Source organism: Lampetra fluviatilis, chromosome 16 (assembly GCF_964198595.1).
Source record: "Lampetra fluviatilis chromosome 16, kcLamFluv1.1, whole genome shotgun sequence".
In the NCBI taxonomy this organism is placed as follows: domain Eukaryota; kingdom Metazoa; phylum Chordata; class Hyperoartia; order Petromyzontiformes; family Petromyzontidae; genus Lampetra; species Lampetra fluviatilis.
In genome coordinates, this window is record NC_136290.1 from 10,874,623 (window position 1) to 10,935,491 (window position 60,869).

Genomic DNA, 60,869 nt, shown 5'->3' on the forward strand with positions numbered 1-60,869 from the left:
TGTTTTTTCCTACATTTTTCTGTTGCGCGTAGTCACTTTAAGACGTTTCTTGTTTATGTTTTTGTTTGTTGCGGTTGCACCCGATTCAAGAGCCGAATGGCTCACAGGGCTATACCTAATAAATGAACTGAACATGGCTGCAGCTCTGCGGTAGTCGTACTCTCGAGCGTGCTCCCCTCTTTTGGCCGACGATCCGCCACCAGTTTCGTCTCGTGATCTTCTTGCTTTTCTTTCGTATGGCTGTTGATGTCGACGCAAAGCAGCAACTACAATTCGGGTGGTCAAGCCAGATAACCGCGTCAGCATTAGCGGAGTCGATCGCTGTGATGTCTCCTTGTTATATTCGGATTGTGCATTGCGTCGTTACACGTTGTACGGTCTGTTCTGAATGACCACAATCGCACACTGGACAGTTTTTAATTTTACATTTTGTGCATCGGGCATCCGCATCTGCCATGGTTTGTGCAGTGGATGCGATTTAGCGTGGACCGTGAGCTTCGTGGAAGACCAAACCCAGCGAATCTTTTGCGTTGCGTCTTTCACGAGGTGTCGTTTTATTTTTTGCGAGTTCTTTTGAACTCGGCTCACCAGGCTTCATCGGGGGTTTAATTCTCATTGTTTGAGATTAAGCGCATGGGTCCAAAAGTGCTTGCGAGACCTCAAGCAAAGAATAGTGCTGTTGATGTGTCCTGCCAAGTCAATATATATCATTTGCATATTCTTGGTTCTTTCGGTAAAGTCACGTAGTAGGGAAATAATGAAATAATATGAATATACAACAATAGAAATTCTCACGACGTTTCGACTGCAACACAAGCGATCATCATCAGCAATCATGATCAGGTGTGAAATCCACAGCAAGAAAATGTTTCTTGCTGTGGATTTCACACCTGATGACGATCGCTTGTGTTGCAGTCGAAACGCCGTGAGAATTTTTATTGTTTTATATTTGTATTATTTCATTATTTCCCTTCTACGTGACTTTACCGAAAGAACCAAGAATATGAATCCCTGCAGTCACGAAAGCTTTAAATCAAAATCTCTCATTTGCATTCATTTTATATTTGTATTATTTCATTATTTCCCTTCTACGTGACTTTACCGAAAGAACCAAGAATATGAATCCCTGCAGTCACGAAAGCTTTAAATCAAAATCTCTCATTTGCATTCATGTTTTTGACACACGTGTTCCCATTTCTGTCTTGCCAGTTTAGTTCGCAGCCAGTAACTAACTATCCCTGCCTCTTTAGTGTACTTCTCAGTTGTTGTTACACTGCCTTTATCACTGTCCATGTCTCGGTCCACATACCACAGCAGGCAATATCACCTATTGACGCCGTTCCTCTGCGGGTGCGTTGGTATGCTGCTTTTCATTCCTACATTCAATCCGTAGATTTGTACCGTTACTGAATGTACTTAAATACTCTCAAGTGTAAAAAAAAACATACTTTAGATGCGGCACATACTTAGACGAATGCGATTCATTTATTAATTAAATACTAAGACATTAAAAAAAACAATATAAACACAAGGCACCAACGAAGAGCGCCATCGAGACTCACCTAAGAAGACGGGAAACGTGACGACGGAGGAAGACACCGGACTGCGTACGCACGACACCGACGACATCACCGACAGAATCGTACGCGAACGCGGAAAACGCGCGTCGACGCGGCTCTTCCGAGTTACTCTGGAAACCGCGCAAATATTCCTCCGAAAGAAAGTTGAACTTAACTTCTAGCAAACTACCGTCGCAAGAACTTTCAGATAAATATTTCGGACAATTGTTGGTGGGTGTGGGGGGGGAATTAACGTCAACGTCTCCATTTTCAAACTTGTGAAACTAACCGCTAATTCTATTTTTGGTGTCCTCTGGTCTAACACCGTTTGAGACTAGGCTCCAAAGAAAGCTGTCTCTGGTGCGGACCAATCAGTTTCAAGGACAATGCATATATTATCAGAGTATGTTTTTTGTTTGCATTCTGACCACAAGTATCGTGGTTAATGCAGACATGATTCCTTGTAAAAGGTTTCAGTTTGGTGTTTTAACATCTTAACACCTGTTTTGTCGCCAGAAAAAGGGGAAAACCCTATTCTGATGTTTGTGTTGTTTATAAATGACTTTCAAACGGATACCTCGGCGGAGAGCGTCTTTTAGTAACGGCTCTACGAATAATAACGAGAGGTGTCTGTGTGTTGTGCGCAAAACACCCACAACCAAGCGAGCAATGAGCAACCTCCCCCCCCCCCAATATTAAACATTTAGAGCTGAGTTTGCAGCGAAAAAATGCCATTGCGTCGGTGACAAAAAAATAAAGGAAGCCAAACAATTTTTTGCTAAATTTGTTGCAGAAGTTTTCAGATTCAATTAGGTTGCTGGGCATACTGGGTGCCGTTTTAACATGCCGAGCAGCTCAGTGAAATACAGAAAACATGTTTCATTACAGGACCTTCGGTTTTTGAAAAGGCTCCGCACATAAGCTTTAATTATGCAAGTGGTGTGGGATCCTTCTTCTGGAAAGACGCTGAATACGCGTTTGTTCATTTGGTGAGTCAACGACATGCTCCGGCTCGGGCAATTTTGAACTCCATCCTCTGTGCCGGGCATCCGCACCTCGGATAAGCACGGTTGGCTACGTACGGTGCGAAAGAAGTTCAACGTACGTACGTCCTGTGCCAGGTGATCATTGACGATAACAAGACGTTAGCGCGAGTTCTTAAGTCTCGTATTTGTCCGTGCAGGAGCGTACATCCCTTGGTGTACCGCGGTGAGCATCGTTCATTTGTCTGATTGCGAGTGGCCCTCACACTGCCCACTCAGACAAACTGCCCGCTCAGACAAACTGCCCGCTCAGACAAACTGCCCGCTCAGACAAACTGCCCGCTCAGACAAACTGCCCGCTCAGACAAACTGCCCGCTCAGACAAACTGCCCGCTCAGACAAACTGCCCGCTCAGACAAACTGCCCACTCAGACAAACTGTCCGCTCAGACAAACTGCCCTCTCAGACAAACTGCCCGCTCGCGTCACCCGAAGGCTGCGCGAGGATTTGCCGTCCTTGTCCACAACAACAAAACCGCAACAGCCGCCACCAATTGGCGGGGACGCCACCACGGCGCTTGTGCCAGGCCAGGTGCACTCCGAGGCCGCGTGAAGTGTCGAAGGCTCGCTCGCAGGTCATGGGACAGACCACGTGGAACAGCCCTTGTTGTCAATCCGCTGCTGGATGACGGCCTCCCCACGTCGTGCAGGTCATACAAGTGTTATATGCCCATACTTCACCGCACTGATCGTTGCTTATTTCTGCTTGCGATGAGAACCAACGACACAGCCATCCCAGGCTATGCCAGGTGCATTGTTGCCAACTTAATAAAGGGAGGGGATATTCAATACGCCGGAGCATTTATGGGGATGTAACACCTCAGTCGTTTTAAATGGGCTGGCAGTCAAGCACGAATAGCCTTCTGCATTACCAGCACAGCTGTCGACTGCATTTGAACCATATTCACCACAACAAACCAATCTATATTCGTTTAGAGTTAAGCAACAAATATTCATCACGTTTAACCTACGCACCGTGCACGGTTACGTACGCCCTCCCCTCGCTGCCCGCCGAGCGAGACAACTGCGTTCCGCGTTTGCGTGCACACTTAACGTGACTCCGGCTCATCGCGCTCGGGCAGCTACTTTATTTGTAAGGCAAGGCGTGTACGTGTTTTCTTTTATTGATGTCGTTACATTTTACACAACAGGCGTAATGCCGGTTTGAAGGCATCAACGTAACCGGGCGGGCGGGCGGGCGGGCGGGGTGGGAACCGGTAGATCTATCACACTCGTCACAGGAGCTCCGTTTCACGCACTGGGTTGGGTCGGAAGTCCGAGGCGCCCCGGCAGTCGTCCTCCCCGCCGCAGTTCGTGTCAGAGTCTCGGCCGACCTTCGAACGCGGCTCAACATTTCCGAGGTCTCCTTCCGCCTGGAAATCGTCGAGGGCCTTGTCGCCCGCTTCGGCTCGCCTTCGGTACGAGCCGTCGCCGCCGCCACCGCCGCTGTTCTCGCCGTGACTTTTGGGCACGCGGGTCAGCAGCATGGTGTTGAAGCACGGGAAGCCGACGCTCTCCACCTTCTGGTACATCTTGACGTCCCCCGGCAGCAGCTCGCCCTCCTTGAATCGGCCGAAGATGACGACGAAGATGCCGAACATGGTGAAGGCCAGCAGGCTGGGCAGGAAGGCGAGGCATTTGGTGGAGAGGCCGGTGTCCACGAACTTGCTGAACATGAACAGGTCACCCTGGGTATACGTGCGGTTGGTGTCCGGGTTGACGTGCGCGGTGCGCCACTCCCAGGTGAAGGTGCTCGCGTTGAAGGCTTTGAAGTGGCTTACGTTGGTCACCGTGTAGATGTTGAGGCTCGGGGAGAGGTACTGGCCGTATTCGTAGGGTTTGTAGAAGATCTGATTCTTCCACATGTTCAGGTCCAAGATGAGCACCAGTATGATGATTCCGTAGTTGAACCATTTGCCTGATATCACGAGAAAAGTCGCGTGAGATTGTTTTTTTTTGACTTGCGGTTTACATTTAGAATAACTCAGTTGAAATACACTGCATAAAAAACTCGTGTGTGAAGCATTATGGGTAAACGTTTATAAAATCAGAACTCTGTTCTGCGTCTTTGCTTTCCAGACCAATATTATCCATTCTAGATTTTTTTACTTTTAATAATTTAAATTTTTTACCTACGTGACTTCACCGAAAAAACCTAAGAATATGAATATTATCCAGTAGCATTTGTTTAAGCAAGCCAAATTTATACATGTTGGTCCTGCGGAGACCCATCAGCAGGGTCAGGCTTATTAAATAAATGGTACTGGGTTCCAGATGTTATTGGTAAGCACACTCCATCTCATCTTTGGGACCCTGTTCAATGCAAAAAATATATATTGTGTGCATTATGCATTACTGTGGGGCATTATGGATAAACACACTTCTTGATCATATCATCATGATAAAAAAAGCATTTTGTTAAAATTATAAAAATCATTTCTGGGAACAATTACAATAAAATCTGTCACTCCGCTGCCCATGAGCACACAGTTACCTGTGATGTGGATGTGGTAAACCTCTTTGAAGATGCATCTTGGCAGCTGTAGCTGAATGTGGGATGTGTGGAGGCCAGGCAGCTTCACGTCCATCGCTCCAATGAAATGAGGAAACTCCCAATCCTAACGGGGGGGGGGGGGGGGATGGGGGCATATATAGTGAACATCAACTGCGTAAGGATGTACTTATTTTTTTATGTTTAATTTCACACATTGCAATTACTCGTATATTTACAAGCAACCAGCCAAATCGCCCAGAATGCTCCTGGTCTCGTCAGATCTGGGAGGATACGCGGGGTTGAGCATGGATACTGTCTGGATGGGCTACTGCTGTGCATAATAAGTAGTGCTGGCTGCTGCGGAGTTGTATGGTGGGCAACGGAGCCAGTGCAGCAATCTCCATTCTGATATTGAACATCGATGCCCCCAAAGACTATGATACAGTAAAACCTTGGATTGCGAGCATAATTCGTTCCGGAAACGTGTTTGTAATCCAAAGCACTCGTATATCAAAGCACTCGTATATCAGTTGGGATCACGTGACGCTCGGCAGACAAAGCGTATACTGTACGTACCACTCGTATTGCAAGACCACGCTCGTTTATGAAATTAATATTTATTTAAAAAATTTGCTCGTCTTGCAAAACACTCGCAATCCAAGGTTTTACTGTACTTGCCTTCCCTATCCTGCACTGACTGGTGTGGTAAAGTATGGTTAAATACCCCCCCACCGACGACCCGCACAGCAACGGAAGGCGCCTCATCCAGCAGTGGGCTGTACATATACAAATTAACAACTAACAATGTGCCGGGCAGGTGGTGATGCACGCCTGTAATCGAGCACTGTGCAGGCATTGATTGTTGGATCAGAATAATGCTTTGCAACTCCCTTCCCGTGGGCATCATGGTGCCATACCCTGGCTTGCCAGGAGGACGCGGTACAGCAAGTGAGGACTCCACGTGTTCCGTATGTATGGGACAGAGCGTTTCCCCCCTCACACAACTCGTGGGTTTTTGTCCATGTGCTTCAGATTCCTCCCACATGTAAACGTTCACGGGTTGTTCGACAACAATTTCATGATAGAGGGTGGCAGATCTTGGGGTTTTGTTGGTGCCGGCTCATTGCACGGCTGCCTTCCCACGTATCTGTGGTTCCTCGCACCTCTGAGCCATTCCCTCTCTCTCTCTATGACAGTGAGCAAATATTGTGTGGTGCGTGAAAAGTCGAAGAAAAAAAAATACAGTGTTAGATGAAGGATTCTTTATGTCACTGCCCTGTGTACATGCAGGGCACGAGCATTGCAGTTCATCTCACAGTGTGTCAAATTACAATCATTCTAACAATGCCAATTATTTATCCACGATAGGCTCAATGATTCCCAAGACTAGTTTTATGGGGTAGTCCCACATTGGAATGTTTGGCCAGATCCATGAATGAGCGCTTGGGGGAAACTTACATATATGAGGGGCAAACATTCAGCATTAATATATCCTGGCTAATTCACATGCCCAGGCCTTCAAAACCTGGTACATCCAGGCAGTATCATATTCAAGTACAAAGCAGGCTCAAACCTGCTTGGCTTCTGAGATGTAATAACATGCGGTGTGTTCTCGGGGATTTGGTTGGAGGCACGCTTAGTTAACTTCATCACTCTATATCCTCCTTGTACATTCCAATTTTAGGATATAATTACCTTAATCGGATTTCTCCAGGATGCATGAAGACATTAAATAAATACATAAAACGAGCAATATTGAAATTTTATTAATTATGATTGAATCGCATTAGTTTATTAGAAATTAATCAAATAAATACGCATGATAGCTCAACAACAACAATATTTTTTTGCATCATAATGGCCCACAGACCGGGTTTATCAAAGTGGTAAACGGTGGCTTCAGACTGCATTTAGTAGTTGTGAAAAATCTGAATTAACCTCAAGGGTTAAATAAAGGTGAAATAAATAAGTAAAAACTTTTTTTTTCAAAGTTATTTATGGCCTTCTGTCAATCCAAGGCTGGGCGAGGGCCTCCCCCACGCTGTGCGGGTCGTGGGGATTATTTGACCATCACCTTCAGCAGCATAGGGGTCAAAATAGGTTCATGTAGCTCACGACCGATTTTAGCCATGGCCCAGAATTCAACTCGGGTTGCCAGGTTCAGAGCGCTAACCACTGCCGCACTGCACTACCCCCTTCCCACCCCCTTGCACAAACTTATATAATTGGGGAATATAAAAAAAAATCCATGAGTGGATAACAAGCAAAGTAAATTTGTTCAACTAAGTATTAATATGAATTATAATGGCCTTACACAGATGAACTTTAACAGCAAGTTTAAATAAACAGTGGAAACATTGACATTTTAAATGGTGCTAAAAGTCAAATCGACTCGTCTTACATTTTTTTTATTTTAAATGCAGCTTTCCTTCTGATCTGCAGCCAGCAATCAGATCTCAAACCAAGCATGGGAAATGGCTGATTGGCTCTTGCTCCGTGACATTCTAATATATGAGCGTGAGATGCACTCGGAATATGTCTCCCTCAGCATGAACCGACGCACAAAGGTCTCTGAGATGTCAACGACTATTGAGCACTCGAAGGTGCATAAGTGACTGTAATGGATTTTAAATATCAATCTGGAGCTAGCCACGATGGCAGTCACTGTTAACGCTGATCAAGCAGGCTTAGCATGTGCACTGCATTGCTGTGACGTGTGTCATTTTTTTGCTGCGATGGTGATATCAAATTACATTATGGGGGAGAATTTCGAATTGGGGAAAAGCAACCGTAGCAGTCACAAAAATGTACCTTAACGTCACAAAAAAAAACCTCGACACGTTTGTCAATGTGTTTTGTTCTTCGTGTTATTTTTGTTAGTTTTTTGTTTTATCTGTGCTTGTGCACAACTGCCAATGCAGTATCACCAACTAATTCGTTTGCTTTACAAAGCCCTGTAGATAATCTTTTGGGGGGGGGTTTGGTTCAAGTAAGTGCCATGTTTCGATTTAAAGCTTTCGTGACTGCAGGGATTCATCTTCTTGGTTCTTTCGGTAAAGTCACGTAGAAGGGAAGTAATAAAATAATAAAAACAAAACATAATAAAATAATTATCCTCAGGTGAGGACAGCTGCTTGCGTTGTGGCCGAAACGTCGTGAGAATTATTTTATTATGTTTTGTTTGTATTATTTTATTACTTCCCTTCTACGTGACTTTACCGAAAGAACCAAGAAGATAAGTGCCATGTATTTGAATATTTTATTTTAGATAGTTCACAATGTTGGATAACAAGTACAGGGCCTTCGTTAAACACGTGTCTAACTTGCAACAAACAGGATAGAAATTTGTTGACGCAATTAATATTTTTTGGAGTGAATGCATTTTCGATGCGCGTGAAAGATTTCATCCCACGGCGGTCGGCGATAATGGAGAAGTAGACAATACAAATAGCGCTTTCTTGAGAAAAAAAATGTAATGTTTGGAAATATCTAAGATGCTCGAATAATTTGAATACGAACAGGGCAATAATTTGTTTTTATTAAAACAAGTTGAGTCATTAAACGTGACACTTTTCTTAATGGAACACCAAATAGCATGCAATAAATAGGCAAAATCTAAATGTGCAGCCCTGTAATTGCTACATCATGCAAAATCCAGCAGGCAGAAAGGCCTCAAGCAGACAGAGTGCGGGAGAGGTCCACTCGACGGTATTTTGGGCTTCTTTTTCACACTGGCCAGATCTATGGAGAGCGGTGGCAGTACCCATTAACACACCACACGTGACCTGCCAGTCGACTAACCGTGATGGTACCCGCTTGTACACCGTGCACACAAGAGGCAGGGAAGAACTGCCCCAATTGTTTCAACTGCCACGCACCGGGGGGGGGATCAAACTGGCGACCTCTGGATTGCAAGTCCGTTGCGCTAAAACATTACCGCCACCAAAGAGCCCGCGGCGTTCGTTCAATACATCACAAGAGGTTTAAACGCTGCGGTGTTTAAGTCACGGACGACTGAACCGAATGGCACACGGGGTATCGGTGTGCGCGGCACCTGCATGACGATGAGCAGATCGAAGACGAGGATGAAGGAGGCGAGGAAGGCACGTGACACCTCGTCGCTCGGGAGGAAGCCATGGTTGATGGCGTCCCAGCTGATCCAGTCGGTGCACACAACGAGGACCACGAGCGAGGTCAGGCTCAGCCACACCACCCTGCACCACAGCACACATCAACACACGTCAACACACGTCAACGCAGCACACCACACGATACAGCGCACCACCCTGCACCACAGCACACGTCAATGTCAACGCAGCATACCACACGATACAGCACACCATACTACAACACGGCACACCACACTGCACCACAACGCAGCACATATCAACGCAGCACTGCCACGATACAGCACACCATACTACAACACGGCACATCACACAGCACCACAGCACACATTACACAACGCAGCACACCCACTATATAGCACATCACACAATGCACACACCCACCAACACAGCACCCCACACTATACACCCACCAACACAGCACACCTGACACCACTGAACACACGAAGAAGAGACAGCCCACACACCGCTCTGGAAATAATCACACCCATCAACACCAGACAGACACCGACAGCACAGTAGCCAGCGCTCTACCCATCCATCTTACCGCGGCATCTACCCACGCAGCACATCCGGCATTAACCCCGCGTGTTAATCAAGTGAATGCACGAGCGAATCGACTCTTAACATTGAGAGCACCTGAAACACGTGGAGGGGAGTGCCGTGAGCCTGTTCAATAAACAACTCGTATGGTTCCGACCCACAGCAAGAAGCCCCCCCCAAAAAAATTCCGGGGTTTGAAAAACGATTTCATGGGCTGTGTTTGTGCTCCACAAATATATTAGGTTGTGGTTGAAATGAAGAAAAAAAAAATATGATGAATTTATTTTAGTTTTGTCCGCACTAAAAGCAAAGTTGTGGAGAGCACTCGGCCATGTGAGACTGGCGAGACGTTTGTGTGTGCGCCCTGGGAATGTTAACGCGCTTTGGTCCTATCCAGAGCCGGCCCAGCCACTAAGCGACCCTGGCAATTGCAAAGGGCCCCGTGGCCAGCAGAGGGCCCCCTAGAGTCACTGCTAGCTAGTGGATGAAAACAATCATACATCAAAGGGGCCTCCAACCAAATTTTGCTTAGGGCCCCCAAAGGTCTAGGGCCGGTTCTGCTCCTATCGCTCCGATGTTACTATTTTTTTTTACTTACAAGGTAAGACAACACTGAGCTTCTAAATAGCTCTTTTTCATAAAATGATAGCCCAACCAAGTGTATCATCATGTTGAACATAGGTTGTCATGGGCGATCAGCTGGATGAAAATCCTGGTCCTCAACGGTGCTGGCCTTTGCATTATGGGTCGATATCTAACAAGCAAAATAGTTCAGAAAAATAAAACCCCACAATGGACAACAGGCGTGTACACATCTACGAACACAGCTGCACCTTGATCTCGATTTGAAAAAGCATGCAGTTACAACACCACTCCAAAAAGATCATTGAAAAAAATAAACAAAGCATGGGAGGTAGGTTAGGTTGCAAATATAACAGAGGCAAAGATGCAGCCACTTTCTCCATCCACTACTGGCAGAAGGGACCTCGAATAAAAGAGGGCCTATTCTTCCATGCTGGCCGGAGTTTTTTTGAAGACGTGGGTGTTGCCCACACTTTTCCCCACTATACACGGCCCTGCCTAGCGACTAACTCCGGCTGTCGCTCATTTGTTACTGCTCGTTGGACGGAGACGGTGGCGATTTCAAGACACCTGCACCCCGCCGGAAGACGGATTCGAGCAGGCGTCATCCGCATTGCAAGCCCAGTGGCACGAACCGTTACAACCGCGCGGCGGTGAAAATAACATCCAGCAAAAAACCCGCCCAAAAAAGCCAACAATAAGGCCATAGGCGAGCCCATTGGCTGCGTGGGACAGCTGAGCCTGACACCTCCGCACTGACGGATTGTCGCTTAAGGGCTCGGAGCCGTATGCACTCGGCTGCCCGCGCGGTGTGGTGCGGAGTGGACGTTGTGCCCAGAGCACGAATCCCTGGGAACGCGTTGGTGCGCTCTGTCAGCTCGCATCCCCCCATTGCAAGGTAGGGGGGGACCCGGGGGGGGGGGGGTCCTTTACCTCCACTCTTCTCCCATAGCACGTGTGTTCTGTTCTAAAACTCTGCTGTACGTGTGTATGTTGAACTTCTTTTGCACCGTACGTAGCCAACGGAGGTGCGGGCGAGGGGGATGAACAAACTAAACACGAATAGCGGTTCTGAATGAATGAGTTTGTCGATTTGGATGATTTCAAAGTGCACAGCTCCAACGGATTCCTCATATCGGACGGAAGAGCGTCACAGACGGCCGTAGAAGGGCATCTGAAAGCATCTTGAAAAGGACGGTTACCGCCTCAGATGAGACCTGAAAGGTAGAAACCGGTCCAGAGTTTGCTCGCTTAAACAAATGTTTCTGGATATGTTTGGTCTGGAAGCGAAAAAGGCCGATGACTAAAGAAAGTGTTATTTGTATGTCAACGGAGGTCTGTTTACGCAAGTTATTGTTAGACGACTGCATTTTATTTTCCATCATTTAAACAAATCCTCATTGCTGCGTAAGTTAAGGAATATTTTTAAGTTTCGGTCAAATAGCCTTCTTTTACATCTTGTGTAATACCCGCTATAATCACCCAGGAATGTCTGTTCTTAACGCTCGTGACGTCACTCCACATTGACCAGCCCCCCTCATTAATATTCATGAGCAGGTGACGTCCTCCAAATGGACCCCCCCCCCCCACATTCATAATAATTAGCGGGTGACGTCACTCCACATGGGGGGCCGAGGCGCCTCCTCCCCCCTCCTCGGCGTCAACTAACAACCCTCACTTCAAAGGCAAGAACCCTCACGTCACGCGACACACGATCTGCGTAACGCTGTTGAGACATTAAAGTAAAAAGGACGTCATGATGAACAAGGGATTATAACCTTTAAATGAAATAGGTCTGTGTCAACGCGCCCTTACAAATTGCACACAAATTGATGCAATGAATATCACGTCGCGGTCTGCTTTTCGCTTGCAAGTTTCAGATTTACTGCAATACACCCGTCCTTGGATGGGCAAAAGGCGAGTTATTATTGACTAGGCTAGTTAGCTGACATTGTAGTGGCTGATAAAGCAGTCATGTTATCTACATGTTCCCAATCAGATGTAGACACAGACACAATTTCAACCGAGGTTAAGAACCAAGCTACAGTCTACATTATAGACTGCCAGTACGCTCACCGAGGTTAATAACCAGGCTACATTCTACATTATAGACTGCAATTATACTCACCAAACTTAATAACCAGGCTACAGTCTACATTATAGCCTGCCATTACACTCACCCAGGTTAATAACCAGGCTACAGTCTACATTATAGACTGCCAGTACACTCACCGAGGTTAAGAACCAGGCTACAGCCTACATTATAGACTGCAATTATACTCACCAAACTTAATAACCAGGCTACAGTCTACATTATAGACTGCCAGTACACTCACTCCGATTCAGAACCAGGCTACAGTCTACGTTAGTGTTTTTTTGTATCCACTTTATTTTTTAATTTATTTTTTATATCTACGTGACTTTACCGAAAGAAACAAACAATATGAATCCGAATATTAACTTTTCGGAATGCATTATTGATCTGACAATACCATTTAACCCAACCTCGCCTCCCACGACAATCTATATTTCCTGAAGGCCAAAGGCCAGCCAGATACAATGCCAAGCACTTCCTTTTCTGCTGCGTAGGATCTTCGCGCGCCCGTTTGAAAAGCATGACGAGTTTCAGTCCACGCACTGGGAGCTTCTTCTTCTGGAAGCTGGCGGTACAACCTGAAAACACATTCGAAAAAAAAAACCCTAAAAAATTCACCCATAAAAACAAAGTTTTTCACTCTAAATCTTTTATATGCGTGGCGGCTAGAGTCCTCTCGTCCTCTGGCTTGAGATGACTGCCACCTATGGGTCAGATGATTGTCTGCCAGCATTAAGCAATTGGTAATTAAATATTTTAAAAAAATTCCCTAAACAGTGTAAAATTTTGGAAAAAATTTTTTCACGAAAATTAATTGTCACGCACAACGAGTCTGTGTGGAAAATGTCAGCTCGATCGGATCACGGGAAGTGGGTTACAAAACGACCGAAATATTTGCACGGTCGTAAGCAAGTAAGCAAGCACGCAAGCACGCAAGCAAGCAAGCAAGTGAACTTAATATAAAGGATTTAAAAATGATTTATTATGGGCCGTTATGGATAATGAGACAATCAGAGATATGAATAAAAGTATCTCTATTTTTTATCATTATTGCCCATATTCGTCACAACCGTACATAATGAGAGTTTAGACTACTGTACATTGCTTTTTGATTGAGGTTTAAAAGAGTGCTCTATTGTGCAGATGGAGTGCTTTTGCCAATAATATGAGCACGGTTGGCTACATATGGTGCGAAAAACGTTGAACACACGTACGTACAATTCAGCAGCATGAGTTTATTAGGCCTGACAGCTGGTGAGACACTAAACGTCAAATCGAGTCTTGACTGTGCTTGTTTAAACAAATGCTGCTCGTTAATATTGATCTAGAAGCCAATATCAAAGCTGATGGACTAAAGCCGATGTTATTTTAAGCGGAGAAATAGAGGCGTATTTATAGTAATTGTGGTCTTTTACTCGTGCTGCTGCACAGACTACAGGACTAAAAGTCAGGCCAATTATCCCAAAAAGGATCCCGCAAATTAAAACTCAGTGAGGGTTTTAGGTATATATATTATTTAATTAAATAATTTCTTCATAACCAGTTGAGAGCCTGTTGAGATTAAAAGTATTTATTTCAAAGCAATACCTGAGTCAGAAATTGAACAGAAAAACTTGCGAGAAGTAAACAAAAACTGATGATCTCAGGATATTAAACATTTATACCTGTTAATTCACATTTCAATACAAGAACTCGCAATGCCTGTGTGCTTGTAAGATGATGACACAGAGATGATTCTTCTTGGTTCTTTCGGTAAAGTCACGTAGAAGGGAAATAATAAAATAATAAAAAATTTACATAATAAAATAAAATTCTCACGACGTTTCGGCCACAACACAAGCAGCCGTCCTCGGGTGAATAACAGGGCTGTCAGAAAGACAGTGTCATTCAGACGCTGAACAGGTCTGTCGGAAAGACAGCGTCATAATTAACTTTCATTACCGAAAGAACCAAGAAGAAGAACAGACAGTGAGCTAAATAAAAACTTTCCCTGCACTGCACGGTTGTATTGGCTCAGGCTCAGTCATCTCATTGTTTTCATCCGCCGCCGCCGCTACGCACGTACACGCTCCCATTGCATCGGCCGCGCCGGTGTGTTCCCAACCCTCTCGCACCATCGCTCTCTTCCTTCCGATAAATCTCGCAGCTCAACAGAGAGGGAAACTGACAATGTGAGATGCGCTTCTTGTAGTCTCCCACAATGTGGGCTTCACGTCTTCCCCGTGGTCACCAAACTCTGGGTCGGTGGCAGTAACAACAACAACAATAACACCCGCCATTCGCCACTAAGCGGTGGTGACGTCACCATGACGCCTGTGCCAGGCCAGGTGCACTTTGAGGCCACATGAAGTGTCGAAAGGCTCGCTGACAGGAGTCCAGGTGCCATGGGTTGACTACCTGAGATGACAGGCAGAGATGCACCAGCTGTGCCACCCACTGCCAAATTTCTGCACTTTAGCCTCCCGGAGCTCTGCTCGTTGTTGTGTGCAGTAGCCTACTCCCCGCCATCCTGCACGTTGTGTCGACCACTCAGCACCCGTGTCCCACTAAATATTCCCTTGCTGCCGATGCTGGGAAACCCAAAGAAATTGTTTTTTTAAACGGTATTGCCTCTAGTGGCTGCAAGGGTAGCTTCAACACATTGCATATGCCAATTAAACAATATGGATTCTAACAAATGCAATTCTATGAATATATAGTGACGTTAAGAGTCAACATTAATCAATGAATCAACCATTGCCCCACCCCTAATATACAATATGCAAACTTTCTTAAGGCATGAGCTGGTATGTGCATACGCAATGTGCATATATGCCACGTGCCATTAAGAAAAGTGCAATTGCCCCAAAACGCCACCTATTATGAATTGTTTATATTCAGGTAGTGTTATTGACTAAATAGAGCGACAATGACCCATTAAGCTTATTTGCCTGTTTATTTCTCCTCGTGGTCGCGTTGATTTTGTTCTGGTTCCTCCGGGGTTTTCCCCTCCACATTTAGAATCAACGTGTGTTCAGCGAATTTGTCTGCTTTAAATTTCCAAGTGGTAAGCCGCTTCGTTGAGTGGCAATTTGTGGCCAGGTCGCTTCCGAAAAAAAACATATATATAGCTCAGTGGACCTGACCTGGTAAAATAAAAGAAATAGCTTAGTTTTAAAGCCCGTGCATTTGTAAATGAATCATGCAGCACGCTATTACCCAAACGTCGGGTTAAATAACGGTAGGCGGTGGAAATTCAATTGGAAGGTGGTTAAAAAGGTGCGGCGCTGTGAACCCCGCTGGAAATACAGGGACACCCCTCTTCTCCGGGTTCACGTTCTCCCTGTGCCACATTCTTCCTATCATCCGAACCACGTCGCAGATAAGAAGGGCGAGCCAAAAGCGGTGGAAAATTCACCCTACGGCGCGATCCATTTGTAGATACCCCACTCATTTCTAATGACGCATCTTCTCAAGAACTGATTGGATATTGTGAAAGCGACGGATCCATTCTCTTGCACCGGAGAGCTGCCAATTTTTTCGCTCTCGTTTTAGCAGGGACGTCTGCAAATGGATCGGCCCGCTGTAGTGTAATGGCGAGTACAATGCACCTGCATTCCAGAGGTCACCTGCTGTTTGATCTCCCTCAAACTAGCCTCTGTCCAAACCACACCACAAACAGGCAGAAAAGTTACATCGGTCATATTTCGTGATGAAGGCCGAAACATCAAGACATTCCTTTCATCTCAGTGACAACGTAAGACTACGTGTGTGTGTGTATACATATATACAACAACACAAAGCCTGCTATTATTTTCAATGTTCCTGTTATATTCAATCGGAGTAATCTGAAGCCGTGTATCTTTTTTTACCAAACCCCCCATATAAACATCTGGACACGCACCTGTGTACACCGTATAACGCGTCGTGGCATCGTACGCGCCGTGCGTGTGTGTTAACAACAGCCCATGGGCAAATTGATGACATACAAGTGAACACGTTTGTGCTTGTGCATGAGGGCCAAAGGTGACCCGAGCCAGGGCCAGTTGTTGTCATCAAACAGAGCCCTTGTAAGAATTCACTGCAACGCTGTCCAACGCGATTCTCTTTACACGGCGTTTTTGCTGCAACGCCTTCTATAAATACACCGGCTTCGGGTGAGGGGTCACGCTTTAAAGGCGTCCAACGTTGACCGCATTCAAACCGGCGGAACTCGCTCGGCACTTCCTGGTCACTCCACTGCTGGATGAGGGCCTCCCTCGACCACGATGGTCAGTGGCGGCTTCGTGTAGGTGGGGAGCATCAACGTTGGAGCATGGAAGTACAGTACGTAGCTGTAGCATCACCATATGTTGTTTAATAATAAATAATTTCGCTTCACTGACCTCAACTGCTCAGCAAGTGGCACCACAGCACGATGGCAACCTGCTTGTGCATGCTGGGTCACTCAAGCAAAGCACAATCCAGGCTTAAGCCTGCTTAGCTTCCTAGGTCTGACAAGGTCGGGGCAGATTCCTGGTGATTTGGTCGCGGAAACGACTTTCATCATATGCTATTAATAATAAAAGTGATGACATTATTTACATAGCTCAATTGGCGCATTAAGTAGCGTTTTATATGCAATCGCCAAATTGAATTATGTTTGCACATCAGTTCAGTCGTAAAGAGAGAGAGAAAAAACACACGTTATCATCCGCCTAAATAATAACTCTTCTCGAAAAATAAAACACCCAATTACGTTCTAAAAAAAAAAAAAATTCAAAGCGTACCGCAATTTACATGCACGACCCGGCATTACATTCAAGGAACTATTTGCATGAAGCACAAGGGTCAAACAATACTTCGTGAAAGAGATGTCGACGCCCCCCCCCCACCCCTCATCCATCCGCGCCTTCTGACCGTGCGCGAACGTTTTTTTTATCAAACCCAAAAGTTCTAGATTTGAAGCTTTCGTGACTGCAAGGATTCATATTCTTAGGTTTTTTCGGTAAAGTCACGTAGGCAAATAAAAAAAAATCACGACGTTTTGGAAGCAACACAAGCCTCCGTCTTCAAGTACTTGATACAGCTGTCGTGGCTGTGACGGTTCCACCTGAAGACGGAGGCTTGTGTTGCTTCCGAAACGTCGTGATTTTTTATTTTGTTTAATTTAACTTTTATTAATTTACATTTTTTACCTACCTGGTGACTTTACCGAAAAAACCTGAGAATATAAACCCAAAGGTGCTGCCAGCCGTGCCGTGCCGTGCGGAAAATAGGGAGGCAGGGAGGGAGGGTGGACGGCAGTGACCCCCCGTGAACCGCGCCCCCATTCCGTTCAGGGCTGTTTTCCCCGATCGTTCCGAGGCCCCCATTGGGATCAGTGCCTAGCAGGCGCAAGCGGACCTGACAGGTCATAAAGCTGAAATGGACAACATTATCTCCTAGAAATCACCGGCTCAGGGTGAAACATGGAAACAAAGCTGGAAGCAATTTCAGCTCTGGGAAGATTCAATTTCTCCGCTCATATGAAACACAAATATGCTGTTATCTGCTGCCTTGTTGACGCTACAAGCCATGCACGAATCTGCCCGAAAATCCTCTGGACTAAAGAGTAATTTAGCTTCTAAGAGTTGGCAATAATGAAACTGTCCTAGAAATAAAAGAATGAGATCTGAATCCTTTTCATGTGGGACAAGGTCACATAGAGCCGGACACAGGTTACCTTCAGAGATGGCTTGCCCGTGGGCTACAAGATAGACCCGGCTCCCTGGAGGGCACGTAGCATGGAGAATATGTCAACGTGAAATGCGCTTGAGATGTATCCGTGCAATAAATCCAACAGCATATTCAATTGTGTGTACATATTCCAATATTGGATGTGTCTATTGGATATGCCTTTGAGAAATTCTACGCGTGCGTATCTCAGGGGTAAAGCCATGGGCTCTATCTCGATCGAATCGTTTGTGACTTGCCCGTGCTGAACGGCACCTTTGTGAGCCGTGTGGGATACTGTGCGTGGACTATGCGAATGGGACTTTGTGTCTTATATGCTAAATATAAAATGCTAACTATTCTGTTGCCCATTTGTCAATCCGTTGCTAGATGAAGGCCTCCCCATGCTATGATGGTCATAGGGGATGTTTAGCCATACTTCCCTACACTGGTTAAAGCTGGTTGGGGTGATCAGGGCTGGTTGAGATATCACTCGTCACTAATGTTGGCTGGGAATTGAACTCATGGAAAACCACGTTCGGAGCACATTGCAAAAACCACATTGTTTAACACGGAGGCTTTCGCGACAAATATCATCCATAATACAGGTTTTTTTGGTTTAGATTGTGTAAATAAATAAATGTGTCGTTAAACACGCCACCACCCGACACAGCCATTCACAATCTGAGTACGACGTTTCGCCAGTAATTACAACTAGCTTCATCAGGCTAAAGACGACAGGTGGCGTAATGTAACGCAAAAAAAACTGTACAGTCAAACCTTGGATTGCGAGCATAATTCGTTCCGGAAACGTGTTTGTAATCCAAAAGCACTCGTATATCAGTTGTGATCACGTGACGCTCGGCAGACAAAGCGTATACGCGTACTACTCGTATTGCAAGACCTCGCTCGTTTATCAAATTAATATTTATTCAAAAAAATTGCTATTCTTGCAAAACACTCGCAGACCAAGTTACTCGCAATCCAAGGTTTTACTGTATTATGGAAAAACCACGTTGTCACTTAATCTTTCCTATTACACACACACACAGATAAAAATAACTGGTAAATGAATACATAATAACAGTGGGATGTTTTAGCTTTGACTGGAAATAAATAAACAATGTGCCTTATCCATCTGGCCTTCTTTGTCACCATGTGTAATGATGATACCAAATAATAATTTACAGCATCCCTGTCAATCCACTGATGGGTCCATCACGCGGCACGTGAACTACTGCTCCACCGTCCCCACTACATATACATATACTACGCATAAATTAGGTAGCACTACACTAACTGCCAATTAATCCACGAGCAGCAAGCACATGCAAGCCCTGTATTTATGGCAGCCTCACCAGGCCAATAAACCCCATCTGCAACGCCCCGTCGGATTACAGCGCGGCCACCGTTTATAAGCGAATGTACGGCTCGAAAATGAAAATAGGGGACGTGTCAAAATAACTACAAACATCGCAAAATGTGCATCACTGCACCGCCACGGTGGAATGGTAGTGAGGGGTTTTTTTCGTTTTTTTTTCTCTTCTCCGTGCCACGAACTGTCGAAACTTTCCATTTCAAAATGCTGATTCTTGCTCCCTGCAATATAAACGCGCCGGCTCTCGCGACAAGCAAATTGCACATGAGATGCGAGTTTAATAAGTAATGATAAAAGACATCCCTGCGTATGGCTACTGTACACTCCTTTGTGGGCTACACTCTCTTGACTAAAATATCCCAGTGAACGGCTCCTTTTTTGAAAATCAAAAGCGTCTTTGCAATTTCGGAGAAACCTTCTTGGGTTTTATCTTTTCATATCGATAGACGGCGCATGACGACAACGCTTTTGTGCCAAGTGTACAAATGCACCGCAACTCAATCACCGCCGGCTTATTGCTTCGTGGCAAGAGAATCGCTGTGGGATTCCCGATGCCGGAACCTGTCGGAGAGGAGTTGCAGGATTTCTAAGCCGGCAAGACGACTCGAGGAATTCTAGGCGCGTGTCTCCGTGCGATTGAAATGTAAAGTATCGACGTGTGTGATGTAATGACCAGATCTTCAAACGACTGAGATGCATCGGACGAGCGGCGCGCAGTGCTGCCTGCTATCGATGTTTACGATCCCTGCCACCCTGTGTCTCCATCAGGCACTTGCTATTCAAAATGAAGGGCTTCCACTGATATATGTATCTACAAAGACACACCGTAGAACCTTGATATGATTTAACAGGGTGTCTCTATACACATTTTTCCTTTTCATAAAGAAACATTTTTTGAAATGAAAAAAATATGACCGTTCAAAATAAATTAGAATCGATGGCATTCATTACCATTACAATTGTAATAATTTACTTGATTATAATTACAATATGGGTGCAGTGGGTGGCATCCAGCGATCTGCGTTCAGTTTAAGGACACATCGGTGGCGAGTGATATCGGAAACGGTCCTGGGACTCCCCACCCAACTTCACCAACCAGTTATTGACCAGCGTGGTGAAGTACGGTCAAACGAGCCCCTTGACTGACACAGCATGGGGAGGCCTTCATATAGTGGGGAATTGACAAGGGCTGAAAAAAAAACATAATACAGAGTAGAGTGGCGATAATACCTATCCTTGGTAGTCTTTGTATGAGATTAGATAGCTTATGTGACACCTACTAGGCGTGCCTGAGTATTACCCAGTGACACAATAAACTATGGTTGTCATTCTCCCTACATCCACACTCGTTTCGGTTATCTCTTTGTTATTATGTTATCCACATATGGTCATATCAAGAATTTAAAATGCCCTTTATTTACCCTGTAGAGTTACTGTTTGGTTATTTCGGTAAAGTCACGTAGAAAATCAAATCAAATAATAATAGAATACGACGTTTCGGTTGCAACACAAGCAACCATCATCAGGTAAGAATGAATGATAAAACACAGACACGGAAACAACACAGGCAGAAACCACATGCAGAGAGAGACACACACAAAGACACACCGAGCGTGACACACATCAATGAAACACAGACACGGAAACAACATAGGCAGACAACATGCAGAGAGAGACACTCACAAAGACACACACCAAGACAAACAGGAAGAGGTTAATTTAGTATCGAAACAGTTTTTTTTATGAAGCCCCTGCAATGGGATGTTTGACCGGTTACGTGAATGGGCGATTGGAATGTGGGAATTAACTGTGGTACCTAAAGACAAAGATCCAAACGGATAGATTCAAGAATCAATTGCTGTACTGTCATTTCGTGGCCACTGTGCAGTGCAAACTTACAGGACAGGGTATTCCCAGGAAGTCTCCATATCAAAGCACCAACCAGTCTCCAAACTCTGCTTCGCTTCCGTGATGCGACACGATTCGGCACATTCAGGGTGATGCGTTGGAAGGCAACGTTTGCAGTTTGCAATCATGACCAGATCGCCAAAAATAAGCCGCTCTCAATCTTTATTTCGCGCGGCAAATATCACCCTCAATAAAGTCGGCATCGGTGCTCATTACAACGGAACGGGAACGGCACACACGGGGGCGTAGAGCAACAGCAGTGGCACAAAAAGAAACCCAGTTTAACATGTAGTAGGATTTTGCGACCAATATCATCCATAATACACGTTTCTTTTGGGTTAGATCGCGTAAATATATAAATGTGTCTTTAAACCGGGCCACCACCCGACACAGCCAATTAGTGAGGTTTGTCACGTAAACAGAACGTGCCAATTCCTTACCAGTGCAGCACACCGGTGTGTTGGAGAGCAAAGCCACAACATTTACGATGTGAGTTCGACGTTTCGCCAGTAATTACAACGAGCTTCATCAGGCACCAGGCATATTCGTGGAGAAGTCCACCTGCCATCACATCTACTGCACGGGGCAGGGAGGTCTCCTCATCCGGTCGTGGGATTAAAAAGGGCGCGGTACATTTCGCACACACTTAATGCGGCGTGAATTAGTGATGGAGGGAGATTATAAAGGTGCAGCCCTTGCAATTACCTGCTCATGCCAGTGCTGGCAGAAATGCCTCCACGAGTGAGCTCTCCCTGGACAGCCCCTCACAAAGGGGATCTTAACCGACTCTTCCACACTTTACCCCACCACACATAACCTGCCGATTGACCCATTTATATTCCTGGGCGGACAGGGGCGGGGGACATGAAACACTCGCCCCATTGCTTCGACCCCCTGCCGGCAATTCGCAACCGTCGACCTCTGGGTCGCAAGTCCGGTGCACGAACCGCCGCACCACGGCAGCGTTGCGTTGAATGAATGCATGAATAAATGATGGTCGTCTCACCAGAACACGACGATTCTGTTGTTCCCTCTCCTCCAAAAGCAGCGGAGCGACTTTGCCCAGGCAGGGTACTTAGTGTCCTGAAGCATCATATCGGTGACCTGTGGGGGAAGGCCCAAGGGCAGGTCCAGGAAACCATGTGAGCGGTAAAGCATCAAGGACAAAGATCCCCCATATGGCCTTAACAGACTGTTGAGTCAAGTGCTGTTTAGTGAGCACCTAATTAAGGCTGGAACAGCACACAAAGTGGTGGCCGGTTGGCACCAAGCCTGGCCGCCTTTGTCTCCCTCGTGGACATGTTCAACCATTACACCAGGCACTCACTTGAGGCTGAGTCAACGTAGGGGAGGCCCAGCACCGGTTCAGATAATCGTCACTGGTATTGGACGTGAGCGTGAATCGAACTCTGGCTGCCAGATTCATAGCGCAGTGAGCTAGCCGCGACACACACGCACACGCGGGATGACTTTACAAGCACACATTTGTATTCATTTTCAGGCCGCAGTAGCTCCGGTAAATTCTAGATTTAAAGCTTTCGTGACTGCAAGGATTCATATTCTTAGGTTTTTTCGGTAAAGGCACGTAGGTAAAAAATTTAAATTAAAACCCTGAGCTTGTCACGGCCGAAATAACTTCCACGATAAATAACGAAGGAATAACTAAATGAAACAAATAAATGAAACAAAAATTATGAAGTGCCATCTTTGTGGGTTTTATAGAATGTTTCTGAACTAAACTGTTAGACTCCATGGTGTCAGATCAGAATAAGAATATTATACTGGAGGAATCCGATGAGCTATGAAGCTCTTTTTCACAGATGTCCAGTAGGGGCGGGTAAAAATGTTGCAACACCAAACAGTACAGAAATACGATGGTAGTGAAAACTACAAGGTAAACAAATCAACCTGAACACATACAAATAAAAATAAACCATCCCCATCCTACCAAGCAAAGCCCACTAAAGGTATCAACTTATTTTTCAGACATGACCTGGCCACAAATGATAGCTCAACAAAGTGGCCCATCACTTGGACATTGATGGCACCAACATAATCAAGAAAATAAGTTTGCAGGTAGCCCAGCCAAATTGTCTTAATTGGCCCACATCTTGCTTGGTGAGACTCAGGCAAGTTTAATATCGGGCCAGAGTTTTGCCAACTTCAACAAAAGCTGCTGACGAAACAAATGTGGCCCCTTTTGTTTGAATTGTGATTTGTGAGGCAGAACCCTCTTCACAGTATGTGTACGAATGTTAAAAAAAAGTCTTAAGATCTGTTTTGGCCCATCTGCACGATGATTGCAATGACAACCCTTTCCTGACTCTGATAGGGTATTTTCAAACAACACAACATTGGTTAGGCTACGGTAATACATCACGAACGCATTTAAAATCACGATCGTGCCAATTATTGATCGAGGAAAGCCCCATTAAGTCTCAAGCCACTATTTCAGAATGGTTATGTTTTCAGATGCCTGGCCAATTAAATTATTGAGTATTTAAAACGAAAACTAAATTTTATTTTATTTTACCAGGTAAAGCCCACTGAGCTACTTCGTCCTCTTTTTCAGAAGCAACCTGGCTACAAATGATAGCTCAACCAAGTGGCTTATCACGTGGAAATGTATAGCAGCCAAATACTCGAAACATGTTTCTAAATGTTGAGGGAAAAACCGGAGAACCCAGAGAAAAATCCACGGGACCACATGGAGAACATGCAAATTCCAAATATACAGGCGTCGGGGTCAGGATCGAACCCACGACCTCCTGTTTACTAGGCGAGGTAGTTAACATCTCGCCACCGTGGGAGAAAACTACGGTGCCTGGATAAAACCCACACGTACGAGGAGGTGGCACTCAACACGGCCATCTCAAGGCCACCTCACAGCCTCACGCCTACAACCCCTGGCAAGCCATCATGATCTCCTTTCCAAGTACTAAACTGGGCTCAATTACGCTTAGATTTTAAAACCCGAAAAGATAGGCCGCATTTATGGTGGGTGATTTGGTCACATGGCACTCGAGACAATAATGTTCTCAGAATCTCTGTGACTGGCCTCTCTTAGACACATTCATCGCGAGCTTTGACCTTCTGACACGAAGAACGATCCCAGGGTGAGACATCGCCATCCGTGAAAACTGGCGAATCGGTTGACGAGATGCTTCAGGTGAGAATTCGTAGCGATGGCGCGCTGACGACAAAGCACTCCGACCTTGGCCTCTGATTTTTTTTTTTTTTACCCCAAAAGCAATCCTGGGTGAGTTATTGTAGCCAGAGACCATTCCTGAGAGCCATGTCAGTCCTGGTACAGCGATTAAGCGGCTATCGTAAGGACAGTAAAACAAACTGGGGCGTGGGGGTGGGGGTGAGTAACTTAACAATCACATAACCTTGACTACAACACTCCTCCACTTCACCTGTGGCAAAGACTGAAGCCGAATAAACAGGGAATTGTTGTTGATGTTGTTATTTTTTTTCTTGTGAAGTTGCATGAAGATAGAGTTCTATACGTAACGTGCACTCTGGTACAGAAAAACGGAGGGTACGTTTAAGAACTTGAGAAGACATGATCCATTTTTTTTGGGCTTTCAAAACGGGGTTGACATGCTCCTGCCGATGTTTTTCTCGTCTGTCGGCGTTGTGAATAAGTGAGTTGCACTGCAATTATTTGTGTGCACATATCAACACATTCCTGCGGAGGGAGCTGGTAGGAACGTTGGGTTGCTCGGTCAATGGCCAGGGTCAACAGCGGCGTGGTGTATTCCACAAATATGGCCAACTGTAAGGGCGGGCACAAGCCGGCGTGAGTAGGTTAAACGTTGAGTTTTATAAGGGCACCACGGGGTGACCAGCCCCTCCCCTCCCACCCCCACCCAGCCCCACCCTCCCCTCCCCACGCAGCCCCTCCCCACCTTCCCCACCCAGCCCCTCCCCACCCTCCCCTCTCCACCCAGCCCCACCCAGCCCCACCCCTCCCATTTTTGGATGCAAGACGGACGGACGCACACAATAATCCCCTGTGGGCTGGTGTAGCCAGGAGGTTCCTACCAGTAATATCGATACTTCAACACTAATTCACATGTATGCTCACCCAGGTCCCGCTGGCTATAGGGATTATTGCAACTCAGCGGGATCTCGTGTTGGGATCCGAATAAGGAAAGGAAACCACCTACGGAAATGCTACGACGTAGGTTCACAACCGTGAAGACCTACGCAGTGGCATGCACCGACGATGAGTAGCGTCTGACTTTCCTCTCCATGTGCTCGGAGCATCTTCAGCAACAGAATAGAAAAGAACCGGGGAGCTTCTACGCACATGGCGGCAAGCAGCCCTCAGCAGCGCGCGGAGCGAAACGTCGGACATCGCGCCGAGCGACATTTGGCACGACCTTGAAAGCACGTCGGAGAAGATCCACCTGTGGAGCGGATCAACTTGTCCGTTGGGAAGCAGCACTCACCATCCAAGCCGTCACGGAGTCTCCCATCCACGTTCCCAGGGCGGCTCCTCTCATGAAGTTTTCATTCTTCAGCCCCATGTAATCGCTCACGATGTATTCCCTGGCACGCGGGCAGAGAAAACGGAGCCCGCACGTCACCGTCGAGGCCCGCGGAACGACGCGGCTGTCATTGCAGGCGCGCGACCGCCCGCCCGCCTGCCCTCCCGCCAGCCCGTCCGTCGCTTCTGGCCGGCGCTCGCTTGCGCTACCGGCCGTCCTGTCCGTCACGGACGGCGTCCGTCAACGTGAGCATCGCGGCCAGTCGGGGTGAGAAAAGGTGCATTCGCCGCGGCTGTTTCGATGAGTGAACGAGCGCCCATCAGGCAGAGTGCTCTCGGGAGGAGCGCTGACACCCCTTGGATGGGTGTTAATTGTTCGGAGGCAACAAAAAAATTAAAGGACGTTAAAATTTAGTCGGCAAAAGTGCTGGGAGATGCCCTTATTCAGCGGTGGATTTATGCAACCGAGATGTACGTGTACAATGTATTGCAAAGCCATATCTACAATGTCAGGAATAAATAAATTATCAAATGCTTTTGTGTGTGTGGTATAGTACAATGCTATTTTTTATGAATATGCCTAAAGCACTCCGCTGTTCTCACCTGGGTATGCAGTGTTTATTAAACATTAAACATTTAGGACATTTTTGACAAACCTCAGTGCGAATATTTACCCCAGCTTCCAGCCTCGTTAGGAATAATATTCTCCTTGACATCGCCCACCAATTTTGGCATAAAGCTCCACCATAACCAAGGTTATTGGAAAACAATGATAAGTAGACAACGGTTTAAAAAGCATAAAACTATTGTGATGGAATATGGTCAGGTACAAGTGTCGAGGGAGGCACTAACGACACGGAAGAGATTGAAAAGTAAAATAAAAATGACAGTGGACTGCATTGAAAAAAACTATTTAAGCAAGCGAAGAAAAACAAGAGCGAGCAGTGCAGGGCCCTGAACAGCGGTCAACATTACAATGACCTTGCAGCCAAGCATCAGCTGCTTGGCCATGCCATTGTGAAGGCCAGCTTGAGGATGCAGCCAACCGACTCCAAAGGTGAACCAGAGGTCGCAACCGGGTACCCGATACCCGTACCCTACCCGATACCCGGCTACCCGTACCCGGCCGGGTACGGGTACGGGTACCCGTTTGCGACCCTGGTGCGGCCTGGTACGGGTACGGGTAGACCGTGAGTCACTGGTGAGTAACTGTTTGTCACTCATTGTTTGAAGACATTCTCACAGAGTGTGTGCCCACGACCGTTGCACAACGGTCACGTGATTCATGACTAATGCACACTTTGTTGAGATTAGTAAGCACTGTGCATTTGAATGCTGCAGGTTTGCGTAAATCAATAATGTGGCCTTGTGTAAAGCAAACCGAAAGAACCTAAGAGTAATATTTGTGCAGTATAGCATGTCATGTACGCACGACAACTCTGTAACAATTCAGCCCCGCAGAGATTTGGGGACTTGTTGTGAATCATGGTTGTGATTTAGTTCAATAGTGGGTTATTTATAAAAAAAATAATAATTTATTTCTTGCACAATTTTATATAATTTCCTTTGTAACGTTTCTCGTTTTTTGTTGTTGTGTGTCTCGTCCGTGTGGGTTTGTTCACTCAATATAAAATGTACTATATGACATGCACATATTTGCGCACAGGTAAGGAAAACGATAATTTTTATATTGATAAATCAATAAATGCATTCTTTATAATATGCCTCATGTATATACAACAAGTCAGATGGCTCAGCGGTAGAGCAAGCGGATCGCGTTCAGAAGGGTTTCAAGTAAAATTTACGGTTGGGGATTAATTTAGGAACATCATCATCCCTCTGGGGTTAATAAAAACTAAGCACCACTTTGTGGGCAAGTCAACATTGGTTGTCCTATGAATACATTTGCCCCTTGACGCAGGAATGTGGAAGGTTCACCACCGTCCCAGGCTTGTAAATGAAGACAAATGCTCGTTTTGATCAGAAAATCTACTTAACAATAAGATAAATTCAAGACGTAATTACAAAAATTTGCTATTCCAGGCCTGAGCTCCAGAAAATATTTCCCTACCATACCAGTGGGGGGAGAGGGGGGATGGGTTGGGGGGTGGGGGGAGATAGGGGGGGGGCTTAGTGGGCCCTGGAAAATATTTCACTACAAATTAAGCCATGCGTTGATACGATACGCGGCCGTAAACATTTGCCAGAGCCCGTCGCTCTGAAACTACTTAAGGCTGCGCAATGTGCTGCGTTGCTGAATTACATCGGTGTCCCAAAAACCAGGCAGGCGGGGGATGCCAAAACTCTACACCCACTCAGAGGAGACAGAGCGACTTTAAAGTGTACTGCTCCGCTGGGAACCGGTCCCCGCGCGTCGCAAGTTTAATAGTTGCAACCACACTAGCGCGCAGTCGTGACAGCAATTACACAGCAGTCAGCGCTCTGAACCTCGCCAAGCACACTGAAAACAAAGGAGGAGGTGGCGGCAGAGGCACTGCGGGGCCGGATATGAAAAGCATCGCGAGTTTTAAAAAAAAGGATGACTGGCGAAGAAGTGAGCTAGTGGGGGAAGTGACCCGCTCTGCGTGAGCACGGGATCTTCACCTGTTTGATGGCGGTGTCTAATAGCGCCGTTGGCGAACGCAATTTAAAAAAAAAAAGGATTTCATGGGTTTCATCTGTCGCTCATCTATTTCTTGACAACGTTTGTAATGAAAAACATTTCGGCAGTATGCCGTCAAATATGTATTTTTTTAGGTAGGCAATTGTGGCAGGATCTGATGGAATCATAATTGGAAACCGGGGGGAAAAAAATCGCATCTATTTAACCTGCCACTGTGATAATTAAACTTTCAATTGCATCGCAAAGTAGATGGAACAAAACCATTTACATTCGCCGGCCTATCTTCTCTCACCACCTGTCTGCATGCATTTCAGTTTTTACTCGTTGTGCAAAAGATGTCACTTCACCTTACACGAAAAAATGGGATTCTCAAATAAATGGGAAGCTGCGTGAAATATAATTTGCACGTGGCAGATACGCCTATATATATAGCCATTCATTATCCTTATCCACACCGAAAAAAAAACACGTTCCGGCAGTATGCCATCAAATTTCATACCAACTTGTACTCCCACTCCGCGCTTCGAATTTAAATACACCAATTGTAAAATGTACCATACTTTTCAAACATGGTAACCACAGTAAGTGGACGGTAATTCTTGTCACACTCATTACACACAAAGTGCTTCCACAAAACGAACCATAATACCTTGATCTCGTCAAGGCGCTTAAAACATCATCACACGAACTGCGGTGGTCATCCTCGCAGCAGCAGTAGCAGCGGCGGCTTTTGGCAAACCATCAAACAAAGATGGGCACCGCATCGCGCACTTTCAGATGTGCTTCTACGGCCATTTGGAACGCTCTCCCTTCTGATATCAGAAAACCACTGAAGCTATGCACTTTTAAATCTAGATTGAAAACTAATTCATTTAGAACTGCTTTTGTGTTCAATTTGTTGTTCTTCCCCCGCATCTCCGATTAACACGAATTACTATGTATGGTGCGAAGGAAGTTCAACATACATGCATACATGTGTGACTCATCATATGGAAATAAACCGAGTGCAGCCTGGTAAAAAAAAAAAACGAGAGAAAAGTCATGGTCGTATGCATTATACACTGGAGTGGTATCATGAAAACATGGGAGGACCAATGGCTTCGGTCACAATCGTGCCTTTCAGAACCTTCTGCGGAGTAGGTTTCGGTGCAGCGTTGTGCATTTTCTGCGCTCCAGAATAAGTACTACTCCGAGGCTTTAAAGGTAAAGAAGCCATTGAAGATTGAGTTATCATTCGTCCCATGACCAAGATGAAACCGAGGACACGGACGGCGCCGCACTGCCAACACGCTTGCTCGCATGCGGCCCACGAGGAGAGAGCGTGGGAGGATTTTCCCTAATAAAAGATTCATTCCGTGGGTTCATGCAAATTTGATCAACATTGAAAAGTACTTGCCGTGAAAAACCCTTCAGCGCACGAGCGTGGCGCGTCTCGGAAAGAGGCAAGGTGACCTAGTTTCAGATGCGATTGTCACCGGCGCGAGCACGCGTGCAATTTAATGGAATCATTTAGAAGATTCTTCAAAGATAATGAGCTTTGCTGTTGAACAAAGCGCTGCTTTATGAGATGGACAAAGACAGCTACTTCAAAAGTCCTCTGATCTTCCGTAAGCAGCTTTACACCGGGAGCTCTCAGATGTGCACGATTTCAAAAGGAAATATCTGCTGCGAGCGAAAGTCAAATACAATAGCCTGAGCTCTTGAAAAAGAATATTGATTATTCGTATTATGAAGATGCCGCACGATAGGGTAGGACAAAACGAAAACAGTCCCCCAAAAATATCTCGTGAGCACGCAAAATCGCAGAGTTCATAACGGGACCTCTGTCGGCCAAAACAAATACCTCCCAAGCCCGAGCTAAACCGCTGTGTTGGCAGTTCAGGTGTTTATTCATTGCATTTCATCCAGTCACTCAACCACATGAAATATTCTGCCACGTGACAAATCTTCCCGGCCTCGTCCGATCACGGAAGCGTGCACAGTGCTTGGCATGGGCGACCCTCCACGTACAAATACGTGTCCACGCGGCTGTGGGGGCCATGTGGTGAGCAGTAGAGGGCATCTTCTTGGTTCTTTCGGTAAAGTCACGTAGAAGGGAAATAATAAAATAATAAAAATAAAACATAATAAAATAATTCTCACGACGTTTCGGCCACAACGCAAGCAGCCGTCCTCAGGTGAAGAACAGGTCTGTCGGAAAGACAGACCTGTCTTTCCGTCAGACGCTGTCTTTCCGACAGACCTGTTCTTCACCTCAAGACGGCTGCTTGCGTTGTGGCAGAAACGTCGTGAGAATTATTTTATTATGTTGTATTTTTATTATTTTATTATTTCCCTTCTACGTGACTTTACCGAAAGAACCAAGAAGATGAATCTCTGCAGTCACGAAAGCTTTAAATCAGTAGAGGGCAGTGAATCAAAATCCATTGTTGCTCCGTGCGCCTCTATGCTTCCGAGTCTTTGTTCACCGACTTCGCTGAGCGGCACAGCCCAGCGCGGTGAAGCGTGCTCGGATTACCGCCATGGCCTCGCAAAGGCGCGTGTGGGGGAGGCCGTCATCCAGCAGTGGATTGGCTAAAACACCGTACGTAGACACATCGTGCGTGCATGTTCACGCATACGTATACACACGTTCGCGGACAAGGGTTCCCTGAGACAGCGTGTCGCGTGTCATCCAAGCGTGATGTGGAGTCGTGCTGCATGCGTTCGTGGCACCCATAAAAAAAAACGTGAATGCAATTTTGTCTGTGCGCGGGCACTTGTCTGTGTCTCGGCGCAGTGAACCGTCTTTGTGCGGTAATTAATTCATCCCCAGCAGGAGCCCCGGTGGAGGGAGGGCAGCGATGAGAACATTTGGGCCAGGTGCCAGAGCAACGATGGTGGGCGCGTGTACATGCATTTATTTGTTATTCTCACACCAATTATTTTGATGACGACACTTTTGTGCCGTCACGGAGAGCGAGGTATTATTGCTTTACGAGTTATGAAAATTGCACGTAATTATCCGATAATCATACGTTTAGGCCAATGGAGTAAACACTAAAAGTGCTAAAAACTCGACTCGAACAAATAAACAAGACAAACGGCAATATGAGACAGTGAAAACGAATCGATAATTCTAGATTTGAAGCTTTCGTGACTGCAAGGATTCATACTCTTTGTTTTTTTCGGTAAAGTCACGTAGGTAAAAAATAAAATAAATGAAAACAACTAAATTAAATCACGACGTTTCGGGCGCAACAAAAGCGTCTTTCTTCAGGTGGGGACAACGTAGCAAAAGCACAACTGCTTCACACTTAAGCGTGTGTGGGACACACTGTGGGACACGCTTCAGCGGTTGTGCTTTCGCTGCGTTGTCCCCACCTGAAGAAGGACGCGTGTGTTGCGCCCGAAACGTCGTGATTTAATTGAGTTGTTTTCATTTATTTTATTTTTTACCTACGTGACTTTACCAAAAAAAACGACGAATCGATACTTCAATTGATTCGCAACCCCGAATCGCGGCAATTCATGGAATTAGCCGCGAGCGGCGGGTGGGTTGTTTGAATCATCACCTCCGGACAGAGTGGACGAGGTCTCCTGAACAGGGGATCCCATATCCTTCGGCATATTCGGCGGTGTTTATTTTTTGTTTGTGCAGGAGGTAGCAACCCTTATACTCACGTCATGTTGGGAGAGAACGTCAGCAGGAGGTTGTAGATGTGTGAGAAAAAGAAGAGGAGCATGATGGAGGTGAAGAACATGACCATCCAGGAGCCCCGGTCTTTATGGAACATCTTCAGCCTCAGCATGTTGCCTGGGCGGGCAAGTAGACAAGAGCGATGGTCATTTACAGTCGCACGCACCCTCACGTTGCCAGCCACCCCCGACGGCGCCATGAAGAATGAAATCAGAATCAGAATCCGATGAGCCATGCAGCTGGTTTTCATAGATGTCCAGTAGGGGCAGGTAAGAACGTTACAGCAACAAACAGTGCAAAAAAAAACCATGATGGTAGTGTGAAGTACAAGATATGCAAACAAATCACCCAAACGAATACAAACAAAACTCAACCATCCCCATCCTACTCTTTGGTACTTTCGGTAAAGTCACGTAGAAAGAGAACATAATAAATTAAATAATAGCATATGACGTTTCGATTGCAACACAAGCAATCATCATCAGGTACAAATGAAAGAGAAAACAAACATAGTAAACTTAGAAATATAATGCCCCCCTCTCTCTCTATTTAAGGCCTCGACACAGAGGCGTTGTTTCTCTGTGTGCCTATGTGTGTGTCTCTCTCTGTGTGTCTCTGTGTGTGTCTCTCTCTGCTTATGTGTCTGTCTATGTGTCTCCGTGTCTATGTTTTGTCTCTCTCTCAAATGTAGCAATCTTTGGAAGAATGTTATCAAGCAGGTAGGGTGTTTACTGTTATGTTAGCCGACTCTTTGTGTTGTATTGCTTTATATTTCTAAGTCTACTAGGTTTGTTTTCTCTTTCATTTGTACCTGATGATGATTGCTTGTGTTGCAATCGAAACGTCGTATGGTATTATTTCATTTATTATTTTCTCTTTATACGTGACTTTACCGAAAGAACCAAAGAGTAATTCCTGCAGTCACGAAAGCTCCAAATTAAGTTGCATCCCCATCCTACCAGGCAAAGCCCACTGAGGTGCTAACTTAATTTTTCAGAAGCGACCTGGCCACGAATGATGGCTCAACAACAAAGTGGCCCATCATTTGGACATTTATAGCACCAAAATAATCAAAAATATCTCAATGCACGTTTCCAAATGTGGAGGGGAGAAAAGCGGAAGACCCGGAGAAAGAAAAAAAATCAACGCGACCACTAAACAAAACCGAGCAAAAGATTTGGATGCCGGTTTAGCTCGGGGGCAGGGGGGGGTGATGGTGGGGGTGGGCACCGGATTAATCAAAAAAACATTGGTGTGCATCAATTACCAGCTTCAATTTAAAACCCTAATTAACGTAATGAAATATTGCTCTGTAAAAGAAAAAACGTCACTTGAAATTTCTATTAACACCCACCGCTCCATCTCTGTACCTCATCTCTTGTTTTCTCGTGACACTAACATCTCTTGTCTTTGTTTACATTCCTCCTCTCGTGTCCCTACATCTGTACCTCGTCGATATTTCTTCTGTCAACCGACTAGGATTTCATGAATCGAAAGAATGGGTTGGGTGGGTGGGTTGGGGGGCGCAGGAGGTGCCCTGCCCAGAAATATATTCTGCTGAGAGCCCCCCGGGGGGGGGGGGGGTGGGGGCTGGGCTGGGGGGCAGCAACACCACCGATGAAACTCAGCCACGGCGGTTTCTCCAGACGGTGAGCCCGCGACGCGGTGAGTTGCCGACATCAGGAGAAGGCGGCACTTGGCAGGCTTCTGCCTGAGGGTGGCCCAAAAGCCAGCATGCATTGGGCTATTTCATTTATTTTAACAAACCGACTTCCATTGCACGATTGCATGCAATTAATGCACGCATGAATTATAGGCTTCAGCAGCCGAAATTAACATGGGCTTTTTGTTTAAGATCACATCTTTGGACAATCATCAATCATGTTGCTATCTCGATTCTTTGATTCGGGGTTCTTGGTCGAGTTTTGTCAGCGACAGACTTGAAGTGATCATATGGGAAGAATAAAAATGGATATTCATAATAAAAGATAAAATATTAACTTATAGAATAAACAATACAAATTTGTTACAATATATGAAATAACACTACGTATCCTGATTTTTAGGTCATCCTGTATATTTTTAGTAACTGCATCGCTGATAAATGCTCCAGAATGCACAGTAAAACATTATCTGCGCCTGAAGCACAGGTGGAGACAAAGCTCAATTCGATATGTTAATTTACATTAAAGGTTGCACACACCATCTGCTTTCCATTACATAAACGCGTTGCTTTAAAATTGCACACATTTAATGCCGAATGCTCCGTCGATTATTGTTGAGCAGCATGGCTGCTGTCAAGATAACATACAAAAGCACGCTTCAAACGAAGGTACCCTAACGTGTGCAGGTACAGCATTTTTGTGTAAATCCACTGCTGGATGAGCCTCCCCCCCACACACACACACTGTTATGGGGGTTATTTGACCATGCTTCCCCAATGCTGTTCAGTGCTGGTTGCTAAAGGCAGAGGGAGCAAAGATGTTGGAGCATAGTACAGTACTCCACTTGATTTTGCTGCACTGCCCTTTCTTGACCCGAGTAGCCCGAGAGGAACCTGCGACAGCTTTTTTTATCATGCGTCGTGGTCGCTCATCGGAGCCACGGAGGAGGCTCAACTGTCGCAAAGTCACGTAGGTAAAAAATAAAATAAATGAAAACAACTCAATTAAAGCACAACCGCTTAAGTGTGAAGCGGTTGTGCTTTCGCTATGTTGTCCCCACCTGAAGAAGGACGCTTGCGTTGCGCCCGAAACGTCGTGATTTAATTTAGTTGTTTTCATTTATTTTATTTTTTACCTACGTGACTTTACCGAAAAAACCTAAGAGTATGCCGCAACAGTTTCCACGGCCCCACGAAATTGGGTGAATCCGGGGCAACTTGATCTTAAGGTCCAAGATGTTGACGGCCATCACACGGCAACCCCCATTTCAAATGAAGCCCTTTAAAAAAATAAGGCAGCTGAACGCGAGGGCGTGGAAAAAAAGGAAAACGACCAAAGAAATAACACGCACATCGGAAATTAGCTTTTTTCAGTTCTGAGATATCGAACCGGGTATTCCGTTCACACTCCTGGAAATGCTCGGCGCTAACGAACAATTTTTTTGCCATCGCGCGTTCTGACACGGCAGATGTGCTTGTCAAACGGCGCTTAAATGAGAACCGCGGGGAAGGGAATGCGCGTAATTGCTTTATACATTATTGTTAGGGAAATGTCAGTCGCCGCTGCAGACAAATTGGCTGATCATTGCCGCCACCTTCCGGGGGAAGTAGACGCAACCATTTTTTTCGTCTTATCTTATATTTATACAGCGCTTTTATCCAAGGCGTGTTACAAGGGTTATAAGTGGTAGGTACAATGAGCGTAGCTAAAGGTGATATGGTGCATAGGGATGGGGGTATGGGGAGGGAGGTTTAGTGGGTATGGAAATTACGGGGGTGCCTAGGGATGTAGGGAAGGATGAGCCAGGGAGAAGAGGTGGGTCTTGAGGGAGGAGCGGAAACTCGACAGGGAGAGTGCTTCTGCCTTAATGTGGAGGGGAAGTTTGCTCCAGTGCAAGGGGGCATGTAGGGAAAAAGGAGCGGAAACGGTGGATTGTGCACAAGGAGAGGGGGGAATGGTGAGGAGTAGGAGGAGAGATTGAGAGTGGAGCGGGGCGGGCGGGAGGGGACGTAAAACAAGACAAGGTAAGCGAGGCACGGTGGTGCAATTAGTTCTCCAATACGTGCCGAAAGGGTCCAGCAACCACCGCAAGCAAATGCCTGACCTGCACAAGAGGAATGTGATGCCTCAATGAGGGGGTTATAATATATACAGAAGACTATACTTTGAATTTGTCACGCTATCTATGGGACATTTAATGCCAGTATATAAATGATGAAAAGGGTGGAATAGGCTTTACCCTTTCTGGCAAAGGCAGTAACTGCTCAACCTGAGCTATTAATGATTTGAGACTTGCAAATGCCTTTATACTTACTGTTAGCCTGTTGGCATTCTCTGGCCTAACACTGGTGAGACAAGGCCATACAGAAGGCTGTCTTTGGGTGTAGGCCAATCAGTTGCAAAGACAATGCATATATTATCAGAACATATTCTATGGTTCTTTCGGTAAAATCATGTAGATAGAAAAAAAAATTAAAATAAACAACACAAGCGGTCGACCGGTTGTGTTGCAATCGAAACGTCGTGATATTTTTTATTAACTTATTTTGTTATTATTATTTTATTGTTATTCTTTTTTTTATTTACGTGACTTTACCGAAAGACCCATAGCATATGAATTGCTGCAGTCACGAAAGTTTTAAGTCAAAATTTATCAGAGCATGTTTGTTTGCATGTTTTGACACAAATGTGTGTGGTTAATGCAGACTTGATGCCTGCAATACATAATCTTCACGGTGATTTGTTTATGGAATTGTTTTATTAGTCGTATGGCAGTGATCACTTATACAGCAAGGGCCAGGAAAACTAGAATAAGCCAGATAAATGATGATAAAAATACACGCATGGGGAAATAAATCATGATTGTCTATTACATTTTTCTACGTTGCCAATTCACTCTTGCAAGGTCATTAAACATACAAATGTGCATCACATTACAAGGAATGGACGTACAATTGGATTAGTATGACGCATTTAACTGTCTCATTTATCAAAAAAAAATTTAATCTCAAAATCCACATGTTTGATTTAAACATATCAAGGACTGCTAAGCAGTGTTGAGCAAGTGCTGAGCTGGATAACTACCAGGGCTTGCAAGGTGTTGTAGGTGTGGGACTGCGAGGAGGCTGAGAGACATGAGTGTGGAGTGTCATTCCCCCTCATATGTAGTATGCCACGGTGGCGAAATGTTAACTATCTCGCCTGGTATACAGGGGGTTCGTGGGTTCCAATCCAACCATGATGCCCGTGGATTTTTCTCCGGGTCTTCCGGTTTCTCCCTCCGCATTTAGAAACATGCGTTTTTGGAGTATTTGGCTACTATAAATGTTCACGTTATAAGCGGCCACTTCGGTGAGCTATCATTTGTGGGCAAGTCGTTCCTGTGGTGGCCTCCTACATGAAGCCAAACGGCTCATTCATGGAATTGGCCAAACATTCCAATGCAAGGCCCTCCAGAAAACGAATCTTAAGACTCAATGAGTTCTTCCTGGGTCATTAATTAGCATTATTATTATTATTATATATACGGGGTAGTATCTCTTGGAATCTCTCATTTACTTGATACTTGATACAGCAAGCGTGCTGTGACGGTTCCACCTGAAGACGGAAGCTTGTGTTGCCTCCGAAACGTCGTGATTATTATTTTATTTTAATTTTATTTTACTTTTATTAATTTTAATTTTGTACCTACACGGTGACTTTACCGAAAAAACCTAAGAATATGAATCCTTGCAGTCACGAAAGCTTCAAATCTAGAATTATTATTATTATTGTCACTCCAACTTTGCAGTCCAAATAATTACAGTGAAATCTCTTCGGTCAAAGTTGGCAGTTTGCGATTAAAGATGAACTCGCCACCATTCCGTGGGCTTCGACTATTGCATTCATGCCATTTCAAATGTAAACAATATTGATGTGTCTGCTGTGAGCCAATCAGGTCTATGAAAAGACGTAGTTCACATTATATGCAAATCCTCATTTAGCAAATAAAATATAGGAGAGCACTGAAAACTGATTTTGTGAGACATTTCAGTGTTGCCTTCAGCACCACTTAGCAAAACCATCCCGCATCGTTTACCCAGAATGTAAATGTGAAATGCGGCAATTGCATCTAATTAAATGATGAATAATTGTTTTAATGAAACACTGCATTACATACAGAGGCTATATTTTATTCACGCGTTATTTAAAGTGTCATATTTTCCATGTTTTATTTAGCACTCCATAATGAAAGTGCACAGTTCATACATTCCCCGTATTTATAAATTAACAACAAAGGTTACCGTATTCTCCGGATTATGACATACTTTTTTTTCCACGGAATTTTAAATAAAAACGTTGGGGGTGCATCTTATAGTCCTGTAGGTGTGTGTGTAGGTTACCAGATTTATGGGAGAGCGGTGGTGTAGTGCCTAGCGCACTGCACTATGAGCATGGCAAAACGAGTTTGATTCCCACTCACGGACCAACACCAGCGACGATTACGACCTGGTCCTGGGCCTCCCCTAGGTCGGTTCAGCATCAAATGAGTTCCTGGTGCGGTGTGTAAACATCGCCACTAGGGAGACAAAGGCGGTTGGGCACGGTGCCGGCCACCCACCCTCTCGTGTGCCGTGCCGGCCTTCATAGGTGCTCGCTAACAGCACTTGCCCCTCCAGTCTGTTAAGGCTATAAGGAAGATCGTTGTCTTCATTACCAGATTTGTATAGCTTTATTGACACCGGGCACAAATTTTGGGTGCGTCTTATTTTCCAGAGGGTCTTATAAACCACCGTATGCCCTGGTTTATGCCGATATCCATCGACAATGTTTAAGCCTGTCTGATAATCTTAACGAAATGGGTTCGTATTTTCTGAGCAAAGAAACAAGTGTGAATTTCATGAGCTGTGAGTCACAATCCATTTCATTTTACAGCTGCAATGTACAGAATGACTATTAAAAAAACACGTTTTAAAACACGTACCACAGCTTACCCTGCAACAGTTTCATTTTATCCACGTTTCCAAGGGGATTTCTTGAAACGTTAACTGAAGAGGTAATTCAATGCCCCTCAACCCATTGCCTAGGGCAGAGTGGTACGGGAGAAAGACACACTCTGTCGCCACACTCTGCAGGCCGACAATCAACTTCCACCCACTGACACCTTGCTCCTCCAGCCAATATTCTACTCACTGCCACAGCACACACATCGCCGGCTGCTGGTTTGTATCGAAATTCTTTCGCACCGTACGTAGCCAACCGTGCTAAATCGGTTTCACTTTTTTTTTACTTTAAGTTTTTTTTTATTCCTCTCTCCAGAAAAAAAAGTTCATAAAAAAAAAATTGCCAGGACGGTGAAGTAGGGTCAAATAGCCCGGGAAGGCCCGTAACGGCGTGGCGAGGCCCTCATCCAGGTAGCGGATTGACAAACGGGCGCTACACGTACACCATCAGGATGCTATTGCAAGAAAAAAAAACCGATGCACAAAGCAGAGTACACGATTCCAAGAACGGCTGTCAAACAGAATTCTCTTAGAAAAGTGGTTCGTTCAATGACGCTTCTATGGCGTAATGGTGGCCAACAATTTCTTGTCATCCAGAGGTGGTGGTTCGATCTTCCGGTGCGGCAGTTCAAACAACGGCGCGGGTTTCTTAACCACACCCCCCACCCCGCCTCTTGACTGCCCAGCAGCATAAAAGGATACACCGGCAATTAGCCAATTGGCAAGGCGATTGACTAACTCCCACCTCTTCCAAGACGTTCGTCAAGCATCACACAGTCGGCTAAATGATCTCTAGAGGAGCTCTCTAGCTCTCACTCTCGCGGAAGCAATTCCGCCAGCAGTGGCACGAGCAGGCGATTGCAGCGCTGCACCTTTAACCCCCTGTTCTGTTGACTCCAATACGTCGAGCTACTTCTTAATGGAAACCCATTAGCTGCCAATGTAACCATAGCAACTTGCATGCCACGGCTGTCACGGCCAACAGAACTGGTGGAGTGTTTTTTTTTTATGACCAATTTCAGCTCAATTGCACTTTTGGAACTTCCAAAGCCATCAGAGTCCCGCACGGCACACGGGAGGATGGACCCCCCGCCCCGCACCTGACACCCGTAGAGATTTTTTTTCGTGCGGATACCGGTGACCGTGCCGAGGCCATTAACTCTCTCGACTTGACAACCGGGTTTTAATCACGAGTGGCTGCCCAGATTCGATCGCCGGATCTCAGCGGGGGGGGGGGGGTGGTCTCTGGCATAATGCTCTCACATCTCACATCGGCAGAGTATAATCCCCAGTGAGCCACTCGGCCAAACTCGACAATTTGAATTTAGAGCGGCTGACGCAACAAAATCCTGAAGCTTCCTTCTGTGCACCGCCGTTCGACTAGTTGAGGTTCCTAACAGCATTAGCCCCAATCGTGCCACCTCGTTGCCCTTCCACCTCCTGTCCTGATTGTCACCCGTCTCGTTATAGCGGTTTCCCCCGGTTGCATAAATTAGAAATGTCATTACCTCAATCGTTACGCGCTACGGTACAATTTGCTGTCCGTGTGGGGCCAGGCTGTCTGTGTCACACACGCCACTGGTCGCTCAGCCCCTTAATGATCGAGGCTCCCTCATAGTCAACCAGGAGATTAAATAAACCCATCGAGACACGTGAAAAACATCGCCTCTCTTGCAAGGGCGACCTTGGTTGCATCATCTCTCTTTGACGACACGATATTTGAAAAACATTTTGAGTACACAATCGTTTAAAAGAAATCAATTTGCCCAACGTGCTTTTGCTGTTTCTTTTTATTTTCGATTTTTTTTGCCGTAATGTTTATACGACTGCCCCTGCACAGCATCTTGGTGATGCATTTAGTATGTTGACACTGCAAGGTAAATGTGCAGCCCTGCAATTGCTTATTCATGCCACTGATGACGAAAGGGCCTCCACTCGAGAGAAAACGCCTCTTGAGGCTATCTTGGCCTACTCTTCACACTCGTCAGACATCTTTGAAGAGGTGGTAGTAGCCACACTTCATCCTATCACAAGCTAGACCTACCGTGTACCCAATAACCCTTCTGGTAGGACAGAAGGGACGGGCAGGGGGGCGTGTTTAAGAAATGCAAGAACCTTGCACCGATGTTTCAACTGCCGCACCCGGAGGTCAAATCGAACCGGCGACCTCTGCATTTCAAGTCCGGCCCGCTAACCGTTAAACACCACTGGGGCATCACCGCAGGGAAAACCTTCGCGAAAGCCACACAAACGACGGGACGGGCGGACGACCTACCGAACAGCGCCTGGTGGATGATGAATTTTCCCACGAGCATGCCGCCCGCGATGCCGCAGAGCCACGTGCACACCTTGAGCACGCTCCACCAGCCGCCCGGGTACTTGTTGACCACGAGGGAGAAGCAGTTCCCCACCACCGCCACGTTGGCCTCGGTGCGGCTGTGCGACACGGGGTCCTCGGCGAACATGAGGAAGTTGAGGAGTGTGACGAGGTAGGCGATGAAGAGGCGCAGCCACGGGTGCTGGAAGTAGTGGCGGAACAGCGCCAGGTGGCGCACGAAGCGGCCCTGGCCCTGTCGGAAGAATTCACCCACAGGAGTCAGGAAGCCGACCACGGTATGTTTCTAGAAGTGGTCGGGTGGCTCGGGGGTCAGGGCGTTGTGCTGGCACTGCCGAGATCTCGGCGTCGCTATCTCAATTCGGGCAGCCGCCTGTGGTGAAGATCGGTTTTCAAGTGTAGCAAATTGGTGGTCTCGGCCCAGTGACCGGGGACTGCACAGAAAGAAATCGTCACGTTAAGTTTGGATTTTGTTTACTTAATTTGCAAAAAAAATCCAGACCCGAGATTTGAAAAGTGTCAGTTTGTCTGTCATGTGGACAATCTCACAGCAGGAGTGTATGGGTAAGTGCAGCCAATCCCACAAAAAATGTGTTCTGCAGCCATTCTCTGGAGCAAGGGGCACATTGCTTTTCGAGATTGATTAATCAATTTTCAAAAAATAAATGAACAAAAGTCTGCAGGAACACTCTGCAACAGATTCTATTCTGTGCTGGGCATTTGCCGCTGTAGAAAAACTTTCCCAATGTTCATCTGAAGATATGATTGAGTGTCATTTTGACGTAAAGCTTGGGGGAGGCCTTCATCCATCGAACAGTGGCTTGATCATGCCTGATAACCACGATGATGATGGTAACTTTACGTGCTCCCTTAACAAGTCTCATCACGTGCACTAAGGGAAATAAGATAGATCGCTGGGCGTATAATGTAAAATAAAGGTTAATGGCCATGCTAGGCTACTGTGGATTTATAGTTGACTGCAAATGATACGTGTAACAATAAATGTCAACAATCTATATTAGAATTTTAAACCAACCTCACATAAAATACTTGAGCATGATAATAAAATGAAATTAATGCAAACAGCACAGCATCTACATATATAATAATAATATCATCATCTCTATACCAAAATTGTAACCCTTTTTATTGAAAAAGTGCTTCATGCCTTGGATATAATAAGAAACACGCCAAAAATTTAGTAATTTTAAGGAAGCCGACAGGCTCGTTATTGCTATGCTGCTGAAGTAATAAACTCGTCCGTCTGTCTGCCTGTCCATCTGTCAATCCGTTCAAGGACATTTATTTGTAACGTTTTCAACAAAACTACAACATTCATAAACCAATCACTCGAGGATTTACGACACTTTTCACCGATAATAATGAGTAGATCTGTGGATTTTAGACAAGACTGGCAAGTCAATGTTTTTTTTCTTATTTCCTAAAAGCATCTTTATAGCTACAGAAAATGAATCACCAGCGCAATCAATGCTCAAATTTTTTTCTGTGAATGCCGGCGCTTGCGTCAAATATAATGGAGGTGCCCTTCCCCCAGGATGCCCGCGTCTTCGTGCTTCTGATAGATGCTGTTGCATTTGGACGCTGTAGCAAGTCTGAATTATGCATGGGCATTTTTTATTATAGACATTTAATTAAAAGTGTTATAAGCTGCTGTGGGGCTACGCAGCTCGCCTATACCAATGCCCAGATCTGTATAGTGTGGGGCAATGCAATAGCTTTTTTAAAGCATTAATATATATAATAACATAACCAGCATGCTCAACACACAGGCGCGGGTGTATGGATGTAAGCAAGGGCCGCCACCAAAATGGAAGCTAACTTTCCCCAGGGGAACCATGTCTCCTTGCTTCTGTGAGAAGCAGTTGCATAAAGACAGATTCTAGAGTGAGTCTAAATTGTGCGTGATAACTTTTAACCACCGTACAGGCATTTATCTTTTGTTTTATTTAAAGCTTTCGTGACTGCAGGGATTCATATTCTTGGTTCTTTCGGTAAAGTCACGTAAAAGGGAAACAATAAAATAATAAAAATATAAAAACAATAAAATTCTCACGACGTTTCGATTGCAACACAAGCAATCATCATCAGGTGTGAAAATCACATCAAGAAAATTTGAAAAAAGTGGCTGTTTTTTCTTACCGTTAGCACCACGGACAGCGACTTGGCAGTTGTTATTATTTTATTGTTTCCCTTCTACGTGACTTGACCGAAAGAACAAAGAACAGGCATTTCTCTCTCAACGGTACGGGCTGACGTTGTCGGGTAGCAGTGGGCAGCGCGGGGAACTCCATGATTGGCCCGTGCTGCCGTGCTCCCTCATCTATGCTGCTTGCCTCCACAAACCCACGTTGGCCAGCGTGGTGAAGGGAGGTCAAACAACTCTCTCAACCTGTACGGTGTGGGAAGGCGTTCATCCAGCAGTGGGTTGACCATGGCAGAGGATGATGATGACGATGATGAACGAACTAGCGTGTCCGTCTAGTAATCGAACGCAGGATTCAAGAGAAACATTGCAAGATTTGAAAGCTCTCCAAAAAGTAGCTTGTGTCGTAAAACCAGGCCGAGACCGCGGTGTAAATAAAACCTCTCCCTCTCTCTCCTGATTGAGATGCTGCTCGCCTCCGCGGTAATAGCAGCCTTTTTGCGTTGGAGACAAAATCAGATGGAAATGATCCACATCCACCATCCACAGCCAGCTAAGAGGATTACAACGGCATGACAAGCGGAAAGCTAGCGGGCACACAATGCCCATAGCGTAGGAAAAATCGTTAGCAGGGTCGCCGTACGAGGCGGCCCAAGCCGAGGAGCGTGGAGCTCCAAGAAAATCCACGACGAAAGCCATCTAGTTGTGCCAGGAGCGGTGTGTGGATTCTGTTAATCCTTTCATGCGCGAGCGCGTTTGATTTCCAAACCACCGCCGTTGTCTGTAACGTGAGTAACAAAAAAGCTCCCGGTGAGCGAGACTGCTCGAGCGCAAATGTTGGTTCGTGTGCAATGTCAGTAAAGCCGTCACTGCGCCGCCTCTCGACGTGCGAACGGTTACATTCCAGCGTGCCAACGGTATTCATGCAAATTTTACGAATGTCGGGGGGGGGGGGGGTTGGGATAGGTTTACCAGTAGCTAGATCGTGTAGCCTGACGCCGACGGCCCTGCACTGGGCTGAAAAATGTTGCGTTGGCTCAAACGGCTGCCATTCAAGTCGTGCGTTTGACATTTCACAAATGGGAGTGTCAATGCGAGGGCCGCCCGCGAACTTGCGTTGGCTCTCTCGCTCGCGATGTGTGCTTTTGGGGGGGCTGCGGGCTCCCTCCGTTTTGCCGGGTGCTCGCTGAATGGTGATGGGCCCCACATTCACTGAAATAGGAAAGACCGTGGCAACACCGTTGTGGATTCCCACAGGCACGACACGACCGAAGGGGGAAAAAAAACAACGATTCTTGCATTAAATTTCGATTTAAAGCTTTCGTGACTGCAGGGATTCATCTTCTTGGTTCTTTCGGTAAAGTCACGTAGAATGGAAATAATAAAATAATAAAAATAAAACATAATAAAATAATTCTCACGATGTTTCTTATCGACAGACAGACCTGTTCTTCACCTGAGGACGGATGCTTGCGTTGTGGCCGAAACATCGTGAGAATTATTTTATTATGTTTTATTTTTATTATTTTATTATTTCCATTCTACGTGACTTTACCGAAATAACCAAGAAGATGAAAGCCGTATGACTTACTTATTGAGACATTCCAGTGGTGGCTTGATAATAAAGTGTCACACTTACTTTACTACGGTTATTTGAACTCAAACGAAGTTTTCTTTGCACTGCATGTTACGGTAGCCTTAACGGTAACTTGAAGACATCACAAAAACAAAAAGAGACATGAAGAATATCTCCACATAGTCGTGGATGTAACTGTGACCCTCTGGCTGCACACCTGAACACACACACACACGACACAAAGATTTTCAACACTCCATAATGTTCATTTCCCCCTCAATTGTATTCCGATTATGCTATCCGTGCCACGAGATGAGTTGGAAACGTTTTCACTTGGAAGTTTCACAGCGAGCAGGGCACCACCCTGTGTCAGAAAACGGCCCCAGTAGGTGAGATCACATCGTAACTTCTGAAGCCACGTCCATAGATGCCTTCATTTTTCCTGCAAGTGTTTTTGTTTTATATGTCAATAAAACCAAATGTTTAATTCCCAAAGCTATACTTTTGCCAAATAAAGTTAAAAACTAAGCGTATTACCCCCCCCCCCACCTTCTTCCCCACCACGCCCGCTCCCTCTACTCCCTTACTTCAGTATTTCTTCCCTCACCTTCCTCTCCCCTCGTAATAGTACATGTGGACGCAGTGGCGGTACACCGGTGCAGCATAACACACCGGTCCTAATAAAACAATCTAACGATGCCGCTGCTGCGCCTTGAGTGAGCTGCAGACTCTCCATCAGAAGTTGCCTGAGATCCAGCAGCTGTTCTTCCAATTCGAACGTGCGACACCGCGAGCCATAATCTTTCGATGACACCGTCCGCCAAGTAATGAGTCCGACAACGAATCGAGGAACCGTGCGGCCAAGTCTCGGGCTCGATGAGTCAAATCTGCCTTTGGAACAACGAGCAGCCAATCGTCACCAGGCTCTACGGCAACAGACTGTGAAGCTTCGTTTCGATTTAAAGCTTTCGTGACTGCAGGGATTCATCTTCTTGGTTCTTTCGGTAAAGTCACGTAGAATGGAAATAATAAAATAATAAAATAAAACATAATAAGATAATTCTCACTACGTTTCGGCCACAACGCAAGCAGCCGTCTGACAGACCTGGTCTTCACCTGAGGACGGCTGCTTGCGTTGTGGCCGAAACGTCGTGAGAATTATCTTATTATGTTTTATTTTATTATTTCAATTCTACGTGACTTTACCGAAAGAACCAAGAAGATGTGAAGCTTCGTGTTCAGACGCTCGCAGCGTTCGCCCTCCGACTGCTTCGGCGTCACGAGAACTGATTTTGACCGCACCACCCCGCAAGCTTTTCTGACCGGGTTTGCGAATCGCGGGAAAAGAAATAATTACTGGGAAAAATTGTGCATATTTTTTATGTCGTGCATCGGTGTGCCGCCAATACGTTTGTATACACCGCTCGCGGTCCCCACTTGGTGGGACGGCAAGCCTCATCTCTCCCCCCTTCTCTCAACTCAGGACCACAGCTTTCAGCACTTATGTCCGTAGAGTTTTTGTAACTCGCCCACCCCCGGTCCTCCCCATATTTGTCGCGGTTCGTGCTCTGTATCAGACTCCTACTGAAATATATATATTTTTTAAACGAGATATATTCCAGTTGTTTTTTGTGTGCATTCATTGGGAATGGGATTGAGACTAAAACGTCACTAACTTTGAGCACTTGGTAAATTCAAAGGCAGCTGAAACCAGAATTCAAAGCCCCAGACTCTCACAGTGGTGTCAGCTCAGTCCTCTGACCCTTGAGCCATTAAGTTGCATTATTATAAAATAATCCAATTCGAATGTCTGTGATCCCTAGCAAGAGCTCTACTATGTCTGTGTGTATGTTGAACTTCTTTCGCAACGTACGTAGCCAACCGTGCTACCGGCTGCACCAAGAGGCAACTGGTCCACCTTAATGCAGCAATTAAATAACAGAAAGAAATATTGAATGGAAGAAAATTAACCAATCAAGCAGATGCAATCCAAATTGAATTTCACACTCCAGCAGGAATGTGCTTTCATGAGCCTAGAGTTAATTTTCTGAATTTAGCACGAAATAACTCTGGGCACTATACAAAGTCGCATTTATCTGGGTGTAATGAGAGTAAAGATTTTTCATTTGCACGTTAAGTCGAGGCTATAAAAAGCATTTTTAGGGGTATAACAAAAACACAATTGTGAAAACACGATACAACACTACTATCTATACTCTTAGGTTTTTTCGGTAAAGTCACGTAGGTAAAAAGAAAAAAATAATAAAAAAATATAAAAGAAATATATATTTATATATTTTATTTATTTTTCCCTACGTGACTTTACCGAAAAAAACCTAAGAGCATGAATCCTTGCAATCACGAAAGCTTCAAATCTAGAACTTACTATCTATATTAAACTCCAGTACGAAATGTCTTTAAAAGGTCCAAATTAGAGTCTGTATACCAAAACCAGCAATTGGAAACTGTCCCAATTTAATTGATGTAATGCCGCAAGATCATTAAATCCCAAAACAAAAAACTATTCATGAGCTTTTTAGATTCATGTTTCCATTGAATGTTGTGTGAACGGAGTGCTCTTGCTAATCACATCTAGAAACCCTGCAGCGTTTAACATGCGTGACTCTAAATTAATGGAAGTCTGTATATTCGTGAACTTATTTCTGAATGGAGTTCTATTTATTGTCCACAAACAATGCATAATACGTTGTTAAGACTTCGTTACCTTTTGATTTGAAGTTTGAACAGTGCCTCGATTATTTAGATGGAGTGCTCTTGTCAATAACATCCAGCAGTATTTGTTGAGCAGGCCTGACTGATGATGAATCCCTAAAGGTCAAAACCAGTTCACAGTTTGTAAGTTTAAACATATCCTACTGGACAATGTTGTTTGTCACGTAATCAACAAAATAAGCCAATTCATTTCTAGTTCAGTATGTGTTATTAGTTCAGCACACTGGTGTTACTCTCCAACACACCGGTGTGCTGAACTATAGTTACGAATCGGCATGTTTTGTTTACGTGACAAACCTTACTTATTGGCTGTGTTGGGTGGTGGCGGGTTTAACGACACATTTTTATTTACGTGATCTAACCCAAAAAAAACCCTCTATTATGGATTGTATTACACTGAAAATAATTTCCAGGAACACGAGTGATGGTTGCCAAATCATTATTGTCATATTGCTGAATGGCAATTTATGGGATAAATAAAATAAAATAATCGAGTCAACGACTGCACTTCTGCACTAACTTTGTGACAGCGCAGGGTAAACGCCACTTAGTGCAATCGTCCGTAAAGAAATAACCTGGTCACGCAGGTTACCTACTCTCGCTGGGATGATTCCCCAAGGTCACAGGAAGCCAACCACTGAACACTGACAAATAAAACACAGTGGACCTGGCTGTGAAAGGGCTGCTTTGTTCATCTGCGGTGTAACAAAGCCGAGCAGCAGTGTGAGCGCTGAACTATTAGAGCCCCCCTTTTATGGTATGGTGAGTTCACAATTTGATTAATAATAACATCATAAATATTACACCTTAGAGGTGCATTTAATTTCTGCTCCCTGTTGCCATTATCTCCGCTCTTGGATTTGAATTTCAAATGCAATTATTTTGCACACACTTCTAAAAGTGCATTATATGCACGTGGGAAAAGGCTCGTTTTTTTCACGATTCACATTTACAATTTTATACGTACGTACTTCCAGTGTATGTCAAGGGAACCGTATGGTATATTCCTTACAGTATATGCTTTTCCAGCTTGATTAGAAAATTTGCATATATTATGGCATAATACATTTTAACGCCGTCAACTATTGTATATAGAGTAACATTTTCACGGTCAAGATTAAAGTTAAGAATCAATAGTTTGTTTTTATTGTGGTACAAAATGTATGAATCGAACAGAATCAATACTTGATTTGCTCCCCTCCCATGAATAACCCACATTGACCAGTATGGTGAAGTATGATCGTACATCTGCCATGACTGATATGGCGTGAGAAGGCCTTCACCTGGCAGTGAGTGGACTGTGCATTATCATTACATTAAATAGTATTTTCCAGTCGTTTATTGTGAAATATCACCACAGAAAGCCATTTTCAAGTAACTTTCGCTGCTCCCTCGTGCATAATTCGTGGACATTCTTTAAAAAAATAACATTAAAATTTTTTTAAATTCAGTCGTGGACACATTGCGACAGGCACCTAATAAGTGCTAATTACCATTTTATTTCATGTGGGATTTACTCACGAGAACAAGGGGGCGATTGTTCATTATTACGCCTGCAATCAATGTTGCGGTTTTATAATTGAGAAGAGATCAACTGACAGCATCTTATGGGAACACGAGTCCCAAAATCAACGTCATACTTTGACGGATGGGTCAACTGCACGGGCAGTCAATACTCAAAGAAGGGACCGAACATAAATGGCTTTCGAATGCTATTTTTGAAACTCATAGGACAGCGTGTGTCCATATAACCCACAAAACATACCCAGGGGTCAGTGAATATGAAATGTACCCTTGTTGGGTGTTTTTTTTCTTCTTAGCCTAGTGGGTTTACTGTTATTTTTCTCTGGTGAAATGATACACGAAGTATTGTTGCATAATTTGTTTTCAAGAAATAAACCAGCTGACTGGGTGGAAGGATATAGGGCATCCCTGAAAGTGCACCAAGTCAGGTTTACATTTCGCCTGAAAATTCCAACAATCCAAATATTAATGGGAAAAAACACATTTGTAGGCCAAAGGTTGACGAATTAAAATGTAAATTTTAATGAAGCCAGACCCCTATATTTATTTATATCATTAATTTATGATCGTCTACAATACAGCACAATGGCGCACGGTGAGTTTTATGCGATGCTGCAGGTGCTGCGATTAATGGGCCCCATGATTTTTGTGGAGTGCTCTGGCCTATAAACACAAGGTGGAGCCAGCAGTATTTGTTGAACTGGTCCGATGCCCCTCATGAGACTTGAAGTCGAAACCAATCCAGAGTTCATCTTATACAAATTCTGCTGGAAACCATTGCTCAATATAACCCATAGGAAGTTGGACAAGCTAATGCAAAATGTAAATTTTGTCATAACTTAAATCCAAATAAATTGAACATTGTTTTAGAATGAATCATCAGCTATCATCTATCTACTGCTGGATAAAGGCCCAGCCAAACCGCTGTTATCTCTCATGGGCTTGCGATGCAATACGCCGTCTAAAATCCTCCACATGAGCCGATTCAACTTTCCATCTCCACAGTAAATGTCCTCTGAGGTGTATTCCCTCCCTTGGCCACCACTGCATCGTTGTTCGCAACAACTGGGCTATCTTCCCTTCGAGTATCGTGTCAACAGCCGATATGACATCCCCAACTCGCATATATCCTGGAGAGCATTATAAAGGCACGGAGAGTTTCATGCTTAGAATTAATACAGACCATAGTTACAAATCACAATGCTATGAAGATAACATTCCCCAACACCTATAGACTTAAAAGATAATTATGCCAAAATTGCAGTGCTGGCAAACACATTTAATAGCTCAGAAACAAGCGTAACATAAACTGCTACCACTTAACAATAAACGGTAGTAAACAACTGCATGGCTTCTGTGTGTGCACTTTAGCGCGACGTTTTCGCTGAATCGCAAAAGCGATGAGTTACACGGCGATGAAAGAAGCCTGAAAAGATTTAAGATTGCGATGCATTTTGGATTCACGGCTTCCTCCAGATGCATTCATTGCAAATAAAAAGGTTCATCAGAGGGTGTTTTAAAAGGTGCAGCGGCTCTGCAATTGCTTGCTGGCAGAATGGCCTCCTCCATAGGGAGCTCTTGGAGAGGCCGTCGTGGGTATTTGGCCTTCTCTTCCACGCCGGCCAGACATCCTGGAAGAGGCGAAGCTTATGTTTGTGTGAACAAACTACATATTCTTAGGTTTTTTCGGTAAAGTCACGTAGGTAAAAAATTAAAATTAATAAGCTTCCGTCTTCAGGTGGAACCGTCACAGCACGATAGCTGTATCAAGTGAGAGAAATTCCAAGAAAACAGTCCTTGTATATACACTGGTTGAGGGTGGGAGGAGCCAAGGTAGGCCCTGAATATTATTATTGTGAGGTTCGCTGCGGCTGAAGCTCGCTGTTAGGAATGAGCCTTTGTTGTGTAAACTAGGTGCGGCTGATGTAGAGGTGCGTGTAAATGGGACTGAGCCTTTTGTTATGTAGAGGTGGTGCAGCTGAAATCGCTGCCAGGAATGAAACGTCGTAATTTGTATTTAATTTTTATTTAACTTTTATTAATTAAAATGTTTTACCTACGTGACTTTACCGAAAAAACCTAAGAATATGAATCCTTGCAGTCACGAAAGCTTCAAATGTAGAATGAACAAACTACGGTGAAAGTGCAGCCCTTGTAATTGCTTGCTCTCGTCGTTGCCGACGACAGGGCCTCGACGACAAAAACCTCTAGGGCAGCGTTTCTCTCAAACTTGTTTGGCCCGTGGAACACCCAGCCCACCCCACCGCTGGTGACAATACGCATTCACTGATCTCTCTAAATACCGGTCACACAAAATTATTCATATGAGCAGAACATTAAAAAAACATTTTTTTTTTTAGGGGGAGGCATTTAGATGTTTGGGTTAGAGTCGTTTAATCAGGGTGGGTTTACCTAAATTAGTTTTGAAATGAAATGTCATAAGTGAAATATTGATTAACGTCCGAAACAAAAGGCATAAACGTTGTTACTACAGTCCGGATCAACCTGCGTCTGCATCACAGCTCCACGCACCACCTGGTGGACCATCGCGGACTACCGGTGGGACCAGGAACCGCACTCTGAGAACCACTGCCAGAGAGCCCCATCGAGAGGATATCGTGGCCTCATCTTCCACCTTGGCCAGGTTTTCACCGTAGATATTGAAGCACCCACACTTTACCCCACCACTCGCGACCTGACGACCGACTGGGTTCTGCACACAGATACTGCTGGGCGGACAGTCATGGACGGGCGGGTGGGTGTTGGGGATTCAAGAAACTTGCCACTTGTTTCAACAACAGCCGCGCCAGGAGATCGACCTCTGCATTGCAAGTCCAGTGCGCTCGCCATGACATCATTGTCTACGCGTGCTCTCACGGTGATAAACACATCGATCCCCATAAAGCAAGGTCACATTGGGCCGAAATCAAGGCACTCGTCATCCCCGTGTGAAGTGTTCGCCGTTTCCAAATATGTTCCGAGTTTGTATTTTTTTTGGGTTGTTGTGTAAAACGCGCAGGAAGCTGTTTCCCCTCCCCCTCTCAGTGTCATCCCGGATTTTAAAAGGGCCACACATTCTCGTGGGAGTCAGTCTGCTGAAAAGTTCAACGTGCAGTCGTGCATGAGACACTCCGGAGTGTTATAGAATTATTGACCAGAAGCAATGACCTTTTCCCATCTGGACGTCCAATCAATACATTCAGTAACGTTTTACTGGCTGCATTTAATGGCTTGAAACAGTGTCGTTTATGTATAATGGTATGAAAGGCAAGGCACGGATAATTCGTTTTTAAAACTATGACCGATGGTGTGATTCCCATTTGAGAATAATTGTTTACATCATCCTTAGATTCGTCCGGATATTATTTAATGTGACCTCCAGATCACGTCTCTATAATGACTGGACTTTATTTACTTTGTAAAGCCTATATAATACTCGATCATAATCATTCCTGCCATAACACTAGATGATATTATCGTGCCCCCAATAAATATTTCTTTATCAGATTATAACAGTTTTTGATGTATTCGTTTCGTTCAAAATTGTCAAGTATTTTGGTGATCCACTGCTGGATGAAGGCCTTCCGATGCAGCTTCGCATGGCTCTCTTACATCGCGTTGGGCGTAGCATGGACACTTCATTTATGCCTGTATTTCTCCCTCGCCTAGTTCGCAGGAGGTCATAGGTTCGATCCCGGACCCTGACGATGCCTGTTGCCTTTGTATATTTGGAATTCCCGTGTTCCATATCTCTCCCGTGGTGATCACGTGGGTTTTTTTCCCCCGGGTTCCCCCCTCCACGTTTAGAAACAACGTGCGTCTTAAGATTATTTGGCTGCGGCTGCTTACGATACATTCCCACGTGTGTTGACGATGTTATCAGCCACTTCGATGAGCCACCACGTGTGGCCAGGTAGACTCTGAAAAATAATAACTAGGCGGGAGCTATACCTGTTCAGTAAAAAAAAAAGTCGTTTAGGTGAAAATATCTCTAGGGGTCAGTCGGGTTTCTCTCTCTCAATTCTGTCGCAACGTCAAACTCACTTTTGTTACCGGGTGCCAACCCCCGACACACAACGCACTCGCCGCACAAATTCCCGCGATCCGCTCATGCGCATCGCAACGTGAGGCTGAAACTTTGCATCACTCCACCCCTCGATGCAAAACCTCCTCTTGACTCCCGGGCGCTGACCTGGACAGGTGCGCCGTGCTGGTGGTGGTCACCGCTGCCGGTCCCCATCTCCACCCAATCCAACTCATCTCCTCCGACTCCTCTTGACGCTCCATCTCCCGCTCCTGCCAGACGGCTCTGCTCCACTTGCTCCGGGGTTCCCCACGCTTCCACGGGGCGGCTAGCGACCGAGCCCCCTGCCGGGTCCACCTCTTCGGGGGCCACGGGTGCCACCCCGGCCCTGCATGAGCCCGGGGCCACCAGCCGCGGGGATCCACGCCCGTCGAGCCCTCGCATTCCCTCCGGCATGACCGCCCGATCCTGCGCCGCCTGTGCCCCCGGCCGCTTGCCCAGTCGTCACCGCCGTCTCTCCACCCCTCGTCTCTCTCGCTCTCCGTGCAGGTCGGGGTCCTCTTCCACGAGAGGGAGCCCTTCTGTCCTCGCAACCGCAAGCACACGCGGCATCAAGAGGCTGGCACGTAAGCGCCACGGGGGCTTGGCGTGATCTGCTCGGTACCGCATGGGATGACAACAGCTACTAGTGTCCAGAATCTGCGGAAAGTTTAGCATATATACGCGCGCACACTTAATTGTTATTTTTTTATATTCCAGAGACCATTGGTTCACAACCTCTCTGGGCCTGTGGATTATTGTCAAACGTCACAAATGTTGCGTGGGACGACTCTGCACCAACAAAGTTATACAACATTATGAGGACTCGCAAGCAATTGGCAGTCAGTCAATAATAGCCAGTGGTGAGCACCAGTGGTCCATTGACCACAGGATGGGAACCATTGCTGGAAATCTATCATCCACAATTTTTGTTCCCAAAACGATATTTTCCGTAAAACCTGCTACGGTACCTTTCTTTAATATATTTTTGTTCATATACAGCTGCTATGTCGACCTTGCCATCATCCATATTTTTCATCTACAATATTATATGCTTAACAATCAATGTTAGCATTTGCCGCTATTGGTGGTTCCGATAAGCCCCTTTTTGCTTTTGAGTGGAATTTATTTGTGCTACAAATGATTCTGTTGAGCCATTTTCCCGGCCAATAATTCATAAGCGAGATCCGTGGTGCATTAAGCAGACCAGCAAAACAATACGAAAAAACCACCAATGGCTCAGTGGGTATGAGATCTCTCATTTCCATGGCTGCATTTTCTTCAGGGGAAAGCAGTCGCCAAAGCAGGCATTCATAACATGCCAGACGGCGGGAAGGTGTTCATAACAGGTGAAAGCATAAAGCGAGCAATCATTACGAGAGGGGCAGACTTTCAAAATAAGCCAGAGCAGATGTCTGTAATAGGGCGGGGGGGAAGGGAAAACCAGGGGCAATGTCAGAGGGCACAGAAGGGCGCCGAAAGCTCCATCTACATCAAGCGACTGTGCAAGGTGCAGAGATGCTTACGCCGTGTATAATAAAAACACCGATAAAACTGCATATCCCAGCACGTACATTATTGCAGATATCACAGCAAGAAAATGGGCGTACGATAGCAGAAGCAGCAACGAAAATAACGTTGTCGATTGAGAAATCACAAATGGTGGTCATTGAATTATATAACTAGCTTTTTTGCCCGTCCAAGGACGGGTGTATGTATATTTCAGTAAATCTGAAGTTTCAGTAAATCTGAAATATTCAATAGAAAAATTGTTCAGCTCATGATTATTAATGAAGGGGGGAGGGGTTGCTCAATGTGGAGTGACGTCACCCGCTAATGGTTATTGTGGAGGGGTGCTGCATGTGGAGTGACGTCACCCGCTAATGGTTATTGTGGAGGGGTGCGGCATGTGGAGTGACGTCACCCGCTAATGGTTATTGTGGAGGGGTGCTGCATGTGGAGTGACGTCACCCGCTAATGGTTGTGGAGGGGTGCGGCATGTGGAGTGACGTCACCCGCTAATGGTTGTGGAGAGGTGCGGCATGTGGAGTGACGTCACCCGCTAATGGTTATTGTGGAGGGGTGCTGCATGTGGAGTGACGTCACCCGCTAATGGTTATTGTGGAGGGGTGCTGCATGTGGAGAGACGTCACCCGCTAATGGTTATTGTGGAGGGGTGCTGCATGTGGAGTGACGTCACCCGCTAATGGTTATTGTGGAGGGGTGCGGCATGTGGAGTGACGTCACCCGCTAATGGTTATTGTGGAGGGGTGCTGCATGTGGAGTGACGTCGCCCGCTCATGATTATTAATGAGGGGAGGGGTGCGGCATGTGAAGTGACGTCACCCGCTAATGGTTATTGTGGAGGGGTGCGGCATGTGGAGTGACGTCACTCGCTCATAATTATTAATGAGGGGAGGGGTGCTGCATGTGGAGTGCGCGACCTTCTTGTGCGTTCGTGTAAATTTCCACGCGGGCATGAATATTAATTTTTTTTTACCGTCACTCTGTAAAGAAACGTCATGAATATTAATGAGGGGGGGTTGCCCCATGTGGAGTGACGTCATCCCTCATGGTTTTTGGGGAGGGGTGCGGCATGTGGAGTGACGTCACTCGCTCATGATTATTAATGAGGGGGGTGCAGCATGTGGAGTGACGTCACCACCTCATGGTTTTTGGGGAGGGGTGCGGCATGTGGAGTGACGTCACTCGCTCATGATTATTAATGAGGGGGGGTGGAGCCCAAGTGGAGTGATGTCACACAGGGGTGGGCATCATGTAGAGTGACGTCACGCGTGTGGGTCGCCCCCACGATAGGCAAGGCGGGAATATTTGTAAACATCTGGGGGAGGTCCACTTTCTCTAACTTTTTGATTCAGGCCTTCTGAAAGGCTCTCATAATTTAGTTGACAGACAAACGGACAAACAGAACACCGGGCTTTCATAATAGATCGTTTAGTTTTATTTGTATATATATTTTTTTGTAATTTGTTTATCTTTCCTATACTTTGCACTCCTATTGTGTTGTTTTGTTGTTGTAACGTTCTGATCTGCCCCTACTGGACATCTGTGAAAGAGCTTTATAGCTCATCAGATTCTACCAGTAGAAAACACATTCCTGCGGAGGGAGCTGTTAGGAACGTTGGGTTGCTCGGTCAATGGCAAGGGTCAACGGCGGCGTGGTGTATTCCGCAAATATGCCCGACTGTGAGGGCGGGCACAAGCCGGCGTGAGTAGGTTAAACGTTGGGTTTTATAAGGGCACCACGGGGTGATCAGCCCCTCCCCACCCAGCCCCACCCTCCCCACTGATCCTCACACAGCCCCTCCCCACCCAGCCCCTCCCCACCCTCCCCTCTCCACCCAGCCCCACCCCTCCCATTTTTGGATGCACGACGGACGGACGCAATAATCCCATGTGGGCTGGTGGAACCAGGAGGTTCCTCCCAGTATAAATATTCTGATTCTGAACCAAGCCTACGCCAGCGTGTATTCTCAGACACGCCCTCCATCCAAACGATGTACTAACCAGGCTCAACCATGCTTAGCTCCTGAAAACTGATTACATTTGGCACATTCCAATGATTGTGATTGTACACAAAAGGTGGAAATGAAAATGAGGAAAGTCCACTCACTGGACTTAACCAGGAGCGAAGTCTAAGAGGCAGGACTTGAGATGGGGCTTTGCCTCAAGTCATGTGAACAAGACCCTGTTAGGAGCGGGGCAGTTCAGTTCATATTAGGTCTTATGTGAGCTGACACCCAAGTGTAAACACTGCCTATGTGTGTGCGTCTGTACCCCCCCCCCCCCAAACTGCAATCGATTGGAATAATTTAATAAACGAGCAAACAGCACGCGGTGGCCTTTGGTGTAAATCAAATTTTGGGTGGGTTACATGTTAACAAAAAAGCCAATTATGGACTGTAACGGCCACAATATTACTCGCTTCAGTTATTTTGCGGGCAAATTGGAGATTGTGGAAGACTTCTACCTTCGCCTGCCACTAAGCAGTCACACAAGCAACAAGTTAACCGTTAAATGTGGCGTATGCGTTTATAGGGCAGCAATTATTCGGATGATCACAGTATACAACCAAATCGCATTCATGTTCAAACACGTTGGCATGTTGTACAAACATCCCAGTACGGATTAACTGTTCATTTAAACAAACAAAACGCACTCTGCCCATATTTCCACATGGCTACAAGTGTTTACCAATCTAAGTAACTAAATATATAGTTGGATAATTCACGCAAGCACATTTAGCTCTGCGCACAAGCACTGCCATGTACGTCTCTGCCTCTGCCCTAGCAACCGCGCTCTCTCACACACTAAAAAAAACACACCACTGGATATTCCCTCTCGGGAATTGCCTTAAACTGCATAAATCACACTCTCACTGCAGCCACCCAACAAAAGCCAGCAATGCAGGCCACGAATAGACGCACAGCAGCAGCAGCAGAGGCTGCTAAAAAACCATCCTATCCTAAACCTCTCTTACCGTCAAACACGCCCTTTAAACATAAGCGCAATGGCAGAAGCATGTTACAGAAATGGCCCACCAGGTTTATAAACGTCAACGACGACACAGGCGTCAACGGGGCAGCGGCTAGCTTCCTCGGAGCACACTGTACCTTCAAGAGGAGCAGGCAGACGGGCAGCCCCTACAGCATATCAGCGGGGACGACATTAGAGGCATGTTTCAGAGATGCCTTCCAGAGGCGAGCAGTATGGTGGCCGACTGGCGCCAAAACAGCCCAGCACTTGTTACCCCCTCCCTCCTTCCCTCTCTCACTGTCGGTCATTTGTCTATTAGTTTCGGTTGTGTTTTATGTTGGCCGTAGAGGTGTGCATTCTGCAGTCACCAACCGTTCTTTTATGCCTGCAGTTAGGGTGTGTTCGTAATCATGCTTCACTCAAAAGGCAAACCTGTAAAACAACATACTGCAGTCATCTGTCCATGAAAATATAAATATTTGACCATTTTTAAACGTAAATTTTATTCCAATAAAGGCACTGCAAAAAATTATAACACCAGACCAGCAGGATATTTGCAAGTGCATGTCATGTATTTGACAGCTGCTGTAGCAAATGCTAGCACAAATATATTTAATGGCAGATAAAGATACAACCCCGTGGGACAATTAAAATGAACCATTTAAGATTGACTAGATATTTCAATAATCGGTTCAACTAAATCAATTGGCAGAATGTTAGTACCTACATAAAATCTACAAACATTCAGCCGATTGTCATATAGGAACGTCACATTGGCATCAGCCATGGTCAATCCACTGCTGGATGAAGGCCTTCTGAAGCTGCCACCACCTAACCATTCCATGGTGTAATGCTCCACAAAGCACCTACCGCACAATTTGATCTCATTATTCCATCCCCTCCGTGGATGTAAATTTTATGTTTTTGTTGTCTCGACAAGATATTATATAAAATAGCATAAACACAATTACAAATGTGCAAGTCAGCACCTTAACGCATCATCCTTTCACGAGTAACGCGTTGGGACTCGGCAATGATTCCCTGTATAAACGCCATCACAGCAATACATCGAGTCCCAAAGTTGTAAAGCGATTACCGAGACATGATCTTCATAGCCAATTAACAAACTAATTGCTGGATTTCTTTTTCTCTCCACGAGCCGTGAGACCTAATGGCCATGGACTCCAAAGCCCTTTTTTTAACTCTCTGCTCAAAGCACCCTCGGGTTTACCTCCACACAAAATGAGAACGCCGCAAGATAAAGATCCCCTCCGACCTATATTGTTACTAAAAGGGCACACGCGTCTCACGAAGCAGCACAGGTCAAGCCGTGCACGGAGCGGGGGTTGAGGGCTCGAGTCACTCTGGCAATGTGGAGAATCCCAACAATTGAAAAATGCGGCTCCTGTTGGGCCAAGGCGGCTTTGTGACGACAGGACGTGCACACTTCACACGCTTGCCATCTCGACTCGGTAGTTAGCGCAGTGGACTGTGAACCTGGCGACCCGAGCTCGATTCCTAGCCAAGGGGAACATTAAGTGGCACGTGACATCTGAACCAGTCTCTTGGGCTCCCCCCTTCGCCACCAACCCACACTGACCAGCATGGTGAAGTATGGTCCAAAAGATACACAGACAACACACAAGGTGTTGTCACCTGTGGTCCAAAAATACGGGACATTGTGAGAATATCTCAGTCACTGAAAAGAGCAGAATTACATGTAGATGAAATATCTTGTGGTGTATTAATACTCAACTGATGAGTTGCAAATTTCCAAGGACGGCTACCTCAAAAAGGACGTCCAGGGCAGGCCAGCTTGCACAAGCGCCAAGGCTACAGACAACGTACAAGCAAGCCTTCATCCAGCAATGAAATAACAAAGGGTTGTAGAAATTACTGCATATCAAATGATTCTCATTGACTTGATGATGTGGAAGAGTTGCTCTTCTTGCACAAGCGTCATTTACTTGATTCGGAACATTATATGATCACTCCGTGAACATGACAAAACGATAAATGCAAACACTGTCGTACACGTATTGCCAAATACTGCAAGCATCAACATAACCACTGCACCCACTGGGAACACGACAAATGAGGCACAGAGTGGCTGGTCGAGAATCCATAAAGTTGTATTGTGGAAATGTCTTACAAATCTAAAGTGCATCGTACAATATATTTCAGAGCTGCTCCAACCAAAAGCGTTTTAAAGGTTACACAAGCAGGGAGGCGACCGGGATCTGCCGTGCGAAGTAGAATACTGTAGTGTTTCATATTATTGGTTATTTCGGTAAAGTGACGTAGAAGGGAAATAATAAAATAATAAATTTATGCAATAAAATAAAAATGAGAATGTTATTTTTATTATTTCCCTTCTACGTGAATTTACCGAAAGAACCAAGAATATGAATCCCTGCAGTCATGAAAGCTTTAAATCGAAACTGTAGTGTTTGTCAAAACCAAATAATAAAAAAGGTCCAAAATGTAAATATCAGTTGATATTTTTTACGAGAATAAAGCATTGCCCCTTACGTGTTTCACACCGTTGAAAGTATGTTTTGCTTCGAAATAATATTCGCATTGCACTTTCATGAGTAATAAAGGAGAACGTGGTATTGTCATAATTTAAGTTGCTGTAAGAGTGTGTCCATTGTATCGCCCTTTTGTCGATCCACTACTGGATGTGGGTCTGGGAGGTTATTTGACCATGCTTCACCATGCTGGTCAGTGTGGGGATGTGAAGTCGCGGCATGCTTCACCATGCTGGCCAGTGTGGGGATGTGAAGTCGCGGCATGCTTCACCATGCTGGTCAGTGTGGAGATGTGAAGTCGCGGCACGCAGAAAGTTCAGTGCAACAATGGATTATGCTGCCCTGCCCACTGCTGCCCACCACATAACCCCACAGCCCTGGCACGTGCTTTTTAACATGGAGGTTTCCCATCCAAGAACCTTGTAGACTCAACTCCAGCTTCGTTTCTGAGATCAGGCACATTTTGGGTGATCTGGTCACAGGGAAGAGTAAACGACTGCATTTGCAGAGATATATATATTTTTTAAAGACACTGCGCTCGAAGAAAATCCTTGAATTTGTGATTTTTAGCGTGGTGCCAGTACATTACAATAAATCGT

At 45.5% G+C, this 60,869-nt stretch overlaps 1 protein-coding gene across 1 annotated transcript; it reads right to left on the reverse strand.

Moving 5' to 3' along the window:
- Positions 1-1,971: 1,971 nt before the first annotated feature.
- TMEM117 (transmembrane protein 117) lies at positions 1,972-58,145 on the reverse strand. The gene is made up of 9 exons (XM_078863456.1): positions 57,877-58,145; positions 53,372-53,784; positions 41,123-41,417; positions 32,186-32,318; positions 25,862-25,961; positions 22,408-22,505; positions 9,150-9,309; positions 5,096-5,219; positions 1,972-4,519 (listed from the first exon to the last, which is right to left on the reverse strand). The coding sequence occupies exons 2-9, from the start codon at positions 53,657-53,659 to the stop codon at positions 3,837-3,839; spliced, it is 1,881 nt and encodes a 626-aa protein (XP_078719582.1). The 5' UTR covers positions 53,660-53,784; positions 57,877-58,145; the 3' UTR covers positions 1,972-3,836.
- Positions 58,146-60,869: the final 2,724 nt, after the last annotated feature.

What these genes read in the sequence shown, in the direction of transcription:
- TMEM117 (XM_078863456.1), bottom strand. Translation starts at nt 53,659, where the DNA reads ATGCCGGAGGGAATGCGAGGGCTCGACGGGCGTGGATCCCCGCGGCTG. An exon ending in AGCACGGCGCACCTGTCCAG is followed by an intron (nt 41,418 to 53,371) that starts GTCAGCGCCCGG and finishes TTCTTCCGACAG; the next exon opens with GGCCAGGGCCGCTTCGTGCG. An exon ending in ACTCCGTGACGGCTTGGATG is followed by an intron (nt 22,506 to 25,861) that starts GTGAGTGCTGCT and finishes CTTCCCCCACAG; the next exon opens with GTCACCGATATGATGCTTCA.